The 71,899-nt window shown below is 42.6% G+C and overlaps 2 protein-coding genes and 1 long non-coding RNA gene across 4 annotated transcripts in view; 2 read left to right on the top strand and 1 right to left on the bottom strand.

The window, feature by feature from the left end:
- The first annotated feature begins 19,080 nt into the window (after positions 1–19,080).
- ZNF300 (zinc finger protein 300) lies at positions 19,081–32,707 on the top strand. Of its 2 annotated transcripts, none has more exons than XM_047779086.1 (7): positions 19,081–19,343; positions 19,750–19,861; positions 20,011–20,136; positions 21,386–21,429; positions 29,235–29,361; positions 29,600–29,722; positions 30,850–32,707. In XM_047779086.1, exons 4-7 carry the CDS (start codon positions 21,415–21,417, stop codon positions 32,406–32,408), a joined length of 1,824 nt encoding a protein of 607 aa, XP_047635042.1. In that variant the 5' UTR covers positions 19,081–19,343; positions 19,750–19,861; positions 20,011–20,136; positions 21,386–21,414; the 3' UTR covers positions 32,409–32,707. The 2 variants fall into 2 exon arrangements, with proteins under 2 accessions (XP_047635042.1, XP_047635043.1); XM_047779087.1 differs by having other exon boundaries at positions 19,081–19,427.
- A 692-nt stretch (positions 32,708–33,399) lies between these two features.
- On the top strand, positions 33,400–48,555 carry LOC125126548 (uncharacterized). Its single transcript, XR_007134666.1, has 5 exons — positions 33,400–33,718; positions 39,820–39,914; positions 41,429–41,605; positions 43,334–43,500; positions 46,134–48,555. It is a non-coding gene; the product is annotated as an uncharacterized LOC125126548 (long non-coding RNA).
- Positions 48,556–71,610: 23,055 nt separating this feature from the next.
- The window catches only part of LOC125124746 (POTE ankyrin domain family member A-like), a 687-nt gene continuing 398 nt past the window's right edge, over positions 71,611–71,899 (bottom strand). Inside the window, 2 exon segments of the mRNA XM_047774762.1 lie at positions 71,611–71,857; positions 71,889–71,899. The exon segment at positions 71,889–71,899 is cut by the window's right edge and continues 227 nt beyond it. Coding sequence (XP_047630718.1) covers positions 71,611–71,857; positions 71,889–71,899 — 258 coding nt within the window.

Genomic DNA, 71,899 nt, shown 5'->3' with positions numbered 1-71,899 from the left:
GGCTAGAGTGGCCCTAAACCCAATGTCAGAGTCCTGATAAGAGACAAAAGAGGGGACACAGACACAGAGGAGAAGGAGGTAAGGCAGAGATGGAGGGAGGCAGCCACAGCCTGGGGACCCCTGGACACCCCAGGAGCTGGAAAGGGCAGGAAGGACCCTCCCCTGGAGCCTCTGGAGGGACTTCAGCGCTGAGACACTTGACCTCGGATGTCTGGTCCCCCAGGACTGGGGGAGGATGGATTCCCGTTGCTTTAAACCACCCAGCTCGGGGTCATTTGCAAGAGAAGCCAACAGACCAGCCCCACAGACCCTGCTCTGTAGGATCCTGGAAGTGCAGGTCTCTCTAAAGGCAGATAGAGCCTGGATTAGAGAGACCTCGGAGTCAGCTCTGGGCCCCCAGAAAACCCAAAGCAGGGGCTGGACAGCACAAGGTTGAGGGGTCGAGTCTGAAGGCCGTCCCGAAGGGTGCTGGCTGCACACGGCCCCCGGGTTCCTACACCTGCACACAGGAGGGGGCATTTCAACCCAGACTGAGGGCCTTTCACGCGACTAATTAAGAACCCGCCAGTTACACAGAGAAAACCCTGTGAGGACACCCACTGCCCCGGGGAACCATCCGAGGCTGGTCAGAGGTGGGGAACGCTCTCCCGCGCAGCAGCGGCCCCCACGGGAGCGCCGTCACCGGAAAGCTGGCAGCCCGTGTCGGGGTCTCCGAGCAGATGACGCTCCCAAGCCTTATCCACCCTCCCGGGTGAACCACCTGAACATGCGCAGACTTTAAAACCTGGAAGAAAGGGCTGGGTGCCAGGAGCGCTCGCTTGCCGAGCTGGCGTCTGCAGGCCACGGGGGATGGTCCTGGCCTTGGGGCTTTTCTGGAAGCTTTCCCTTTGCCTACCTGAGTAACTCCTTCTGTCTGAGCCCTCTCTGCCTTTTTTCTTGCTTCCTCACCTATGCCTGGGGAGGACTTCCCAGGGCAGATTCGGGTGCTCTTCCTTAGCAGGTCGTGGCCTGGCGATTCCTGTGGAAGGGCCAGCAGAGGCCACTCAGGCTGGCCCACCCGCAGGCCATGGCCCCTCACTCCCGCCACACAGCCCCGGCCCACAGCGGCTAACAGGGCAGAAAGTGTGCCCTCGGGTACAGCTGCAGGTACTCTTGCTGCCCGGAGGGGCTATTTAGACAGACCTCAACTCAGCACCTGGGAACAGCTGGGCAGCCAATTCTCGCCCCTCAGGGACTCATGGTTGCAGGAAATGGGTCTTGCTGCAAATGGGTCAGTACAAGGACCAGGTGTGGGGTCCTGAGGGTCCGGATAGACAAGGGGCTGCAGCTCTAGCTCGTTTTCTAATCATTTTAACTGGCTCATGAGTGGGAGACAATTTCAAGAGACCCTCTTCTCATGAGAGAAATCCTGGAATTAGGAAGAGGAAGGAAGGTGGGTGGAGACAGCGGCCAGTACCCTGGGTGCATTGGAAGCCTCTGGAAAACCCAGTGGAGGGAGGCTGCACAGAGAGAAGCCCAGGGGCACAGACCTGTCCAGGAGCTGTTGTTTGTCCAGATCCTGCTCCGAGGTGCTCAGGAACAGCTCTGACCAACACGGGGAGCTCAGGGTGGTCTGCAGTGAGGACCCTGGGCACGGTTCCTGTGTGCTGAGCCTGTCAGGGGGCCTGCCCGGAAGGACGTGGTGCCTGGGAGGGGCCTGCCCACGTGAGCCCCAGGGGCTGCTGGGTGACTGCCCAGGTGAGCTGCATGTCCTGGGAGGGGCTTGGCTACATGAGCCCCAGGGGCTGCTGGGTGACTACCCAGGTGAGCTGCATGTCCTGGGAGGGGCCTGCCCACGTGAGCCCCAAGGGCTGCTGGGTGACTGCCCAGGTGAGCTGCATGTCCTGGGAGGGGCCTGCCTACATGAGCCCCAGGGGCTGCTGGGTGACCACCCAGGTGAGCTGCATGTCCTGGGAAGGGCCTGCCCACGCGAGCCCCGTGCAATGGGAGGGGCGTGTGAACAAGCATCCCTTCTCTGCAGCCAGCACAGGGTTGCTTAGAACAAAGTCTTCACGGGCAGCGATGGGATGAGGTGAGAGCCAGCAGATGCTTCAGGTCCTTGGACCCCCACCAAGGCTCACCTGGAGCGACAAGGTCAGTAGGTGGGTGCTGGCCACTGTGCTGCATGGAGGAGGCCCCACGGGTACCTCTTACTTCTTCCATCTGACCTGGAGGCTTCCCTAGGACAGAGTGGGCAGTACACCCGGGCTGGTGGGAGCTCCTGGTGACACTTCAGGGGACATGGCCGGGAGGAGCCAGAGTGGGTGCTCAGTTGGAGCCGTGGGATTGGGGTCTTTCTGGGTCTGGGCTGGGAATGGACGAGCAGGTGGTGAGTGGGACCCAGTGAAGCTGCCCTGGTGACGCAAGTCTGAACTCACTTCACGGGGAAAGGCCTCCTGGGTGACCCCAAAACAGGACTGTAAGAAAAATCCCAGCAAAGGAAGGACCTGTAAAACAAACCCCAGTGAAGGGAAGGATTGCACTGCCCCTAAGAGGAAGCTCTGTGAGCCGGTCCCCTCACAGGGGGCGCGTGGAACCTACCGGAAGTGAACCGGCACCTGGGTGGGTGGAGGGTGCAGACCCCACTCCATGGCCCCACATCTGTGCTTCGGTGGGCTACTTGGCTTCTTGGAGCCTCGGCTTCCCAGGCTGCTCGTGGGGTGACAGAAGCACAGGCTGACTAGAAATTTGCTCCTAACAGGGTGGAGAGGGGTCTTGGGAAATCTCCGGGAACGCCGTCCTGAGGGGACTCGCAGGTCCCGTTCCCGCAGATTTTACTGCAGGGTCAGGAGGGCAAAGCCAGCAGACTGGCAGCAGAGCCCGGGGATGGGCCAGCATGGGGGGGTTCCCCTGTTTCCTTGGAGGGGGAGGCTCTGGCGGGCAGGACTCCCTGGTGGGCACGGCTGGACCCGCCTCTCCACGGGTTCCTTGACCCAGAGCCTGCGGGGCTGCCGCTGGCAGGGCCCGGGGACAAGAGCGGTCACTACCCCCACGCTGCTCAGCTCCTCCTCCCCAGGGACCAGGGGGAGGTTCATCCCACACCTGGAAGTGTCCAGACCTCAAGGCCCAGCAGCCCCCATGGGCCCCCAGGAGGCGGCAGGACAGACCCCTCTTCCTGCCCAGAACATGGGGTCCCGGCCGTCGACAGGAGAAGCAGGATGGGGGGCGTCCCTCGTGGGAAGAGTCCCGGGCTGCTCGTGTACGCGGCTGTCCACACCAGGAGTGAGGGGTGGGGGGCCGTGGACGCCGGGAGGGCCAGACTGGGGGCCTGAGGACTGGTCAGGGGCCCGTGGAGGGTGGGTCGAGCTTTGCCGGTGCCGGGCTCGGACTCCACCAGCCGGCTGTCCCCTGGTCCCTGGGGAGGAGGAGCAGAGCAGCGTGGGGGGAGTGACCGCCCTCGTCCCCTGGCCCTGCCAGCGGCGGCCCTGCAGGCTCTGGGTCAGGGAGAACCTGGAGGCGGGTCCAGCCATGCCCACCAGGGAGGCCTGGAGGCGTCGGGCAAGAAGCACGGATGCAGTCGGCCCCTGGACACACACTTCCGAGCCAGCGTCCGTGCGCACCCTTGCCCTGCATGTGGGCGTCACGTCCACAGAGCAGTTCAGCTTCTAGACGCTCTGATACCTGGTATGTCCACTGCCCGTGAAACGGCGCATCTGATCTGGCGCCCGGGCTGCCTCTGGGCCCCTCCTGACCGGACATCTGCAGCCAGTGTCGCATGGCATGACTTTTGGGTAGTGTGGGGCGTGGGGGGGATGAGGACACACGGTGCAGGCCCACGGAGCTGGTGCTGGGGCTCTGAGTGCCCCCTCCGCTCACCCCAGGGGCAGAGACCACCGCCGCTTACAGACTCCTACTGAATCAAGTCCCATGGTCCCTGATCGGGCCCCAGTCTCTGCCCTGTGGGGAAGGTTCCTTCTCCTATTTGGGACCCCTGCTCCTGCCATGGACACCCCCATCCCCAGGAGGCCTGCAGGGAGGGGTGAGGACTGGGCCGTGAAGAACACAGGGCAGCCCTAACTGCAGCAGGTGCAGGGGGGTGCTCGGCTATTTGTCCCCCAAAGGCCCAGGATGTGGGCGTCAGGGCTGTGAGGGCGCTAATGTGAGGGCCACCTCCTCCTGGGCTCCCCCGGGGGTGCTGCAGGGAGAGCGTGTCCTTGGGTTACTTTGCAACCCTCCCCGCCCTCAGCCCCACCCTGGGCACCCGCTTGCCCTATTAACAGGCTTTACCTGGTGTTTCTCACCGACAGGCCTGCCCTGGTTTGAATGTTGTGTGGGAGTCCGGTGACCAGCAACCCGTGTGTCCTATGTCTGGGGAGGGAAGGAGCCGGGCTCTCACATTTCCGCCCCAGCACACAGGGCGGCAGGCAGCAGACCCAGGTTTTGTTCTGGCAGAAGCTCCCTTTCTTTGAACAAGGCCACTCTCCCATTATGCTCCCCAGGGGCCTTGGGACGCTTCCAGCAGCAGAGTCTGTCCTAGGGAATTTCACACCAAGGCCCTTTGCCGTCCCTACGGCCCTGCTCTGTCCACCTCTAGCAGGAAGCTTCCCCAACTGTGTCTCTGTCTCTAAATAAGTCCCCAAGCTTTGCCTAACTGAGGCCCTGCTCGGTCCCTAACTAGGGCCCTGCTCGGTTTGCTAGTAAGTCCCTGCAGAGCTCCTCGCTAAGCCCTCCATGGTCCCTGACGGGGGCCCTGCACTGTCCCTAATGAAGGCCTAACCTATCCCTAACTAAGGCCCTGAGCTGTCTCTAACCCGTCGGCTCTGTCCCTGATGAAGGCCCTGCTTGGCTTCCTAGTGCGCCCCTGAGATGTACCTGAGGAAGCCCCTGCAGTGCCCCTCACTGAGGCCCCGCTCTGTCTCCTCTAACTAAAGCCCTGAGCTCACCCTGACGGGGGCCTCGAACTGTCCGTGGCTGAGGCCCGAGCTGTCTCTGTGCAAAGCCCTGGGCTGCCACTCCTCAGACGGATCCTAACGAAGGACCCAGACTATGTCCAACTACAGACAACGTTCCTAATGCTGCCCCCAACTTAGACCCTGCACTGTTAGCAAGGTGCCAATTTGTCCTGCACGGCCCCTAGCCACTCTGGCCAAGTTATGTCCCCAACGGAGGCTTTGGCTGTCATAACCAAAGCCCAAGCACTATTCATTGGGCCCTGCTTTCCCTAACTGAAGCCTTATGTGTCCTTATATTAAGGTCATATGTTTCTTTACTAAGTCCCTGAATTATCTCCAACTACGGCCCTGAGTCTGTCCTTAAGTCCTGCTGCTGTCCTCCCCTTAGGCCTTGAACTGTTCCTAAGGCTCTGTTCCTAACCCTACCTGAGGCCTCCACAGCCCCTAAGGCCCTACACTGCCCCCAACTGTCACCCTGAGCTCTAACTTCCTGACTCTCTCCATAACTAAGACCCTGAGTTTTGCCTAACTAAGGCCTTGACTCTCTCCCAAACTAAGGCCCTGCACTGTCCTTAACTAAGGCCCTGCACTGTCCTTAACTAAGGCCCTGCACTGTCCTTAACTAAGGCCTTGACTCTCTCCCAAACTAAGGCCCTGCACTGTCCTTAACTAAGGCCCTGCACTGTCCTTAACTAAGGCCCAGTTATGTGCCTAACTAAGGTCCTTGCTGTCCATACCTAAGTACCTGACACTGTGTCTGACTCAGGATCTGCACTGTCATAAACTGAAGCCTGTGCCATCCCCAACTAAGACCCATATGTGTTTTTTAACGAATACATTTATGTGTCCTTAGCTAAGGCCGTGTTTGTCTCCATCTAAAACCCTGAGTTTTTCCCAACTAGGCCCTGACTCTGTCCCTAAGTCATAATGCTGTCCCGAACCGAGGCCCTTCATGTCCCACATTAAGCCCTTATGAGTCCTTAGCTGAGGCCCTGATTATCTCCAGGGAAGGCCCTGCCTCTGTCGCTAACACCAAATACCCTTCCTGGCTCGGGCCCTGCCCTGTTAAGGCGCTGCGTTTTCCCTACTCATGGCCCTGTCCCTAAATGAGACTGTCCCTAAATGAGACTCCGACAGTGTCCAGAGCTAGTTAAGAGCTCTCTCCAGTTAAGGCCCTGTGCTGTCCCTAGCTGTCACTCTGAGCTGTCTGCAGCCAACATCCCGACCTTTTCCCCAACTACGGCACTGGGCTGTCCCGAACCCAAACACTGCCCTTTCTCTATCTAAGGCCGTGACTTGCTCCAGAATTAAGCCCTGTACTGTCCCTAACTAAGGCCCTAGGCTATATCTAAAAGAGGCCTGGACACTGCACCTGCCTTTGTCCCTAAGCTGTACTCAACTCAGTTTCTGCCTAAATAAGGCCCTGTGCTGTTCCTAAGGCACTGGCACTGTCCCTGAGGCCCTATATTTCTGTTAAGTCAGACCCTGCACTGTCTTTAAATAAGGCCATGTGTTGTCCCTATCACGCCGAGCTGTCCCCAACATCCTAGCTCTTTTTCTAACTGTGGCTCTGCATGTCCCTAAGTAAGGCCATGTACCATCCCTAACCAAGGCCCTTATGTGTCCTTAGCTAAGGCCCTGAGTTAGCTCCAGCTAATCCTCTGACTCTGTCCCTAATTAAGGCCTGGTGCAATGTCTAGCTACGGTCCTGACCTTAAGAAAAGTCCTAATGCTGTCCTCAGAGTAGACCCTGCACTGTTTTTAAGGCCAAGCATTTATCCTAACAATGCCCAGGACTATCCCTAACCAGGGCTTTACACGGCCCTGTTCTGTCTCCAAATAAGGCCAGACAGTAGGCCTAACTGAGGGCCTGGGCTGCCAGCTAACCTGTCCAGACTCTTCTTCTACCTATGGCGCTAGGTTGTACCTGAGTCCCTGGGCTGACCCTAACTAAATCCCTGAGCTTTCTCTAACTAAGGCCTTGACTCTCACGAGGACTAAGACCCTGTGTTGTCTGTAACTAATTCCCTTGAACCAATTTTAACTAAGGCCGTACACTGCTTCTAACGAAGCCCTCATCAAGCTGTCCCTATCAGGCTGAGCTCTCAACTAATGTCCGGACTGTATGGCTCTGGGTTGAACCTAAGGCCCTGCACTGTCCTTAACTGAATCCCTGAGCTTTCTCTAATTAAAGCCTTGACTCTCTCGAGGACTAAGACTCTGTGCTGTCCATAACCAAGGCCCTGGGCTCTCTCTCAAAGAAGCCCTGACATTGACCCGACCTTAGTACCTATTTGATCTGCAACTAAAGCCCTGACAGTCTGCCTAACTTAGGTACTGTGCCGTTCCCAACCAAGGCCCTGAGATTTCTCTAAGGCGTTGACTCTCCCCAGACTAAGACTCTGTGCTGTCTCTGAGGCCCGGCTGTCCCTAACTATCACCCTGAGATCTCTCCAACTAACGCCCTGACGCCTGTTGTAACTGCGGCCCCGGGCTGTCCTTAACTAAAACCATGAGCATGGTCACAGGCCTTGACTATCTCACTACCTAAGGCCCTGCACTGTCCCCAAATAAGTCCTGGAATGGCCCAACCTGTGTCCCCAGACTAACCTAACTGGCTCTAAACTGTCTCCAGTTAAGGCCCTTACTTTTTTATGAACTAAAGCCTGGTCTTCTCCCCAAATGAAGCCCTAGGCTGTCTCCAGATAAGCCCTTCAGCTTTCTCTAGTAAAGGCCCTGATTCTGTCCCTAAGTAGGGCCTTGATGTTGTCCCTAACTGAGGCCCTCAGTCTTCCAAACGAATGCCGTGTAATGTTGCTGCCTAAAGCCCTGTTCCTTCCCTACTAACACCATACCCTGTCCCTGAGAGCATGCGCTGTCTCCAGCGAAGGCCCTGAGTTGTCTTGAAAGCCTCTCTGCTGTACGTACGAAGAATCTTATGTATCCTCGTAAGGCCCTTACTGGCCTTTAATTAAGGCTCAGAATTCTCTCCAACTATGATTCTGAATCTGTCCCTGTCTAAGGCCCTGTGCTATGTCCCTAAGCTATGGCCCTTACTCTGTCCCATACGCTCTCCCTCACTGAGGCCCTGGCCCTTTCCCCACCTAAGTCCCTATTCTTTTACTTTTTTTTTTTTTTACATTTTTTTTATTACTGTTGATTTATTCTGTTCTGCCAACTTCCGCTGGAGAGCAAAGTGACCCAGCTATACACATACATACACATTCTTTTTCTCACATTATCCTCCATCATGTTCCATGACAGGTGATGAGAGGCAGTTCCCTGTGATACTCAGCGGGTCTCATTGCCCGTCCTCTCCAAATGCAACGGTTCTCACCTGATAACCCCAGAATCCCAGTCCATCCCACTCCCTCCCTGCTCCCCCCAGCAAACCAAGCCTGTCCTCCGTGGCCATGATCTGTGTCTGTTTTGAAGATCAATCATTTGTGCCATATTTTAGACTCCACATATAAGTGATATCATATGATGTCCTTCTCTCCCTAACTTATTTCACTCAGTATGAGCATCTCTAGTTCCATCCATGTTGCTGCAAATGGCATCATTCTGTCCTTTTCATGGCTGAGTTGTGTTCCATGGTATATATGTACTACATCCTCTTAATCCATTCATCTGCCAAGGGACATTACTGTTTCCTTGGCACTGTATTAAGCAAGGTCCTGCCTTATCCTCAAGGCCCTTCACTGTCCCTAAGACCCTTAAGAATCCTTAGCTAAGCCTCTGACTCAGTCCTTAACTAAGTCCTTGTGCTATGTCCAACTCTAGCTCTGACCCTCTCCCTGAGTCCTAATGCTGTCCTCAACTTAGATCCTGCACTGTTTCTCAGGCCCTACGATGTCCGTATTTATTCAATGCCCCAGGCTAGCCCTAACCGAGGTTCTGATTCGGCTTCTATCTGTGTCCCTATTTGATCTCCGGCTAAGGCCATGGCAGTGCAGTGCCTAACTAAAGCCCTGGGCTGTCCCTAACTAAGCTCCTGTCACATCTTAGCTAAGGCCACACACTGCTCTAAACATAGTTCCGCATTGTGCCAGGCACTGTTCCTGAATAAAGCCCTACCCTGCCCTAAATAAGAACCCACAATATTCCTAACTAAGACTCCTCACCGCCCCATTTGTGACCATTATGTGTCCTTCACTAAGGCCTGGAGTTATCTGTAGTGAAGATACTGTGCGCTGTCAAACTAAGGCCTTGACTTTGTCCTTAAGAAGAATCCTAGGAGTTCCCGTCGTGGCTCAGTGGTTAACGAATCCGACTAGGAACCATGAGGTTGCGGGTTGAATCCCTAGCCTTGCTCAGTGGGTTAAGGATCCAGTGTTGCCGTGAGCTGTGGTGTAGGTCGCAGACTCGGCTCGGATCTCACGTTGCTGTGGCTCTGGTGTAGGCTGGTGGCTGCAGCTCCGATTAGACCCCTAGCCTGGGAACCTCCATATGCCGCGGGAGCAGCCCTAGAAAAGGCAAAAAGACAAGACGAAAAAAAGAAAAAAAAAGAAAAGAAAAATCCTAGTGCTGTCATGAACTTTGACCCTCTACTGTTCCCAAAGTCATGCACCGTTCTAAAGCGAGGCCCAGTTATGTCCCTAACTAAGGCTCTGGCTGTCCAAACCTAAGGCCCCACATTGTCCCTAAGTAAGGCCATCTACTATCCCTCAGTAAGACCCTTATGTATTTTTAACTAAGACCTGTATGTGTCCATAACAAACTTTGAGTTATCTTCAGTTAGGGCCCTGACTCTGTCCCTAGCAAAAGCCTTTTTTTTTTTTTTTTTGGTCTTTTTGTCTTTTTAGGGCCACACCTGCGGCATATGGAGGTTCCCAGGCTAGGAGTCTAATTGGAGCTGTAGCCACCAGCCTATGCCACAGCCACAGCAATGCCAGATCCAAGCTGCATCTGCAACCACGGCTCACTGCAACTCCAGATCCTTGACCCGCTGAGCAAGGTGAGGAATCGAACCCTCAACCTCATTGTTCCTAGTAGGATTCGTTTCTGCTATGCCACGACGGGAACTCCCCTAACAAAAGTCTTCATGTTGTCCTCCACTTAGACCCTGCCCTCTTCCTACTGTCCACTTATGTCCCCCTTGCTGTCCATGCCCTTGAGGCCCTTGCTGTCCATACCTAAGGCTCTGACACTGTGCGTAACTCAGTCCCTGCATTGTCCCTAACTAAGGCCCTTTATGTTAACTAAGGCTGAGATTTCCCCCACCTAAGGAACTGAGTTACCACCAACTACGGCCCTGACTCTGTCTCTAAGTAAAGTCCTAACGCTGTCCCTAACACAGGCCCTGCACGCTCCCTAAGGCCCTGGCCGAGCTCTAAATGAGGCCTTGGCAATGTTCCTGCTGAAGTCACTAAGGCATCTTCACCTAAGATCCCGACGGTGTGCCTAACGAGGGCCCTGCATGTCCCTGGCCAAGACCCTACCTTGTCCTTCACTGTAACCCTGAGCCCTCCCCAGATAAAATCTGGAATCTTTCCATAACTAGGACACTGGGCTCTCCCTACCAAAACCCTGCGCTTTTTCAACTAAATTCTTGAATTTCCGCAGAACTAAGACCCTGCGAAGTCCCTAAATAAGGCCTTGGGCTATCGCTTGCAACACACTCCAAAATGTGTTCACCATGCTGGAAAAGCCTGATTTGGTATGAAAAGGCACTCTCTTCACTGCCGTGGAGACGTAGGGCATAGCTAGCTAGGCTGCTACCTGCATATCAGCAGTCCTGCAAGTGTCACAAACAAGAGGCTTCTATCTTCCTACATGCAAAGTGTACGCCAGTGACAGAGCTCACCAGGCCCAAGGGTGGTTTCCTCTGGTAACCACCCCACCCCTTTGATAAGCATAATTTTGTTTATGTGTCTGTAAGTTTATTTCTGTTTTGTACGTACACTGTGTCCCACGTTAGATTCCACATAAGTGATGTGATATGATGCCTATCTTTCTCCGCCTCACTTCATTTAGTGCGATAATCTCTAGGTTGCTCTGTGTTGATGCAAATGGCATTATTTCATTCTTTTTTATGGCTCAGTAGTATTCCATTGTATGTATGTACCACATCTTTTTTATCCATTCATCTCTTAATGGACATTTAGGTTGCTTCTATGTCTTGGCTGTTGTAAATACAGCTGCTGTGAACATTGGTGCATGATTTTTATGAATTAGAGTTTTCATCTTTTCTAGATTTATGTCCAGGAGAAGGATGGGTAGATAATGTGGGAACTCTACTTTTAGTTTTTTAAAGGCATTACATATAAATTTTAAAATAATTTTGTCTCAGTCTACAAAAAAAAACTTGCTGTGATTTTTAATAGAAGTTATTTAAACCTATAGATCAATCTGGGGATAATTAACAGATTTGCTATTTAGCCTTCAAATCAATGACCGTGGTATGTCTCTACATTTATTTGATTTCTTTCAATGACATTTTGTAATTTTCTTCTTTTTTCAGCTTAAAGATTTTTTTAAGATTTTTTCCATTGTAGTTGATATACAATGTTCTGTCAATTTCTGCTGTGCAGCAAAGTAACCTAGCCATACATATATTTTTTTTCCCTCACATTTTCCTCCATCATGCTCAATCACAAGTGTTAAGATATAGTTCCCTGTGCTATACAGTGGGATCTCATTGCTTATCTAAATGCAATAGTCTGCATCTATTACCCCAAACTCCCAGTCCATCCCACTTCCTTCCCCCTCCCCCTTGGCAATCACAAGTCTGTTCTCCAAGTCCTCGAGTTTCTTTTCTGTAGAAAAGTTCATTTGTGCTGTGTATTAGATGCCAGATATGTGATATCATATGGCATTTGTCTTTCTCTTTCTGACTGACTTCACTCAGTATGAGGGTCTCTAGTTTCATCTATGTTGCTGCAAATAGCATGATTTTGTTCCTTTTTTATGATTGGGTAGTATTCCATTGTGTATATATGCCACATCTTCTTAAACCATTCATCTGTCAATGAACATTTAGGTTGTTTCCATGCCTTGGCTATTATGAATAGTGCCGCAATGAATATAGGTGTGCATTTATCTTTTTCAGTGGAAGTTTCATCTGGATATATGCCCAAGAGTGGAATTGCTGGATCATATGGTAGTTCTGTATTTAGCTTTCTGAGGAAACTCCATACTGTTTTCCATAGTGGTTTTACCAGTTTATATTCCCACCAACAGTGCAGGAGGATTCAGTTTCTACACACCCTCTCCAGCATTTGTTATTTGTTGACTTGTTAATGATGGCCATTCTGACTGGTGTTAGGTGTACTTTATTGTAGTTTTGATTTGCATTTCTCTAATAATTAGTGATGTTGAGCATTTTTTCATGTGCCTGTTGGCCATCTGTGTATTGTCTTTGGAGAAATGTCTATCAGGTCTTCTGCCCATTTTTCAATTGGGTTGTTGGGTTTTGTTGTTAAGTTTTTATAAGTTGTTTGTATATTTTAGCAATTAAGCACTTGTCAGTTGGATCATTTGAAACTATTTTTTCCCATTTTGTAGGTTGTCTTTTTTACGGTGTCCTTTGCTGTGCAAAAGCTTGTCCGTTTGATTAGATCCCATAGATTTATTTTTGCCTTTATTTCTGTCGCCTTGGGAGACTGACCTAAGAAAACATTTATAAGGTTGATGTCAGAGACTATTTTGCCTATGTTCTCTTCTGGGAGTTTGATGGTGTCTTGTCTTACATTTAAGTCTTTAAGCCATTTAGAGTTTATTTTTAAGCATGGTGTAAGGGTGTGTTCTAGTTTCATTGGTTTACATGCAGCTGTCCAGTTTTCCCAGCACCACTTGCTGAAAAGACTGTCTTTTTCCCATTTTATATTCTTGCCTCCTTTGTCAAAGATTAATTGACAGTATGTATCTGCATTTATTTCTGGTTTCTCTATTCTTCTCTATTGGTCTGTACATCTGTTTTGGTACCAGTACAACACTGTACTGATTACTAAAATTTGTAACATTGTCTGGGAAATCGATGCCTGCTGTTTGTTTGTTTTTCTTTCAGTTAGCTTTGGAAATTCTGGGTCTTTATGGTTCTGTATAAATTTTTTGATCATTTGTTCTAGTTCCGTGAAACAGAACTGCAAGTCTGCAGGTCTCTGGAGCTCTCTTTCTATATAGCTTTGTCCACTTTGGTCCTTGGCTCTGGGAATATAGCTTCCTTGATGTCTCTGTACTGTTAGTTCTTTCTCCTCCACTTTGGAGATCTGCTGGCCCCTGCCCAGGCTCTCTTTTGTTGTGTTGTATCTGGAAACATTCTCAAGGCAGTGGACTGGGCAATCAAAGGGGTCACCTCAGCTTGTTTCCCATGTCTCAAGGAAAACTGGCCTTCACTGTCTTAGGTCAAATGCCTTAAAACCATTGTTTCGTACACTTGTTTGGATTTTCCATTGATTCAGGTGAGAGTGTACACCCATTCCATAGTATTTCATTTTGGCCAGAAGCAGAAGTTTGGAATTGGTTTATAAAATTTAATTTTTTGTGGTTATAAAGTCAAATCAACCAAACATAATATATTCAAAGAAGATTAGGTACAATCTCTGTCCCTTCTGTCTTTTTTCCTTCCTCCCTGGGTAGCAAGTGTCTAAAAGAGCCACCAATAACTCCTACATCCTAATATTCGTGGCCTTTTTAAATACCCTCTGCATGAGTAAGCAGCTTCTCATCAATGGCGTATGACAATATTTAGGGGACGGCACACATATAATAAGGTCATAGAAAACTGTGGTTTCCATCCTGCTTACAGAATCTTTCCTTCAACTCCTAAATGAGCAAGTTGCAAGTTAGAGACCTGCCTGGCAAGGTCCTTTGGGTGGCTTCCCTCAGATAACCAGCAGAGACAGGAATGTTTGTAGTCCAGCAATCCGAGGCATTGAATGCTTCCAGCAGTCATGTAATTGAGCATGGACGTGAATCCTTCTCCATTTAAGTTTTCAGATGAGAGAGACCCAGCCTGGGTCAATGCCTTGGTTATAGATTTGTGGAAGACCCTGAATAATCCATTTCTAGATTCCTGACTGACAGAAACTGAAACAATAAATGTGTGTGTTTTAAGCCATTAAGTTTTGAGGTAAATTGCTACATTTCTTTTTTTTTTTTTTAGAGAATTAATTAATTTTTTTCTTTTTGATCGTTTTAGGGCCGCTCCTGAGCAAATGGAAGGTCCCAGGCTAGGGGTTGAATCAGAGCTGTAACCATCAGCCTAGGCCACAGCCATTGTAATGCCAGATTAAGCTGCATCTGTGACCTATGCTGTAGCTTGCTACAACTCCAGATCTTTAAACCACTGAGCAAGGCCAGAGATTGAACCAACCCACATCCGGATGGATACTAGTCAGGTTCCTTTTTTTTTTTTTTTTTTTGGTCTTTTTGCCATTTCTAGGGCCACTCCCATGGCATATGGAGGTTCCCAGGCTAGGGGTCTAATTAGAACTGTAGCTGCCGGCCTACACCAGAGCCACAGCAACACAGGATCCGAGCAGCATCTGCAACCTACACCACAGCTCACGGCAACACCGGATCCTTAAGCCACTGAGCAAGGCCAGGGATCGAACCTGAAACCTCATGGTTCCTAGTCGAATTTGTTAACCACTGAGCCATGACGGGAACTCCCCTAGTCAGGTTCTTAACCCACTGAGCCACAATGGTAACTACCAGTTTCTACATTTCAATAGGTAACCAATAATATCTTTTGTAAACTACATTTTATTTGATGTATTTTTCTTCCATCATTTGTTTATTTATTTGCCACATCAAAGGCCAGGGATCAGACCTGAGCCACAGCTGTGGCAACACTGGTTCCTTTAACCTGCTGCACTGGTCTGGGGATTGAACCTGTATATCCTGGCAGTGCAGAGATGTTGCTGACCCCATTGCTGCACAATGGGAGATCCTGCTGTTTATTTTTTAAGGTAAGCGTATATACAGTTGATCTCCATTATTCACAGATTCCACATCTGCAAATTCACCTACTTGCTAAAATGTATTTGTAGCTTTAAAATCAATATTCACCTTGCTTTTGCAGTCATTAGCAGACATGCACAGAGCAGCCAAAAATCTGAGTGGCCCTATGCATACATTCCCGGCTGAGGTTAACAACAGGATGCTCTGCATTCCTATTCCAGCTCTCATACAGAGATGAACAGAGTGTGGAGATGGTTGGGGTGATGCAGTGCAGTGCAAGAAACTCCAGGTCTGGGGCCAGTTGTGCAGGATTCGAATCTAACTCTGGTCCATGTTTTGGAGTGACCTCAGGCACTTAACACTTCTGAAACTTTTTTGGGTATGCATAAACAAGAGAAAATAGAATTCAACATGATCAGTTGTTTTAAGGTTATAATCTTAATTATATAAAGTTGTAACTTGAGATTGTAATACATTTTACATTGATTTATTTCCCTTTGGAAAAATGGCTCAATATTCACTAATTCTGTGTTCATAGCAACTTAGTAGAACATAGCTACCATGAATAAAATGGTAACAGCAAATTATTTTCATTTTTTTCTACTTTGTTTTCCTCATGTATCATCATATCCTGAAGTTACCTCGGTATTAGTACATAGAGAAGTTTCTCTTGTCTCTCTTACAGCTGAATGGTACTGTTTTGTGTGTAACTTCCTGTAATGTATATAACTAGACATCTTTTAGTGGATGTTTGGGTTGACTGTTGTCTTTTGGTTTGAAAAATGATACTGCACTTTTTTCCCAATGTATCTTTGAGATATATTCCTAGAAGTGGAGTTTCAGATTTAAAGGATGAAAGCTTCATGTAGTGTTGTGGTTTTAGAGCTGTGTCCTTGCATTCTTCGATGATCTTCTCTTTAAGAGGTGGAACTCAATTCTCACTCCTTTCATTGCAGGCATCCTTAGTGACTCACTTTAGACAAATAGAATACAGAAGAAGTAATGAAATGTCATTTCCAATTTAGGTTATAAGAAGACTATGGCTTCTGTCTTGTGCAGGCATTCTCATTCTCTTTTCCTTGACTCACTCAATTGGGTAGAAGCCATGTCCATAACATGAAGCAGGCTTGAGAGAAGTAAGGCCCCTACAATGTCATGAGGATAATCAAGTAGCCTAGGGAGATGCCCCCATGGTTAGGAATTGAGTTTGGAAATTGAAATTCTGAGGCTTGTTATCAGCCACTTGATTGAGTTTTAGAAGTGTAACCTCCTCCAGTTGAGCCATGAAATAATTCCAGCCCTAGCTGACAGCTTGATGCAGCCTCATGAGAGACTAGACCTAAACCACCCAACTAAGCTATTCCAGAATTCTCAACTCATAGAAACTAAGATGCTACAACAATATTTATAATTTCAAAGTGCTAAATTTCAGGTAATTTGTTACACAGCAATAGATAACACATATATGTAGTTTTGCTAACTATTGCCATGTCTTCAGTATAGGGGCTATACCAATTTTCTGTCCCAGTAGCAATATATGCGAATTCCAGCTTTCCAAGCCCTTACAACACTGTATATTTCCAGACTTAAAGTGCTTTTTTTAAAAAAAAGCTAATAGATGACAAATAGTATTGTATTATGGCTTTCATTTTTACTCCTTTCATTTTGAGGGACACCTCCTCTCCCTTCAACTTACTTTTTAATGAAATGTTAACGCGAGGACATCCCATCACTCTTAGGATAAAGAACTGACATTTTCACAATTTCTCCCTGGATCTTCATGATCTGGCCTCTTCCCATACCAACTTCCACTGGTATCACTGTTGAGGATTCTGAACTAACCATTAGTAGAGCCTTCCTTAGTGCCTAACACAGTGACTACACTGTTGTCAGAACAAGACATGATGGAATTGCAGAAGTTTACATTGGAATGCTCACCGTTGCCTATTTTGTACCCTCTTATCTTGACCACATGTTAAGCCTTTCCCTGACCCCATCCCCATATACCTCTAAATTTTGGCTTGTGCCCAAGTTTAAACATACGCTAAAGGACTAAGGATATGCACAACATTCTCCCTCAGTGGCTTATTTCAGAACCTGAAGCCCTGTAAACATTTCCTGTTAAAGTGCCCTGGTTTGGCCGCTTAAACACCTCCACCTCTTCTTCACCCCCCCACTTTAAAAGTTTTATTAAATAGTTGATTTACAACATTGTGATAATTTCTGCTGTATAGCAAAGTGTTTCAAGTCATACGTGTACAAACATCCATTCTCTTTCAGGTTCTTTTCTCACTTAGATGATCACATAATATTGGGTAGTGTTCCCTGTGCTATATATTGCCGGTCCCCTTTGTCCAATCATTCCATTTACCTCAGTGTGCATATGCCAATCCCAAACCCCCAGTCCATGTCTCCCCCTTCCACCTGCCACTCTTTGGTAAGCATAGGCTTGTTTTCAAAGTCTGTCCATCTGTTTCTGTTCTGCAAATAAGTTTATCCTTTTTTTAGATTCCACATATAAGTGATCTCATATGATATTTGTCTTTCTCTCTTACTGACTTCACTTAGTATGATAATTTCTAGGTCTATCCATGTTGCTGCAAATGGCACCATCTCATTCTTTTTTATGGCTCAGTAGTATTTCATTGTATATATGTACCACATCTTCTTTATCCATTACTCTGTTGATGGACATTTAGGTTGTTTGCTTGTCTTGGCTAATGTAAATAGTGCTGCAGTGAACACTGGGGTGCACATATCTTTTCAGTGGTTTTTCCTGGATAGATGCCCAGGACTGGGGTTGCTGGATCATATGGTAGCTTTATTTTTAGTTTTTTGAGGAAGCCCCATACGTTTTTCCATAATGGTTGTACAAATTTACATCCCCAGCAACAGTGTAAGAGGGTTCCCTTTTCTCCACACACTCTCCAGCATTTATTGTTTGTAGACTTTATGATGATAGCCATTTTGGCTGCACACCTCCACCTCTTGAAAGTTCCTGCTAATTTTTCTTTCTTTCTTTCTTTCTTTTTTTTTTTGTCTTTTTGCCATTTCTTGGGCCGCTCCTGCGGTACATGGAGGTTCCCAGGCTAGGGGTCAAATCGGAGCTGTAGCCACCAGCCTACGCCAGAGCCACAGCAACATGGGATCAGAGCCGGGTCTGCGACCTACACCACAGCTCACAGCAACGCTGGATCGTTAACCCACTGAGCAAGGCCAGGGATCAAACTCTCAACCTCATGGTTCCTAGTCAGATTTGTTTACCACTGCACCACGACGCGAACTCCTGCTAATTTTTCTTACTTCTCCCTAGTAAAGCCTTTTTCCTTTGATTTTGTGAGATGCTTGTAGATTTCTGAGATTGGTGCTTTCTCCCTATTGCAGCAATCATTCTTCATGTCTAAATCCAGATCTTTTTATTTGACATGGGAAGCAAAACTGCTAATGTAAAATTCCTCCTTATTTAATTATACACAAAAAAATGGATCTTGTGAAATCTATGATTCAAAATCGTATCTATTTATGCACATGAAACACCAGTTAGCACGAATTTTTTTAAAAGTATAAAAGATTGATGTGTGGTAAAGGTTATAATAAATGTTTCATTTTTTTTAACCAAGGGATTTTTTTTCCCCCCTGAAATCTAACCTCCTCACTCTCTTCCTCTCCTTTCCTTCTGCTGTTTTAGGTTCCTCCTCGGTCTCCCTGAGTCTCCGGTGCTATAACCTGTAGCATCCCAAGTCCGTTCCTGCATACCCTTCAGTCTCCCATCTCTGCCTACATATTATTCTTAGTCTTCGATTCTCTCCATCTCCTTTTCCCAGCATCTCAATTTTTCTATTTTTCCTTCCGTGGGCCTCTGCAACTTGTTGCTGCAGTAGTAACTTCTCCTAAAGAATTCCTTATAATTGTTTTTAGCGTAAACTTCTATATTCGTGTACCCCCTCTCAGTTCCTCAGTGAGCTCTTCCTGGAATCTTCCGGGAGAGGGCCGTACCATTTGCAAACACTTTTAAGTAAAGTCGCCAATGAGAATATTTTACTATTCCAAATTCTTCCTCTTTCACCAAATGTGGTCTTCTAGGACGTTAACGCTCAAAAACATCTCTGCAAAATTGTACACGTTCCTAGTTTGTATAATCCTCCTTTATGTCCTCCTTCCCCGTCCCTCCCTGTCGTGGTGGTACAGCCCGGCCGCAGGTGCCCAAATACCCGGAAGCGCTTGGCTTGTACGGAGCCGCAGGCCTCTCAAGATGGCGGCTCCCACCGAGACGGAGCGCACGGGGGCGGCCATGATACCTTCTGAACAAAGCCACCGAGGTTGCCGAGCAGACGAAACTGCCCCCCTAGGACCGAGCAGGCCCAGAGGCCACGCGCTTTTCTTCCCCAGGCGGAAAGCGGGAGAGTTCGTCGCTTTGGACGTGACCGCCCTGGCTTACGCTATGACCCTCTTTTCTGGATCTGAGAAGGGCACTGCCTGTCAGAAGGCGGATTTGTGTGGTGATGAGTGAGTCTTTTGGATTGGTAATGGGACGCGGTGTCAGACTGGAGATTTATGAAGTCTCGGGCGGGGAAGGTTTGTGGGACGAAGGTAGGTTATTGGGGAATCAGGGGTAGGGTGAGCTCTGAGGTTAGTAATCGGATAATGGGGTTGTCTGTGGGGTCAGAAATCGTGTGTAGCGGACTGGGGGCGATGACGGGGTCAGGGATTTCGGGGACTCTGAGGACTCGGGGAGGACAGTTTTGGGCTAAGTGAAGGGAGCATCCATGTGGTAGTGGTGTGGCAGGAGGGACTTCCTGGGGGTGTGTAATTGCCAGGCCCGGGGATTCAGATTGGGAGGGAGCCCTAATGGGGTGAGGACATGGGCGTCGGTCAGCTCTAATTTTTTCTACATACCTTAAAATTGCTACAGGTCATAGGTAGCCTTAAAGGTCAAGTCCCTTCTCAACCTACTGTTGTGCCCTCAGCCTGGTGCCCTGTCCAAAAAATGATCATTTTGGAATAAGACCAAAGAAATCAAAATGGTAAGATTATTACAGAAAGTGTGATTCTAGTCCTACCTCTTTCTGAGATGATTGAAATAATTTTATATTGTACTCCAAAAACATTTATTGAGTACCCGCTGGGTGTCCAGCATGGAGTATGACTATTTCTCCTGATGATCTCCTTCCAGATTTATTTTGACAAAGCCTGGAATACGCCATGTGAGGTAGTCTCCCTGTGGCAGGAGCTGTCACCTCCTCTGAGCCAGTTCGTCATGTCTACATGACTCCCTCTGGGACTGAGAAAGGCTGACCAGGTGTGTACCTTCCTTCATTATGGTATATTTCCTTACCAGTATACAACGGTAGTATAAACTGTTTACATGCAGACAACTGTACTGTTGAAAATCAGCAATAATTTTTTTTAAAAATGAGCAATAAAAATTTAAAAAGAAAAGATAAAATTAACATTTCAGGCAGTTCCTGTGGTGGCTCTTCAGAAACAAATCTGACAAGCATCCATGAGGATGCAGGTTTGATCCCTGGCCTTGTTCAGCGAGTTAAGGATCTGGCGTTGCTGTGAGCTGTGTTGTAGGTTGCAGATGCAGCTGGGATCTGAGGTTGCTGTGGTGTAGGCAAGTGGCTACAGCTCTGAATCAGTCCTCTAGCCCGGGAACCTCCATACACCCCAGGGGCAGCACGCACACGCGCGCAAACACACACACACACACACACACACACACACACACTTTAGCCCATGGGTATTGATTGGAAGGAAAGTCTGCTGAGTTGAAGGAAAATCTGGGAGCTCTTGAGAGATTATTCGAATTCAGCTGCTGATTCTTTCCGAGGAAAAAGGGACTATATCCTTCAGTTTCCATTTGGCCATTAGCCATTCTTATTACGAGGAGCTTCATCTTTACATATATGTACAGCTGAAGGTATGCATCTGTTCACGTTTATTGCCTTATGAAAGTACTGGAATGGAATTGCTGGTTCACAACGGGGGCGGGGGGGAGATAAGTTGTTAATTAATCAACATGGAATATATCTTGACAGCTATACAATTAAAAAACCTTGGAGTTCCCGTCGTGGCGCAGTGGTTAACAAATCCGACTAGGAACCATGAGGTTGCAGGTTCGGTCCCTGCCCTTGCTCAGTGGGTAAAGGTTCCGGCGTTGCCGTGAGCTGTGGTGTAGGTTGCAGACGCGGCTCAGATCCCGCGTTGCTGTGGCTCTGGCGTAGGCCGGTGGCTACAGCTCCGATTCGACCCCTAGCCTGGGAACCTCCATATGCCGCGGGAGCAGCCCAAGAAATAGCAACAATAACAACAACAACAAAAGACAAAAAAAAAAAAAAACCTTGTCCAAGTTCGTAGTCACAAGAGGACTTTTTTCATATACCTGCTGTCCCTTCTATAAAGACCCAACAGCCTTCTCCCTCACACTGGCCTCTGACAACTGCCTGACTTGTGGGGTAGTTGTTTGTGGACGTGTGAATGTAGATGCTACAGTCTGGGTCTGGTCTGTGAAAACATCTCTCTGATCACCAATTTTGCTTTTTCAGGCCTCTGCCCTTTTAGAAGAGAGCAGAAAATGATGAAGTCCCAGGTAAGTTGCTTTGATTTTTAATTTTTAAAACTTCTTTTTTCGGTTTTCCATACAATCAGATGGAAGAGTGAAGGTAGCTAAAATCTGGATCAAGGAAAGGTAGCCAAAATAAATATCCAGATGTAGATAACCTGGCCTGAAAACATTTAAAAAAGCCAGATGTACCAATTTTTCTTATATTTCTTGCAGACATCATTAGTTGCATAATGTGCAGTCCTCTAAAGAGAAAGCAGATAAATTTTCCATGGGAAGAAATTATTTATTTCCCTATAAGACTAAAAAATTTTTTTGTGGGGGTCTTTCTCTAGGTGATGGAGTACACGATATTCTTACCAACTCTGCCACCACAGCACAAAGAAAAACCCACAGACAACGCGTAAACCAATGGCCTGGCTGTGGCTGTCAGTAAAACTTTACTTACTAAAACAGGTGGAGAATTGAATGTGGCCCATAGGCAATAGTTTGATGACTTCAGTTCTAAAGAATACAGTTTAAGGAGTTTGGCTATGCCATTATGATAACTTTCCTCTGAAAGAAATCACTCTTCGGAGTTCCCACTGTGACGCCAAGGGATAGGCGGTTACTTTGGAGTGCTGGGACATGCTGGGACATAGGTTCAATCCCTGGTCCAGCACAGTGGGTAAAGGATCCAGCACTGCAGCAGCTGTGGCTTAGGCTACAACAGTGGCTTGGATCTGACCCCTGGCCCAGGAACTCCATATGCTGAGGGGCAGCCAAAAAAGAAAAAAGCAATCACTCTACGTTATCGCTACAAGAAGTTTATTATTGCATTTACCACAGGAGTGTTGGTAAGAATATTGTATACTCGGAGTTCCCGTCGTGGCGCAGTGGTTAACGAATCCGACTAGGAACCATGAGGTTGCGGGTTCGGTCCCTGCGCTTGCTCAGTGGGTTAAGGATCCAGTGTTGCCGTGAGCTGTGGTGTAGGTTGCAGACACGGCTCGGATCCCGCGTTGCTGTGGCTCTGGCGTAGGCCGGTGGCTGCAGCTCCGATTCGACCCCTAGCCTGGGAACCTCCATATGCTGCGGGAGCGGCCCAAGAAATAGCAACAAAACAACAACAACAACAATAGCAACAACAACAAAAAAAGACCAAAAAAAAAAAAAAGAATATTGTATACTCCATCACCTAGAGAAAGACCCCCCCAAAAAAATTCCTATTATCCAGCTTTACCTACTGATAAAGTCTAGATAACACAGATGGGTACACTTTGGCCTTCCAAAATATGTATTTCTCTCAAAAGGCAGTTCTGAAAATATAATTATCTGGCAAAACTTTGGAGAATAAGGGTCCCTGCTGTTCTGTACCCATTGTTACAGTTTCAGAATGTGTAGGGTTACTATCTGACTTGAGGCTGGTTGCTCCTCTGCATTTCCGTTTTAAGAGTCTATCATTTTTTCTCCCTGCCAATGTTCACTATATACATGGTATAAAACCTTGAACTATATAAAAAAAATCAAAATTTAAAAACTCCCCTCCTCCTGAGATTGTCAGTGTTAGCCATTTGTTTCTAACCTCCCATACCTTTTTCAGTGTGAGTCTACCTGTGATTAAGTGTGTATATGTGATGGTACACAGTGCAAGGATGTCTTTTAGTTTCTTGTCCTTTTCTTTTGGGAAAATAATGTTACAGTACACGTTTCTGTTCTCCAACTTTTAACTGTACTTTCCAGTACAACATTTTTTGTATACATTTTTCTTTCTCTTTTTCTTTCTTTTTTTTTTTGTCTTTTGTCTTTTTAGGGCCACACCCACAGCACATGGAGGTTCCCAGGCTAGGGGTTGGATTGGAGCTGAGGATGCTGGCCTACACCACAGCCACAGCAACATGGGATCCAAGCCACATTTGTGACCTACACCACAACTCATGGCAATGCCAGATCTTTAACCAACTGAGTGAGGCCAGGGGTTGAACCCACGTCCTCATGGATGCTGGTTGGGTTCACTAACCGCTGAGCCACGACAGAACTCCCAGATTTTTGTATACATTTTGATTATCTTCCTCTGAGAGTACAAAGAATTCTCATTATTTTAGCAGATGCATACATAATATATGCTGGTGGACCGGGATTATTTCTTCATCTATGATACGGGGGTTATAATCCTCAGGGCTGTTGTGGAGATTGAGTAAAAACCATGCTTAGAGATGTCAGTAGGATGGATTATATTTAAGTATTAACTATTATTATGATTACATCCTCATTATCGTCCAGTCTTGGAATCAGCTTTTGCATTAGGAGTTCTCATGGATGTTTGTACAGTAGAGCTTAGCAAATGATTTCTGTTGTGAGAAGAGTTTCTTTGTTTGTTTTTGCTTTTTTTTTGCTTCTTTATAGCTGTGGTGTTCAGTACAGAGCCATCAGCCACAGTGGTTATTGAGCTTTTGAAATTGGATAGTCTGGAGTTCCCACTGTGGCTCAGTGGAAACAAACCCAACTAGTATCCATGAGGACGTAGTTTCCATTCCTGGCCTTGCCAGTGAGTTAAGGCTCCTGCATTGCTGTGAGCTGTGGTGTAGGTCGCAGGCATGGCTCTGATCCCACATTGCTGTGGCTGTGCTGTAGGCTGGCAGCTGGAGCTCCAATTCAACCCCGAGCCTGGGAACTTCCATATGCTGTGGGTGCGGCCATAAAAAGCAAAAAAGTAAAAAGAAAGAAATTGGCTGGTCTAAATTAAAGTGTGCTTTGAGAGTTCCTCTTGTGGCACAGCAGGTTAAATATCTGGCGTTTTTTCACTGCAGTGGCTCAGGTTACTGCTATGATGTGGGTTTGGTCCTGGCCTAGAAATTTCCATATGCTTCAGGCACAGACAAAAAATAAAGTGTCCCTTGAATGTAAACTACATACTGGGTTTTGAAGATATAATTTCAAAAACTCATTAACAGCTTTAAAATATTGATTATATGTTGAAATGATATTTTGGTTATATTGGGATAAATATATATTATTTAAAATAATTTTTTGAATGTTGCTACTAGAAAATATAAAATTACTTATCTCTATTAGAGCTGCTTTAAAGAATGAAAATGGGTTGTTTTTTTTTTGGCTGAGTGCACAGCATGTGGAAGTTCCTGGCCCAGGGATCAAACCCAAACCCACAATTGGAGCATGACCCAACCACTGCAGTGACGATGCCAGATCCTTAACCCACTGCACCACAAGGGAACTCCAAAAATGGATTTTGTATTGTCATGGCTAATTAACTGATCATATGTTTGTTCCTTCAGGAAGAAGGATTTGTTACTGTCCCAGGGCTCTTGGCTTTCTTAATCAATGGAAATTGATAAGAGGCCAGACAGGACTATTCAGGCAAGGCTTTCTTGGGGCCCCTGCTGTAGCAGGGAGGAGCAAAAACAACAGCTTCTCTTTCTTGCTCGCTGTCTCTTGGGGGGGGCAAGCTAGTTCCTTTTATGGAGCAAGGGTCCAGGGCTTGGGCCAGAGGGGCGGCTTTGGTGGTCTGTCCACCCCTTCTCTGGTGGTGCGTGCAGGGGGCATGTGTGGTACCCTGCTTTTGCTCCAGACAGCCTGCTTTTTCTCGCAGCTCTTCAGAAGTGGCAGTTGGATTTTTAGGGTTTTTTTGTGTCATTTTGTCCATATTTTGCCTTAATTATGTATGTACATGGTTATATTTTTAGTCCCTTATACTTGCTTTGTATTTCATTGGTCAAGATGTTTGTACAGGTACAAGCGTTGCAGCCACTGCAGCAGAGGGTCCCAGGTCCCAGCCTATCTCAGATTTAGATTTTTCAGTACAGTCCAGAAGTGAAGTCATCATTTTCCCGCATATTTATCCGTCCTTTCTTCATCCACCTGCCCCCTTCCATTTCCTCCATCTTTTCCATTCTTCCAGTCACTCAAGCCGTAAAAGTTGTTTATAGCTGAGACAAAAGTACAATTTTCCACTGGTTATATACCATATTCTACTCAAAATTAACCAAATTTATGCATATTTAGTGTATTAAAGCATTCTAGTCTCATTGATAAAATGAAATTACAATGTTAGCATTATACCTATTCATTTTCTTATCAGATTGGATTTCCTCTACATTCTCCATTTATTATCTTTCTCATGTTACTCTTCTGAGATCACAAGAATATTATTATTATTACTTACCTTTTTAGGGCCACACCCATGGCATATGGAGATTCCCACGCTAGGGGTCAAATTGGAGCTGTAGCCACTGGCCTACATCACAGCTACAGCAACGCAGCATCCAAGCCATATCTTCGACCTACACCACAGCTCATGGGCCATGCCGGATCCTTAACCCACTGAGTGGAGCCTGGGATTGAACCCACATCCTCATGGATACCAGTCAGGTACATTACCACTGAGCCACAATAGGAACTCCACAAAACTTTTTACCTAAACATGGACTGTATTTTATTCTCTATGATTTTCATCCATTCCTTTTTAGCAAACATTTGTCAAGTATTCAGTATATGTTGCAGGTGCTGGCTAGCTATAGGATATCTCAAGATTTAGGCATGGTTTTTTCCTGGGAAGAATGCAGGGGGGAAATGGGTAAACAGATTTGGAAACTAACATTAACACATAAAAGCTCTGTGATAGACATGGGAGCAAAGAACTTTTATAGCAGAGAAGGGGGAACAACTAGTTTATAAGGAAGTTGAAAAGAAGAGGCTTAAAAGATTATTGAACTTTGGAGTTCCCATTGTGGCTCAGTGGTTAACCAACCAGATTGGACCCCTAGCCTGGGAACCTCCATATGCCACGGGTATGGCCTAAAAAGACCAAAAAAAAAAAAAAAAAAGATTTTTGAACTTTGGATCATGAGGGAAGTAGGATTAGGATGGGAAAAAGCATTTGCAAAAGTAGAAAAGGCTGAGAATTTGAGGAAAAGTGGAGGGTGTTTCATGAAAAGTTTGACAAAAGTGTTATTAAGGTAATAAAATATTGGGGAGTTCCCGTGTTTAACGAATCTGACTAGGAACCATGAGGTTGTGGGTTCGATCCCTGGCTTCGATCAGTGGGTTAAGGATCCGGTGTTACCATGAGCTGTGGTGTAGGTTGCAGACTCGGCTCAGATCCCAAGTTGCTGTGGCTCTGGTGTAGGCCGTCAGCTGCAGCTCCAATTAGACCCCTAGCCTGGAAACCTCCATATGCCGCAGGTATGGCCCTTGAAAAGACAAAAAGCAAAAAAAAAAGGGGGTGGGGGTAATAAAATATAAAAGATCCTGTTTGCGGTGTCAAAGAAAGCATTGTGGAATACAGCAGTCAAGAACCCAACCTATTGAGTCAGAACACCTGCTTTTAAATCTGACAGTTAGTCATATATTCAGTGCGAAACCTTTGGCAAGAAGTGACTTACGCACTGTAATCATCAATGTTCTCATATGCGAAGTGGGAAAATTAAAGGAATTGTCATGAGAACAAACTAAAGGCTTGGCAGCTTGATCATCTGAATATGAGACTTGGTATGAGAGGAGGAAACCTTAAGATGGGGTGACTGAGATGAAAAGCTAATTATGTATATGCCAGGATAGAGCCAAGAGAGTCTTTTGAGTAGAATGTTGACATGTGAAACATTTATTTTCATTCTGAAAGCAATATTTGATAATAGGGGAATAATTAGGAAAAGACCTCAAAAACAGTTTAAGATAAGATCATTCAGATTCCACTGTTAGGTATCAACTCTTGTGAACATACATAATGGTGACGTAATTAAAATAGTCAGTTTACCCTCCAGAATCTATGGCTCTGCAGTTACCCAAGTCCTTTATGTCGTATGATGTCAATAATTTGTGGGGTTTTTTTGTGTGTGTGAATGTTGCCTGAATATTTCTCTCTCTCTCTCTTTTTTTTTTTCCTGTCTTTTTGCCTTTTCTAGGGTCACTCCCGCAGCATATGGAGATTCCCAGGCTAGGGGTCTAATCGGAGCTGTAGCCGCTGGCCTATGCCACAGCCACAGCAACAAGGGATCCGAGCCGCGTCTGCAACATCCACCACAGCTCATGGCAACGCCAGATCCTTAACCCACTGATCAAGGCCAGGGATCGAACCTGCAACCTCATGGTTCCTAGCTGGATCAGTTAACCACTGCACCATGACAGGAACTCCCTGAATATGTCTTGTTAAATGTTTTTTTCAGTATTGCTGTTTAAATTGATGTATTTCATTATATTCTTAGCTATTGCACATATGTGTGTGTGTGTGTGTGTAAGCACTCTTAGATTTAGGAGAAGCTAAGATTTCTTTCCTATGAAATGAGGGGATTGGATTATAATCTTCAAGAACTCTGACTTTATGATTCGGTAAATTTGGCTTTTCTGTTTTTTAAATGTTATAGCCTTCTCTATAATTATTAATAAAATATCCTTCCAGGTTTTGTTCTTTATAAGTTTGGGCATTTTTAGAGTTTAAATTTTTGCTTTGTCCAGAATATATTTCTTCTATTTTCTAAGACATAAGATATCATTGTATTAGTTTTCTAGGGCTGCCATAACAGAGTACCATGAACTGCGTGGATTAAACAAACAGCAAAAATTAGGTAGTTCCCATGATGGGTCAGTGGGTTACAATTCCTACTAGTATCCATGTGGATAACCCATGTGGGTTGCAGATGTTGCTGTGTTTGTGGTATAGGCTCAGACCCAGCATTGCTGTAGCTGTGGTGTAGGCCAGCAGCTACGGCTCCAAATCAAACCCTATCTTGGGAACGCCCATATGCCACAGGTGCAGCCCTGAAGAAACAAAACAAAACAAAACAAATTTTTTGTCTTATACTTCTAGAAACTACCAGTCAAAACTCAACAGCAGGGTTGATTTCCTTCTGAGGACTGTGGGGAAAGGATCTGTTTTAAGTCTCTCTTTGGCTTGAAGATGACTGTAATCTCCTCCATGTCTCTTTACACTGTCTTCCCTCTATGTATGTTTGTCTCTCCATTCAGTTTTTTCCTTTTGATATGTACTTCAGTTATATTGGATTAGGGTCCACCTTGAAGACCTCATATAACTAATTACATCTGCAATGATCTTATTTCCAAATAAGGTCACATTCTGAAGTACTAAGGATTAGGATTAGGACTTCAGCCTATGAATATTCAGGATATACAGTTCAACCTCTAACATGTGGATTCAACATTGTTTTTTCCCTGTTAACTATCCAGTTATTTCAGTACTATTCATTGAATAATCCATCTTCCTTTCAGTTATTTTATGCTGCCTTAATCATTTATTAACTTATCATTTGTGTTAGGTTGGCATTTTATGATTTACTTCTTTTTTTTTTTTTTTTTTGCTTTTTAAGGTCACACCTGTAGCATATGGAAGTTCCTAAGGTAGGGGTCGAAACAAGAGCTGCAGCTGCCAGCCACAGCAACACCAGATCCAAGCTACATCTGTGACCTACACCACAGCTCACAGCAATGCCAGGTCCTCAATCCACAGAGTGGGGTAGGGATTGAACCCACTTTCTCATGGATACTCATCGGGTTCCTTTCCACTGAGCCACAATAGAAACGTCTACCTCTTCTTTTTAGAAAATATTTTTTTGGCCATGCCCATGGCATGTGAAATTTCCTGGGCTAGGGATTAAACCTGTTGCACAGTAGTAACAACACTGGATCATTAACCACTAGGCCATAAAGGAATTCCTGATTTACTTCTTCTGTTTTCCTTTTCTGTCTGGCTCTTCTTGCTACAGGCAGGATTTTATATCGTTTCTTATAAATACTCTGATACAAAACTATAGGTGTAGTTTTCCATACTATAGTATAAATAAGAATGATCACTTTAAATTTAAAGGAATATACTGTTACAGGGGTTAGTGTCATTCAAGGATGTGGCTGTGGATTTCACCCAGGAGGAGTGGCAGCAACTGGACTCTGCTCAGAGGACCCTGTACAGGGACGTGATGTTGGAGAACTACAGCCATCTGGTCTCAATGGGTAAGAATGACTTCCCTGTATAACTCAGCCTTGTCTGGTTGAGTGCCTTTCTTTATCAGTTTCTGCGATTAGGTGGTTCCTTATGTATATAATGGCTTTTATGATCTTTGTACCTTCACAGATGGAGGTTATTGCTTTGCTGAGGGCCAAAGGGACTGCTTCATTGTAGACCTCCTTAAACTGTTCCTTTTGCCTTTTGTGCGTCTATCCCAGTTCCTTCGTGATTTCCATTTAATAGGGCATCCAGTTTCCAAACCAGACGTCATCTCCAAGTTGGAACAAGGAGAAGATCCCTGGATCATAAAGAGAAGCATATCAAATTGGATCTATTCAGATGAAAATCGAGCAGATGGGCAACAAGGGAAGTGAAATATCTGTTTGTTTTTTTGTTTTAATTTATTGATGCCCGAGGCTTTTTTCTTTCCTTAATAAATTCTCTTATTTTTTGTTCCTATGCTGAGAACTTGGTAGTAAGTCAACAAGTAATTATATAAATAATTGTGAGCCTTTATAGGGGCTAGCTATTTCTTATTGATTTTGTGTATGATATATATTATATATTAAATATTTACTTAATATATTTATTAAATTTATTTTATATTTAATACCTTTTACGAAAAGGCTTAATAGGCAGTAGAAGGCAAATTCCTTCCAAGAGCATAGGTTGCTTTTCAAAATTAAATGTCAAATACTGTTACTATTTTCAAAAGTTCAGAGAAGACTAGAGTCTAAGGAGATGCAACAGAATTTGAGAAGGTACATTTTTCAGAGCATGCAGCTATAGCTGCTTTGAAAGATAATATTAAGAATTGGTGATGCTGAAGGAGAAGCTGAAGACAAACTGTTGGTGAGGGTGGGTGTGAACAGTTTCTGAACAAAATGTTGAAGTTAGGGAAATATAGCTTTTCTGGGAGAACATTGCTATTTTTATTTGATAACATATAGAATGAATTTATGGGGAACTATCTTGGTGTGAATCTGATGCTGAACCCACAAAAGGATCTTGGATTTTTCTGTTGTATTAATTGTTAATTGAGAAAGTAGATTGAGGGGAGTTGAAGTATTTTGAGTACTAAAGAGACCTTGTTTCTTTCGATAGTGGTGGCACGATAATAGTCCAGTGTGTGTGTGTGTGTTGGTGTGTGTGTGTGTGTGTATACATGGCAAATGGTTTTTTAAATAAATGAATTCAAAAGGTGAAAAGTATTTCCATTCAGAGTGCAGGAGAAATGGTAAGAGCTTAGAAGAGTAATGCAAGATAAGTGATAAGTCAGACACTGTCTCTCCTTCAGGTCTAGTTTTTTTCACAAATACTCGAATATCCTCTTGATCCCCCTGATCATACTAGATGCTGTATTGTCTTATAAAATGGCCTGTCTCCATCCCTATTTTGAGTTCATCACCTTCATTGGTTCAGTCATTTATTATAGTCCTCTGCTTTCTGCTAATTGTTTTTTATGACTTTTATTTTATCTTTCTTTCCTTTAGATAGGAAGATTAATCTTGACAACCCCCAATCATGTATTTTGGGGTCTGTTTCCTTCCGTAATAAGATACTGAAAGGAATCGCAAAGGATGGTTCATTGCACTCCATTTTAAGAGTCTGTCAAAGTGACAGCCAGCTGCAGAGATGTTCGAAAAGCCAAGACAGACTTTTCAGGCAAGTAACAGTCATCGACAGCAAAGCAGTGACTGTGGAATCAGACCACAAATATAATGCACTGGGGAAAGCATTTCAAGAATACACAGAGTCAGATACTTCAAGACAAAGACCCCATAGCTATGATGCATTTAAAAAGAACTCGAAATCTAATATTGATCTACCTAGTTGTAATAAGGGCAATTCAAGAAAAAAACCTGATGAGAGTTTTGGATGTGGAAAATCATCTGTCTGTGGTATGTCTTATTCTAATCTTAAGAAGATTCACAGTGGAGTGATTCCCTGTAATGATAGCGAGTGTGGAAGCATTTTCATCAATAAGCAATCTCTTATTCAATATCAGAATGTTGAAACTAAGGAGAAAACCTGTGTATGTATTACATGTGGAAAAGCCTTTGCTAAGAAGTCTCAACTCATTGTACATCAACGAATTCATAGTGGGAAGAAACCATATGATTGTGGTGCATGTGGGAAGGCCTTCAGTGAGAAGTTTCATCTCATTGTACATCAGAGGACTCACACTGGGGAAAAACCTTATGACTGTTCTGAATGTGGAAAAGCCTTCTCTCAAAAATCGTCCCTCATTATACATCAGAGAGTTCATACTGGGGAAAAACCATATGAATGTAGTGAATGTGGAAAAGCCTTCTCCCAGAAGTCACCCCTCATTATACATCAGAGAATTCACACTGGAGAAAAACCTTATGAATGTAGAGAGTGTGGTAAGGCCTTCTCCCAGAAGTCACAGCTGATTATACATCACAGAGCTCATACTGGAGAAAAGCCTTATGAGTGTACTGTATGTGGGAAAGCCTTCTGTGAGAAGTCCCACCTCATTATACATAAAAGAATTCACACGGGTGAGAAACCCTACAAATGTGCTCAATGTGAGGAAGCCTTCAGCAGGAAGACAGAACTCATTACACACCACTTAATTCATACTGGGGAGAAACCTTATGAGTGTACCGAATGTGGGAAGACGTTCTCCCGGAAGTCACAGCTCATTATACATCAGAGAACACATACTGGAGAGAAACCCTATAAATGCAATGAATGTGGAAAAGCCTTTTGTCAGAAATCACATCTTATTGGACATCAGAGAATTCATACAGGAGAAAAACCTTACGTTTGTACTGAATGTGGTAAAGCCTTCTCTCAAAAGTCTCACCTTCCAGGTCATCAGCGGATTCATACAGGAGAGAAACCTTACATATGTGCTGAATGTGGAAAGGCCTTTTCCCAGAAATCAGATCTTGTTTTACATCAGAGAATTCATACTGGGGAAAGACCCTATCATTGTGCTGTATGTGGGAAAGCCTTCATTCAGAAGTCACAACTCACTGTACATCAGAGAATTCATAACAGTGGTAAAATCATAATGAACTAAACACAGACAAGCCTTCAGTATTATCTCGAGCCTTAATAGATAACAGAAACCTAATTAATTTGATACATTTGCAGAAGAAATCATTATAGAGAAAATTTTAACAAGAATTCAAGTCTGTAGTATGATGTTACCTAACAGAGCACAGATGATGGAAAATAGCTACATAAATGATATTTTCACCATGGCATGTAAAGTTGTGAACTGAATGGTCAGTAGAACAAATTATGTATATAGACTGTTTTTAAGTTACATATTCCTTATTATACTGCATAACAATAAACAGATTGTGGAATTATTAATATTAGCTTGGCATAATTTTTGTCATATACAGTAATTCCCTCTAAAGGACATGAAGAAATCAAGTTAAAAAAATTCATCTCCTAGAAACTGCATTATATGGAGGTGTTTAGCACGACCCCTAAAGGTACGTGTAAAATTCTTATACACAAATGGAAAGATAGGTTGATCAGATTCAATAAAGGTAACAATTATGCATCTCAAGCATAGAAGTTGAGCTCAATCTCTGGAAAGAACCTGGACCTTGAAATTGATGCTTCTTAACCAGTCCTCCCCTGTAATTCTCCTTTACTAGGAATTTGGTGTGGTGGAAAGACTTTGGTACTGAACCAGATGGTCTGAGTTTTAATCCTGGCTCAGCTACTTAAAAAAGTGTGTGGCTTCAGGCAAGTCTACTTTATCCATATGAATATTTTTTATTCTTAAAAATACAATGTAGGTCACATTTTCAGTTAATATTTTTTATCTTTCCTTTCTATTCTCCTGTAACAGGATCTAAGATTAGTGTGATGTGGCATTCCTGCTGTGGCACAGCGGAAATGAATCCAACTAGTATCCATGAGGATGTGGGTTCAATCCCTGCCTTCCCCCAGTGGGTCAGAGATCCAGCATTGCTGGGAGCTCTGCTGTAGGTCGCAAATGCGGCTTGGATCCTGCGTTGCTGTGGCTGTGGTATAGGCTGGCAGGTGTAGCTCCAATTCAACCCCTAGCCTGGTAACTTCCATATGCTGTGGGTGTGGCTCTAAAAAGAAAAAAAAAATTATGTGATGCATCTGAAGTTGCTTTGCAGTTCAGACACTGCTTTTCTATCCCATTCCTATGACTATCTCTGACCTTGGTGGCCTTCTTTGTATTTTAAAGTGACATTATACTTTTATCATTTTTACTCAGACTTATATAGATTGCACATTAAAGTCTCTGTCTAATGTTTCTTCAGTTCCTTTCTGACCCCTGCCTTGCAGCTCCAGTGTTTTCCCCAGAACGGAGGACACTTTCAAAGGAAATCTCTTGAGGTAGGAATTCATGCCTGCCATAGATTTCAGAGCAAAATATCTTTAAAACATCTGCCCTCCCTCTGGTGGTCCTGTCTGTCCCTCCATGCGGAACTTTAAATGAGGACCCCTTCTGGAGGTGTTCTGCAGGAGAGCATACATGGAAAAGATGAGGGTGTCTATATGGTTAAAATGGTTTAAACATGTTCTCTTAATTCTCACCTGAATCCTTCACATTTCTGTCCACCTTATTCCCTTCCTGAATGGCTGAACTATCTATTCTGAAACTGGGTGAGAATCTCTGCAGAGGAGAGGGCATACCTGACAGGGATGTGGGAATCTGGAGGGAAAAACTATAAAATATGGAGGAACAACAAAGCAAAATCGTTGACTGGAAGGGTGAATGCTGATGATAAATTGAAACTATAATGGGCTAATAGCTCAGGCGTAAAGACATGGTGTCAGGCAGCCAATGATTGTATGATCTCAGACACATCTCTGCACCACTGAAATATTTAACTTTGTTTGAACTGTACCAGACCCAAGGGCACCACCAGCCATATTCAGTACACCTGCCAACTTCAACCTTATGGTCTCAAGGTCTCCCGTCGTAATCATGCAACCATTTTTTATCCTAACCAGTCTTAACAAGCATCCTTCTTGCCAGCTCCAATTATAATTCTTGATTTAAAAAGAAAAGCATGTAAATAACTCATTTTTTGTGTTTTTGCCTTTATAAGCCTCTCCCGTTTTGTAGGTCAGCACAACACAATTCAGGTGTTTCTTTAACCTCTGTCTTCTGGGCTGAAGTCCTTTAAAAAAACAAAACCCAAATCTTTTAAGTTCAATCAAATCTTCATTTCTGAAATTTTGGTTAACAGTGCCATTGGATATCTCATGGCAATATAGAGAAGACACAAATATCCATTAAAAGCAGTGAAATGGGGCAGCATCGCTACAGAATCTACAAATATTTAAAGCTATTAAGAAGTTTTGAATATGACTAAATAAGGAAAAAAAACGGCCAATTCTATTATACCTGTTTTAGAAAAGAGGAATTATCCCTGACCTGGCTTACTTTATTTTTTTTTAAATTTTTTTAATAGTTACTTCCCAAATACAATTTTTTTTCTACTGTACAGCATGGTGACCCTGTTACACATACATGTACACGTACTATTTCACATATTATCATGCTCCATCATAACTGCCTAGATGTAGTTCCTATTGCTACACAGCAGGATCTCATTGCTAAGCCCTTCCAAAGGCAATAGTTTGTATCTATTAACCCTAAGCTCCCCAACCACCCCACGCCCTCCCCTCCCCCTCCCCCTCCCCCTCAGCAACCACAAGTCTATTCTCCAAGTCCATGTTTTCTTTTCTGTGGAAAGGTTCATTTGTGCCATATGTTAGATTCCAGACATAAGCGATATCATATGGTATTTGCCTCTCTCTTTCCGACTGGCTTCACTCAGGATGAGAGTCTCTAGTTCCATCCATGTTGCTGCAAATGGCATTATTTCGTTCTTTTTATAGCTGAGTAGTATTCCATTGTGTGTATATACCACATCTTCCCAATCCAGTCATCTGTCGGTGGACATTTGGGTTGTTTCCATGTCTTGGCTATCGTGAATAGAGCTGCAATGAACATGCGGGTGCATGTGTCTTTTTTAAGGAAAGTTTTGTCCGGGTAGATGCCCAAGAGTGGGATTGCTGGGTCATATGGAAGTTCTATGTATAGGTTTCTAAGGCATCTCCATACTGTTCTCCATTGTGGTTGTACCAGCTTACATTCCCACCAACAGTGGAGTGGGAGGGTTCCCTTTTCTCCACACCCCCTCCAGCACTTGTTATTTGTGGACTTATGAATGATGGCCATTCTGACTGGTGTGAGGTGGTATCTCATGGTAGTTTTGATTTGCACTTCTCTAATCAGGGATGTTGAGCATTTTTTCATGTGCTTGTTGGCCATCTGTACATCTTCTTTGGAGAAATGTCTATTCAGGTCTTTTGCCCATTTTTCCATTGGGTTGTGGCTTTGTTGCTGCTGAGTTGCATAAGTTGCTTGTATATTCTAGAGATTAAGCCCCTGTCAGTTGCATCATTTGAAACTATTTTCTCCCATCCTGTAAGTTGTCTTTTTTGTTTTCTTCGCTATGCAAATGCTTGTCAGTTTGATTAGGTCCCACTGATTTATTTTTGCTCTTTTTTCTGTTGCTTTGGGAGACTGACCTGAGAAAATATTCGTAACGTTGATGTCAGAGAATGTTTTGCCTGGGTTCTCTTCCAGGAGTTTGATGGTATTTTGTCTTATATTTAGGTCTTTCAGCCATTTTGAGTTTATTTTTGGGGCATGGTGTGAGGGTGTGTTCTAGTTTCATTGATTTACATGCAGCTGTCCAGGTTTCCCAGCAACGCTTGCTGAGAAGACTGTCTTTTTCCCATTTTGTGGTCTTGCGTCCTTTGTCGGAGATTAATTGACCATAGGTGTCTGGGTTTATTTCTGGGTTCTCTGTTCTGTTCCATTGGTCTGTATGTCTGTTTTGGTACCAGGACCACGCTGTCTTGATGACTGCGGCTTTGTAATATTGCTTGAGGTCTGGGAGAGAGTTATGCCCCCTGCCTGGTTTTTGTTTCTCAGGATGGCTTTGGCAATCCTGGGTCTTTTGTAGTTCCATATAAATTTTTGGATTGTTCTGGTTCTGTGAAAAATGTCATGGGTAATTTGATGGGGATTGCATTGAATCTGTAGATTGCTTTGGGTAGTATGGCCATTTTTACAATATAAATTTTTCCAACGGAGGAACATGGAATACCTTTCCATTTCTTTACATCTTCTTTAATTTCCTTGATTGATGTTTTATAGTTCTCGGCATATAGGTCCTTTGCCTCCTTGGTCAGGTGTATTCCCAGGTATTTGATTTTTGGGGGTGCAATTTTAAAAGGTATTGTGTTTTTGTATTCCTTTTCTAAAGCTTCATCGTTAGTATACAGAAATGTGACTGATTTCTGAATGTTAATCTTATATCCTGCTACTTTGCTGATTTTTTTGATCAGTTCAAGTAGTTTTGGGGTTGAGTCCTTAGGGTTTTCTACACATAGTATCATGTCATCTGCATACAGTGGCAGTTATCTCCTCTCTTCCTATTTGGATGCCTTTTATTTCTTTGGTTTGTCTGACTGCAGTGGCTAGGACTGCCAATACTATGTTGAATAGCGGTGGTGACAGCGGGCATCCCTGTCTTGTTCCAGATTTTAGTGGAAAGGCTTTCAGCTTTTCTCCATTGAGTATTATGTTTGTTGTGGGTTTGTCATAAATGGCTTTGGTTATGTTAAGGAATGTTCCCTCTTATACCCACTTTGGTAAGAGTTTTTATCATGAATGGATGTTGGACTTTGTCTAATGCTTTTTCTGCATCTATTGAGATGCTCGTGTGGTTTTTGACTTTTCTTTTGTTAATGTGGTGGATGACGTTGATTGATTGGTGAATGTTGAACCATCCTTGTGCACCCGGGATGAATCCCACCAGGTCGTGGTGTATGATCTTTTTCATATGTTGTTGGATTCGGTGGGCTAAAATTTTGTTGAGAATTTTTGCATCTATATTCGTCAAAGATATTGGCCTATAGTTTTCTTTTTTGGTGGCATCTTTGTCTGGTTTTGGAATTAGGGTGATGGTGGCATCACAGAATGTCTCTGGGAGTGTTCCTTCTTCTTCAACCTTTTGGAAAAGTTTAAGGAGGATGGGTATAAGTTCCTCTTTGTATGTTTGGTAGAATTCGCCTGTAAAGCCATCTGCTCCTGGACTTTTATTTGTGGGGAATGTTTTTATGACACATTAATTTTCACTTCTAGTGATCATTCTGTTCAGTTATCTATTTCTTCTTGATTCAGTTTTGGCAGGCGGTAAGTCTCTAGAAAGTTTTCCGTTTATTCCAGGTTGTCAAATTTGTTGGCATACAATTGTTCATAGTATTCTCTCAGAGTTTTTTGTATATCAGTATTATCTGTTGTGACTTCTTTTTCATTTCTGATTTTGTTTATTTGGGTTTTTTCTCTTCTTGATGAGTCTAGCCAGAGATTGGCAATTTTGTTTATCTTTTCAAAGAAACAGCTCTTGGTTTTATTGATTTCTTCAAATTTTTTTTTTTTGGTCTTTTTGCCATTTCTTGGGCCACTCCCTCGGCATATGGAGGTTCCCAGGCTAGGGGTCCAATCGGAGCTGTAGCTGCCAGCCTACACCACAGCCACAACAACTCGGGATCTGAGCCACGTCTGCGACCTACACCACAGCTCACGGCAACACTGGATCGTTAACTCACTAAGCAAGGTCAGGGTTGAACCCACAACCTCATGGTTCCTAGTCGGATTCGTTAACCACTGCGCCACAATGGGAACTCCCAATTGTTTTTTTAATCTCTATTTTATTGATTTCCTCTTTGACCTTTATGATTTCCTTCCTTCTGCTAACTTTAGGTTTTGTTTGTTCTTCTTTTTCTTTTTTTCTTTTTTTCTTTTTTTTGTCTTTTTGCCATTTCTTGGGCAGCTCCTGTAGCATATGGAGGTTCCCAGGCTAGGGGTCTAATTGGAGATGTAGCCACCAGCCTATGCCAGAGCCACAGCAATGTGGGATCTGAGCCGCGTCTGCAACCTACACCACAGCTCACGGCAACGCCAGATCCTTTAACCCACTGAGCAAGGGCAGGGACCGAACCTGCAACCTCATGGTTCTTAGTCAGATTTGTTAACCACTGCACCACAATGGGAACTCCTGTTCTTCTTTTTCTAATTCATTTAGGTGTTGGGTTATGCTGTCGATTTGAGATTTTTCTTCTTTTTTGAGGAAGGCCTGTATTGCTATGAATTTCCCTCTGAGCACTGCTTTTGCAGCATCCCATAGATTTTGAATGCATGTGTCTGCATTGTCATTTGTCTCGAGGTGTTTTTTAATTTCCTTCTTGATTTCCTCATTGACCCATTGGTTCTTCAGTAACATGTTATTTAGTCTGCATGTAGTAAGTTCTTTCTCATTTCTTTTCCTGTGGTTGATGGCATACTTTATGAGGTTAACATTATCCTGATGCTAAAGCCAGATAGAGACATTACAAGAAAAAACAATGTTACCAATATTTCTCCTGAACATAGCTACAACCATCCTTATATATTTTTGCAAATTAAATCTAAAAATGTTTTGAAAAGAAAGTACATCATGGCCAAGAAGAGTTTAATTCAAGAATGCAAGTTTTGTCCAATATACAAAAAAGAAGTTGGTATAAGTCGTCATATCAGTATCCTAAAAATAATAACCATAAGATCATTTCTATAGATGCAGAAAAATTATTTGGCAAAATTCCACATCTGTTTAGAAGAAATACTCAGCAACTAGGAATAAAGGGTAGCTTCCTCAAATTGTTAAAGGACATCTATAGAACATCTACAGTGAGCATATTTAATGGTGAAAGACTATACAGTCTTGCTCTAAAATTGAAAAAATGTTAAATATGTCTGCTCTGCTCTTCCTAGTGATCTTAGCCAGTGCAGTAGGGAAAACAAAAAAAGTGGAGGGATGGAACAAAGTCAGGAAAGGAAAATAAAATTGTCTTTATTTGCAGACAACATGGTAGATACATGTTTGCAAAACTATTTTAAAAAATCTACTAGACTTAATTGAGTTTCACAAAATACCTAAATAAATGAGATACACTGTATATACAGATGGAAATATTCAGTATTGATTGTTAAGATAACACTTTTCCTCAAATTGATCTATATATTCAATCCAGTCATCAACAGACATTTATGTGGAATTTGACAAGCTGATTCAAATCTTATATGGAAATGCAGAAGACCTAGAGAACAAAACACTCAAGAAGACTCACATTACTTGATTTCTCAGCTTATTATAAAGCTAGAGTAATCAAGGATGTAGTATTGGCATAAGAATAGGTCAATGGATCAGTATAGTCTAGACACAAATGGACAATAAATTTTTTTTAGCAGTTTAAGAAATCTTTATTTAACTGTTGAGTCTCCTTTTTCATTTGTTCACTTTTTAATTCATGCTCAGGAAGTTACTTCGGTATCCTTAACAAATCACATCTCTTCCCTCTCTCCTACCCAGAAATCCTCCTTCTTCCCTTAGAATTTCTGATGCTGGAGAGATCTGAGAGTTCTCGGGAAATGTTTAAAGTCACCAGCCAAGACTGGAGCATGCAGGTAAGTGGACAACAGATTTTTAACAAAGCTGCCAAAAACTCAACAAACGAAAGGTAGTTTTTTTCAAGAGACAATGCTGGAATGCTTGGAAATCCGTATGTCCCACAAACAATCCCTTTAATTCTTTGATTCAAATGATACATTAAAAATTAATGAGAAAGGTCATAGGCATAAACATAAATGTAGAAACTATAAATTCCTAGAAGAAAATCCAAAATAACTGTGACTTTCATTACACAAAGATTTTTCAAGACAAACCACAAGACATGAAATTGAACACTAAAATAGTTCAATACGATGATAGTTTCTATTCTTCAAGACAGATGGTTAAGAAAATGCCCTAGTAACAATACCTGAGATTCAGCTAATGTATTTCCTCCACCAGATCTGGAGCCCACTACTTCTCCAAAGAGCACTGACTTCTCATATTGGAGATTAGTGTTGAAAAACCCCAATCTGGCTCTTTTAGGTGCTCATAACCAATTGGGTGTTATTAAGTTTAGACTACCTTCAATGGACTTGGCAAAGGATCAGCACATATTGTTTTAAATTATGAATTTGTACTGATCTATTTATACTTTTCATGAAATCCTTGATATTTTACAAGTATTTCATCTTTCACTGAAAATACTTGTTCCCAACCACACATTAACAGAATTACTAAATTATTTTACAGTATGCCTAAACAAATTTCAAATTTTCAACATCAATATTGCTATAACAATAGATGAATAAAAACAAATAACAAATGCACAAAACCTGTTCTTATGTTGATTCCTTAGCTTTAATGCTTTTCCATTTCAACGGCTGTAAAAATTCAAGTGAAAAAGTTACATTTTAATAAGCTGAAAAATGCAAACAGAATTAAATATTCAAGAAGGTATAGTCATATATTAGATGATCTATGAGAGCGCGACTTCCTTTTCTTTCTAGGTGCATCCTTGGCATACTTCCCCACACCGAATCTTAATCTCATATTCTAGGTGTCATTTTTGTTTTCTCATTCTTTATATCCCTTTTCTTTATGATCTATCCCAGGAAATTGGATATACTTCAGCTCTATATCATAATGCTTACTTACTAGGCATAGACAGGTTAGTATCATTTCTGTCCGTGTAATTATAGCTAGGAATTTCACCTTCCTCTTGTGTTCGGTTAGCAGTCCTGGTGTTTTAAGTCTTTATCTGCAGTAGCCCCAGAGAAACCCATTCAGTTATCTGTATAAGGACTTCCTGTTGTGCGTCATGTTATGGTGCAGATTGAGGATTCTACCCTCTGATGGTTTGTACCCTAACTGGATACAGAGGTTTTGCTACATCCCTGCCACAGGGAAGTACTCCATTTCTGACTTGGTGAAGAGACTGAAAATTCACAGAATTCTCTAGGAAATCATTTAGTGACTGTCAGCTAGTTTTACAAATATGGAGCTGGGAGGGAGCTCAGGTAGTCCTTGAGATGGTTATTTGGGGCCATGTCCACTCTTCTTAAGGACTGTACCTCTTTCTCACCACCAGGATCTTGATAACCCTCTTGGCAGTAGGCACCACAGCCGTCATGGCTTACCTCGATGCCATGCCCTGTATGCCACTGTCACCAGCCTTCCTCTGGGGATCTTTTCACCAGACTGAAGAAGACAGCACCTACACAAAGACTGGTGTCAGTGCTGGAAAGCTGGAAAAGCTGCTTTGAAGGTCAGCACACATTTTCCATCATCAAAAGGAAAAAAACACATGGAACTACCTGCTGGCTCAGTGGGTTAAGGATCGGGCGTCTTCACTGGTGTGGCTTGGGCCCTTGGATCACTGCTATGGTGTGTGTTCTACCCCTGGCCCGGGAACTGTTTTTAGCGCCTTTCCTTTTCTTCCTTCCCTCTCTCTCTCCTTCCTTTCCTTCCTTCCCTCCACTTTACACCCACAGCATATGGAAGTTCCTAGGCCAGGGATTGAATCTGAGCCACAGGTGAGACCTATGCTCTAGTGGCAATTCAGGATCCTTTTTTTCGGGGGGGGGGGGGGTCCACACCTGAGGCATTTGGAAGTTCCCGGGCTAGGGGTCCAATCAGCTGCAGCTGCAAGCCTATGCCACAGCCATAGCAACACTGGATCTGAGCTGCATCTCCAGCCTTCACCATGGCTGTGGCAACACCACATCCTTAACCCACTGAGAAGGACCAGGTATCAAAAACATATCCACACAGACACTGTGTTGGATACTTAATCTGCTGAGCCACAACGGGAACTCTGAGGATCCTTTAACTCATTGCTCTGGGCCAGGGATCAAACCCACACCTCCTCAGTGACCCAAGCCACTGCAGTCAGGTTCCTAACCTAGTGTGCCACAGTAGGAACTACATTTAACTCCTTTCCTTTACACTGGAAAAAAAAAAATCAAGATACCAAAATCAGAACAAAGCAAAATAAAAAAGAGCGTCTTCGTTTGCATTAATCAGAAACCACAATTCAAACCCAGATATTCTTAATCCAGAGCCCACACTCTTTTTTAAAGATTTAACTATAATCAATTTACAAAATTGTGCCGATTTCTGTTGAATAGCAGTGACTTAGTCATACACATACATACATTCCTTATACCCCTTTTCACTATGGTCTATCCCGGGAAGCTGGATATACTTCCCTTGCTATACAGAGGACAGGACTTCATTGTCTATGCATTCTAAATACAGTTTCATCCGCTACCCCCAAACTCCCAGTCCATCCCTTTCCCTCCCTCCTCCCCCTTAGGAACCACAAGTCTGTTCTCCTTGTCTGTGGCTCTACTTCTGTTTTGTAGATGGGTTCCTTTGTGCCACATGTTAGAGTCCACATGTCATTGATAACATGACATTTGTCTTTCTGACTTCTGTTAGCATGATAATCTCTGGTTGCATCCATGTTGCTGCAAATGGCATTATTCTGGGGGTTTTTTTATGGCCAAGGAGTACTTGGTTGTATATATGAACCACATCTTAATCCATTCATCTGTCGACGGTAGAGTCCACATTCTTAACCACCGTGTTGTGCTACCCTTCCTGCCTCTCTGGTTGTAGACTGTTTTTTTGAACTACTTCATGATTTGTGATGCCTGCCAAGATTTATTGTTGGAAAAAAAACTCCATTAAAAACTTTAAAAATCACTGTTTTAAATAAGTTTAAAGATTCAATCTTAATCCTTAAATTTTGGTATTTAAAAAAACCAAAACCTCTCTTAGGTCCTGGAAGTGAGATATCTTGTTGATAAACAAGTTGGATTTTTTTAAATGAGCTTAGAGAATCCATATCTGAAGAACAGTGGGGGAGACCACTGATGTTATGCATTCACTGAACCCTGTAACACCCTGCCCCCTGCCCCGATATTGAAGCATCTAGAAGTAAAGTCCCTTGAGAAATGTGTCCTGATTGATGACACTCTCTTTGTTGCAGGTGGTACTAATAGGCGCTGGCTCCAGATTTTGTTGAGATGATCAAGAGGAAGCCTAATCCAATGCCTCATATTGCTTTGGGATTCCTTATCCAAGGAGATCCTTGGAGAGCTCCCAGATGTGGCCGTCTGAAGAGTGTCACATTGTCTACAGTTGTACCTGCCAGAGGTAGGCCAGGCCATCTTTGGAGGGGCCATGTGGTCATGTGATGGCAGCACATGACCATGAACATACTGTAAGGCTCTTAGGCTATTCGCGAAGTGGTGTGTTACTTGCAGATCGATTGGGATAAGCTAAAGGTGAATAGTACAAATACTAGACAAACCACTAAAATAGAAAGTTATTTTATAGCTAATAATCCAAAAAGAGGATAAAAAGGAATTACAACAAACAATCCAAAAGAAGGCAGAAAAAAAAAAGAGAAGAACAGATAGGACAAATAGAAAATAAAATGGAGATAATATATTTAATCTAACAATGTAAACTATCACATTACATATAAGTACAGACACAACAGTTAAAGGAAGAGATTGTCATGTTGGCTAAAAAAGCTCAACCCCAACTTTATGCTCCTACAGAAAACACACTTTAAAAACAAAGACGCAAATAGTTTGAAAGTAAAAGGATGGAAAAAGATACACCAAGCTAAGCCAAGTCAGAAGAAAGCTGAAGGAGCTACGTTAATATCAGACAGAATAGGAAGTTTGCATTGTGCCTCAGCAGTAATGAGCGTGGCTAGTACCCATGAGGATGTTGGTTTGATCCCTGGCCTTGCTCTGTGGGTTAAGGATCTGGCATTGCCATGAGCTGTGGTTTAGTTCACAGGTGTGGCTCAGATATGACATTCCTGTGGCTGTTTCATAGGACTTTGTGGCTACACCTCCAATTCGATCCCTAGCCAGGGAACTTCCATATGCCACAGGTGTATCCCTAAAAAGCAAAACACACACACACAAACCCAAAATATATTTCAGAACAAAGAATAATTATCAGGAATAAAGACCATTCCATAATGATAGAGGACAGTCTATCAGGAGGATGTAACTGTGTAAGTTTATTCACCTAGTAGCTGAGCATTAAAATTTATAAAGAAAAAACTCATGTAACAACAAGGAAAACAAGTAAATTCACAGTTATAGGTGGAACTTTCAGTTCCCTCTCTTAATTAATAGAACAGTTAGCAAGGATATAGTAGATAGACTTGAACCTCACTGTCCACCAACTTGACTGACATTTGTAGAATATTTCACCCGACAATGACAGAATACACATCTGCACACAGAACATTTATCAAGGCAAGTCGTATTTCTGAGGTCGTAAACAAGGCTTAATAAATGTAAAAGGTCAGACGTGTTCTCTGACCACAGCAGAACTAAGTTAGAAGCAGTCATAGGAAAGTATCTGGACAACGCCCAAATATTGGGACTAAATAGCATCCTTCTAAATAATCAGGCTGGTTAAAGAAAAAGAAAAAAGGAAATGAATTACTGTGAACTGAATGAAAATGAAAACACATCTAAATTTGTGAAATGCATCTAAAGCCATACTTAGAGGGAAATATAAAGCACTAAATGCCTACACTGGAAAAGGCGAAAGGCTATAAATCAGTGACTCAGTTTCCACCTTAAGAAATTAGAAAAAGGAAAAAGCAAAACCCACTGTAAAACAGAAGAAGTAATCAAGTTCAGAGAAGATTAAATGGCAAAAATAGGAAAAATAAATAAAGGAAGCCAAAGGGGTAGGGAGGAAAAAGGAAGAGGTGATATGGAAGAAGATCCATGGGTATCGTTGGATTCGGGGGTAATGGAGGCCTGATGGAAGTGGGCACCCCGTGTTGATGGAGACCTCAGGGAAATGGAGAAGGTGGTTGGGCCCCGTGTGACGCCGGGGGGCAGAGAGAGTGATGCCTCGGTGAGTCTCGGAGGTAATAGTCAAAACAGCGTTTCCTCCAGCTCTTCTCATAATAGGATGTCTGCTCTGTGGCTGTTCTGTTACACTCCTCAGAGCAAAATCGCACTCTCACTGCTCTAGAAAGCTACCATCCAAAGAGAGCTTTTGCAGGCCCCTGTGAGAGACAAGAGGTAAACATTGTATCCAGGAGCAGGATGGTGACAGGCCTCACAACGGTCCCATTTCTCCACATTCCTGTTTCATGACACCCTTGTTATCTCTCAACCCAGGCCTTCCTTTCACTTCCATTCTCTATGGGTCCCCTTTCCGTGCCATCCCTAACCTGCTGTGGGGTCCTGGAATTCCTAGAGACAAGCCAGGGAGAGGGACATATGGAAAAACAAGAGATGAATCATTTCCATAGAGCAAGTTGGAGCCTTTCCAGGAAGCTCTCAAGTTAGGCAAATAGCTTGTTGGTTGAAGGAAGAAAGAAGGGATCTTAGAGAAGTCTCTGTAAAATGTTCAGTTGAGAGGAAGCTGTTAGAAAATTTGCGCTGAGAGCCCCAGGAATCAAGTCTCAATGTCAAAAGGTCAATGAGAAAATGCTTAGGCCAGCATAGGCTCAGTGCTGTGTTGTTTTCAGAGGGGCTCCATGGGCACTGTTGCTAATTGATCCCTGTGCGCTTGGCAAGCCAGATGCCTTCTCAAAGGGTGAGTCAGAATACTAGGGAAGTTAACAACTTGTACAACGTCAGGCCCCAAAATATTTCCCCCAAAACTACCTATACTGCTTCTGCTACCTCACACCACCTTGCCGTGGGTACGACGCACTGCCCAGCTCCACCAGTTTTCATTCCCGTAGAGGGGAGGGAAGGGATTTAGAAGTGTCCCTGATTCTGATTTATTTGCAGTGAGCCTTCCTCAGAGGGAGGACTAGCACTGGGAAGCGACGCCCCAAGAACTGTGGACCTGAGCCCTTGAGAAAGGAGCAAAGGGTATCCCTGCGAAAGGCCTGGAGTGAATTACAAAACCTTAGCTTGTAAAACTCCCACATTCTCCTCCTTTTGCTGAGTTGATGCTGAAATACAAGAAAAAATTGAACAGTGTGACCTATTTCTTATACTCTTATTTCTAAACAGCCAACATTTATTAATGAGTAAAGTGACATTCTGTGTTAAAATTGAATTCTGTATTGTTCCATGTTACTCATTTTAAAAGCAAACATTTTCTACTGATTCTTCTTTGTCAGACTCAAAGAATGGCTTGCTGCCTTTGATCCTCAATTGATATTTCAGATAGTAGACCTCTGCTGTAAAGGGGCCTAGAAATTCACATTTTCTAGATCATGTGTGCCCCACTCTACAAAATTCTGCTTCATGAGTAGAATCTGTATCAGAGGCTTTCAGAGACTCAGTATTACTCTGTGGGTCAGCCAAACACAAGGGGAGAGTCTTGGCCAGGTAACCCTTATAATGGGAAGGCAGCTGCTAAACAAGCATTGAAGGCCTGTTCTCTTCAGGTGCCCTGCACTCTCTTATGTGAACCAATCCATGGCCCATGAATCACAGTGTTTGGATTTCACCCTGGAACTCTTGACCACATCTAGTTAGATGGTCTTGAACTTTGGATAGAAACCCTTGTCCACCCAACCACTTCTCCTCGTCAAACGATGTGCTAATCTCTCTTGAGAACTCCCATCCCTGTTCTGTCTCCATTCCAATAATTGATTGGGAATAGTGGGAGTAGGGAAAGGAAAAATAATAGTCTAGTCATTCTCTTTTGTGGGCTGAGCCTAGAGCTCCCTTACCAGACTAATGTCTCTCTTTTTGTCAAACATTGGTAATTATGTGCACTGCTGGATGCATTAACAAGGCAGAAAGGTGACCCAACTTTGTACAAAAGTGAAAGATGGAACCAATGCCTCAGGACTCACTAAAATGCTGACACAACTAGCCAGAGTTCTCCGTGATCTAAAATGCACTAGTACCTCAGGAAGCTGAGCAGAGAATACCCATTCTAGTCTGGAGTTCTAGACCTGTGTCACAGAGCTATGGAACAGTCACAACGCTTTCTGGAGTGTGGGGAGGGGAAAAATTAGGGAGGTGAGTCCAATCCCTTTACCCACCATCTAGCAGATCCCAACATGGCTCCTAGACCCCACCTGGTTTTTCCATATTCTACTAACAAATTTTCTGCGTATCATATATATACAGTACATTTTATATGTGTATATATATGGCATAAGTAATGAGGTATGTATTTGCACACTTTTATGCCTTTTGTGTATATTTACTCATTTAGTCCTCATTATAATCCTGTGATCTAAGTACAATTATTGTCCCCGTATTAAATATGAGGAAACTAAGGAGCGTAGAAGGTTACACTGATAGTAAATAGCAAAGCCAGTATCCAAGCTGGGAGCTCTGGCTCCAGTGACATCCTTTGCCATAAAACTGTGCTGTGTAGAGTGTCATGGCAATCTGGATCGAGAATCTAAATCAATGCAATTGGACATTTGAGAAAATACTGCTTACCTCCTTTTAGCACATTGTATGTGATTTCAAACATACTCTTAATATCCTTTCACTTGGAGTTCAGAACATTGTGGGAAGGCATGAGATTCTCAGAGGAGGGACTTACCTGAGGGTCACAAATTTCAAAGAGCAGAGACAGATTTGAGCCCACAACAGATTAGGGTGCGTTAATTTCTTCTGCATTTCCCAGAAGACAGGAGCTATCTGAGGCCACGAGAGGTTAAATGAGTAGCAGTGCCCTGTCTGCAGGCGCTCCAGGTCAACATTCTACATGTGGTTGTTGCTAAACTTGGATAAAGTCCTAGTTAGTCCTTATCTCTGTATTGAATGTTTAGGTGACACCTGACTGTCCAGATTTCCTCAGAGAGTCTGGGTTCTTGACAACTCATGCAGGTCCAGGCAGATGCTACTAGAAGATGAGAATTAGGGAGATGAATGAACCGGATGGTGAACAGGGCAGAGGCTCTCTGTGAATTTGGGAATCTGGTGACTTCCTTACAGCCCTCAGTAAACTTTGGAAAAGATTGAACAGCATCCACCTTGTGCTACGGGGCTTAAGGGTTTCCATGAGCACAACTGGGTTCAAATCCTAACTCTGCAGGTCACTTAATGTACACCCTGGATGGATCATTCTATCTCTCAGGACCTTGCTTTCTTCATTGGTAAAATAGTATTGACAGTTTTATTGAATATGATCATCCATTATTTACCTTATATATGGGACAAAAGTTGCCATCTGTACATTTAATTTTCTTTCCTCTATGTCCTTTCTTTGTCAAACTCTTCCCTTGATACTGATCTAGGGCAAGTATCAATGAGATGTTATTTTTTGCAAAAGATAAATGAAATAAAAAGTTTTTTTTTTTTTTTTGCCTGAGACCACTTTATTGAGGTATGACTGACTTCAAAAAAGCTGTGCATATTTAATATATACAACTGGATGAGTTTGGATATAATAGTGCTCTCTCTGAATGTCTGCTTAGTGTTGGGTGGTTTCATCAATCTTGCATCACTGACAACAAGGCCTAACTTAGATATATTCAACAAAGAGAAAAGAGCTTTGATATACAGGCAAAACAGCTGTGAAAGAGAAAAAAAAAAAAGATAGATTATGTACTGATGAGCAAGGATAAGAATGACAAATTCATCAACAGAAATAATGGAATCCAGAAGACAGACTTCTTTACTGAAAAAAAAACTGTTTATCAAGAATTCCTTGTCCATCAGAAATATATTTTAAAAGCAAAGATGAAATTAAGATCTCTTCAGATCTACAAAAGTTGAAAGAATTTCAACTACAAACATGCACTACAAGACAAGTTAAAACCCTGCTGTCATAAGGAAAATATAGCTATGGCAATGGGGATCTATAGACGAAAAGAAAAGCATATAGATAAATCTAAGACTTTCCCCCTTCATTTACAAATTGCTTCAGAAGATAATTGACCATTTAATGCACAAATAATAACAATGTGGTGAGGGTTTTCTAGCACAGGTGTTAGTGATATGCATAACAATGCATGTGCATGAGAATGGTATGAAGGCAAGGAGGAGATCAAAGGAAGTATGCCATTGTGTGGTTCCTAAACTCCTCCTAAAGTGAAACAGTATTACTTGAACATAGTTTGAAGTAAGTTAAAGATATGTACTATAAATGTTTGGCTAAGAATTCATCAAGAGCAAAACAGAATCATAAAGAATAATTCATCAAAAAAAGGCTAAGAGAAAAAAGTAGATAGACCGAAAAAGAATAGCAAGTTGCTATTTTTAAAGACAAACATGCCATTACTAGTGTTAAATATAAGCGGCCCAAGTGATCCAAATGACTCAGTGGAGAGCCAGAGATTTTCCGAATTGGATTAAAAAAGCAATATCCAACTTATAAACAAATTGATTAAAAATAACAGAATATTTTTTAATTGTTATTTCCCCCAACACTCTTTTTTTTCCCACTGTGCAGAATGGGGACCCAATTACACATACATGTATACATAATTTTTTACTCCCATTGTTGTGCTCTGTTGTAAGTATCTAGACATAGTTCTCAGTGCTACACAGCAGGATCTCATTGCTAAGCCCTTCCAAAGGCAATAGTTTGTATCTATTAACCCTAAGCTCCCCAACCACCCCACGCCCTCCCCCTCCCCCTCCCCCTCAGCAACCACAAGTCTATTCTCCAAGTCCATGTTTTCTTTTCTGTGGAAAGGTTCATTTGTGCCATATGTTAGATTCCAGACATAAGCGATATCATATGGTATTTGCCTCTCTCTTTCCGACTGGCTTCACTCAGGATGAGAGTCTCTAGTTCCATCCATGTTGCTGCAAATGGCATTATTTCGTTCTTTTTATAGCTGAGTAGTATTCCATTGTGTGTATATACCACATCTTCCCAATCCAGTCATCTGTCGGTGGACATTTGGGTTGTTTCCATGTCTTGGCTATCGTGAATAGAGCTGCAATGAACATGCGGGTGCATGTGTCTTTTTTAAGGAAAGTTTTGTCCGGGTAGATGCCCAAGAGTGGGATTGCTGGGTCATATGGAAGTTCTATGTATAGGTTTCTAAGGCATCTCCATACTGTTCTCCATTGTGGTTGTACCAGCTTACATTCCCACCAACAGTGGAGTGGGAGGGTTCCCTTTTCTCCACACCCCCTCCAGCACTTGTTATTTGTGGACTTATGAATGATGGCCATTCTGACTGGTGTGAGGTGGTATCTCATGGTAGTTTTGATTTGCACTTCTCTAATCAGGGATGTTGAGCATTTTTTCATGTGCTTGTTGGCCATCTGTACATCTTCTTTGGAGAAATGTCTATTCAGGTCTTTTGCCCATTTTTCCATTGGGTTGTGGCTTTGTTGCTGCTGAGTTGCATAAGTTGCTTGTATATTCTAGAGATTAAGCCCCTGTCAGTTGCATCATTTGAAACTATTTTCTCCCATCCTGTAAGTTGTCTTTTTTGTTTTCTTCGCTATGCAAATGCTTGTCAGTTTGATTAGGTCCCACTGATTTATTTTTGCTCTTTTTTCTGTTGCTTTGGGAGACTGACCTGAGAAAATATTCGTAACGTTGATGTCAGAGAATGTTTTGCCTGGGTTCTCTTCCAGGAGTTTGATGGTATTTTGTCTTATATTTAGGTCTTTCAGCCATTTTGAGTTTATTTTTGGGGCATGGTGTGAGGGTGTGTTCTAGTTTCATTGATTTACATGCAGCTGTCCAGGTTTCCCAGCAACGCTTGCTGAGAAGACTGTCTTTTTCCCATTTTGTGGTCTTGCGTCCTTTGTCGGAGATTAATTGACCATAGGTGTCTGGGTTTATTTCTGGGTTCTCTGTTCTGTTCCATTGGTCTGTATGTCTGTTTTGGTACCAGGACCACGCTGTCTTGATGACTGCGGCTTTGTAATATTGCTTGAGGTCTGGGAGAGAGTTATGCCCCCTGCCTGGTTTTTGTTTCTCAGGATGGCTTTGGCAATCCTGGGTCTTTTGTAGTTCCATATAAATTTTTGGATTGTTCTGGTTCTGTGAAAAATGTCATGGGTAATTTGATGGGGATTGCATTGAATCTGTAGATTGCTTTGGGTAGTATGGCCATTTTTACAATATAAATTTTTCCAACGGAGGAACATGGAATACCTTTCCATTTCTTTACATCTTCTTTAATTTCCTTGATTGATGTTTTATAGTTCTCGGCATATAGGTCCTTTGCCTCCTTGGTCAGGTGTATTCCCAGGTATTTGATTTTTGGGGGTGCAATTTTAAAAGGTATTGTGTTTTTGTATTCCTTTTCTAAAGCTTCATCGTTAGTATACAGAAATGTGACTGATTTCTGAATGTTAATCTTATATCCTGCTACTTTGCTGATTTTTTTGATCAGTTCAAGTAGTTTTGGGGTTGAGTCCTTAGGGTTTTCTACACATAGTATCATGTCATCTGCATACAGTGGCAGTTATCTCCTCTCTTCCTATTTGGATGCCTTTTATTTCTTTGGTTTGTCTGACTGCAGTGGCTAGGACTGCCAATACTATGTTGAATAGCGGTGGTGACAGCGGGCATCCCTGTCTTGTTCCAGATTTTAGTGGAAAGGCTTTCAGCTTTTCTCCATTGAGTATTATGTTTGTTGTGGGTTTGTCATAAATGGCTTTGGTTATGTTAAGGAATGTTCCCTCTTATACCCACTTTGGTAAGAGTTTTTATCATGAATGGATGTTGGACTTTGTCTAATGCTTTTTCTGCATCTATTGAGATGCTCGTGTGGTTTTTGACTTTTCTTTTGTTAATGTGGTGGATGACGTTGATTGATTGGTGAATGTTGAACCATCCTTGTGCACCCGGGATGAATCCCACCAGGTCGTGGTGTATGATCTTTTTCATATGTTGTTGGATTCGGTGGGCTAAAATTTTGTTGAGAATTTTTGCATCTATATTCGTCAAAGATATTGGCCTATAGTTTTCTTTTTTGGTGGCATCTTTGTCTGGTTTTGGAATTAGGGTGATGGTGGCATCACAGAATGTCTCTGGGAGTGTTCCTTCTTCTTCAGCCTTTTGGAAAAGTTTAAGGAGGATGGGTATAAGTTCCTACCCATGTAAACACTAATCCAAAGGAGGAGTAAGTATATCAGGCCAATTAGGTTTCAGAGCATAGAATATAGCCAAGGATTAAAAAGGTTCATTTCGTAATGATGAAGGGGTCAATTTATCGAGAAAATGAAACAGTCCTAAATTTGTATGCACCGAATACCAAATACATGACACAAAACTGATAACCTGCAAGGAGAAATAGACAAATTCGCTGTTAAAACCGGAGATTTTAATAGCAGTCTCTCAGTAATTGGTAGAGTAAGTAAAGAGGAATTCCGTGAGAAAGTTCTAGAATTAAAAGCTCTCAACTATTTTCACCTAATTGACAGTTACAGGACATTCCAGAAAACTACAGCAAGATAGCCCTTTTTCTTATGTGTGCTTGGAATATTTACAAAGATGAATCACATTCTGAGTCATAAAATCAAGAGACGTAAACCAGAGCAAGGTGTGGACCTTATTTATATTCTGATTAGTATGAACCTACTGGAAAAGAAAAAGGCAAAGGAGGAAATTTAAATATGTAGTAAAATGATTACATTAAATTATAATTGTTAGCTTTTGATAATGGTATTGTGGTTGAATTTTTTTAAAACCTTCTATAATCTCAGAGATATATAGTGAAATGTTTACGGTTGGAAAGGTACATATATCTTCATTTGTTAGGATTTTGCCCTGACAAGAACCCTAACTATAGGGTTGAATAGAAGTGGTGAGGACAGACATTTTTGTCTTGTTCCAAATCTTAGGGGCAAAACTTTCATTTTTTCACCGTTAAGTATTGTGCTAGCTCTGGGGTTTTCCTAGATGCCCTTTAGCAGGTTCAGGAAGTTCTCTTTTATTTCTCCTCTGTTGTGTGTTTTTATCATGAAAAGGAGTTGAAGTTTTAAAATACTTTTTCTGCATTTTTGACTTTGATCATTTATTCTTTTAATGTAATGTATTGCATTGATTTCATATGTTGAGATAACCTTGCATTCCTGGGTTAAATCCCACTTATCATGTTACTGGATTCAATGTGCTAGTACTTTGTGGAGGTTTTTGCAATGTTAATAAGAGATATTTGGTCTGTTTTCTTTCATTGTTGGGTCTTTATCTGGTTTTGGTATCAGGGTATTACTGGCCTTATACAGTGGGTTAGGAAATATTCCCTCCTATTTTATTTTTAGAAAAATTTGAGGATTGAGGATTTGGTATAATTCACTAATGCAGCATCTGAGCCTAGATTATTCCATGTAGATTTTAAAAAATTACTAGTTCAGTGTCTTGTTTCAATTCTATTTGAATTTTCTATTTACTTTTCAGTTTCAGTAGTTTGAGTGTTTCTGAGAATTTCTTCCATTTCATCTAGGTTATCTAATTTGTTGGCATAAGATTATTCATAATATTCTCTTAAAATGGTGTTTATTTCTGTACAGCTGGTAGTAACAGCCCCACTTTCATTCCTAATTTTAGTAATTGGAGGCTTTTTTCCTTATAAACCTAATTAAAATTTTCTCAATTTTGGAATTCCCATCGTGGCTCAGTGGTTAATGGACCTGACTAGTATCCATGAGGACACGGGTTTGACCCCTGGCCATTGCCATGAGCTGTGGTGTCGGCTGCAGATGCAGCTCAGATCCTGCGCTGCTGTGGCTGTGGCGTAGGACAGCAGCTGCAGCTCCTATTTGAACCCCTAGCCAAGGAACCTCCATAATGGGTGTGGCCCTAGAAAGACAGAAAAAAAAAATGAGCTTTTGGTTTCATTGACCTTCTTTAACGTTTCTCTGTTCTGTATTCTTTTTTAAAAAATTTTTTTATGTTTTATTTACAATGTTCTGTTAATTTCTGCTGTACAGTAAAATGACCCACTTGTACATATATATACATTCTTATTCTATTTGTGTGCCACAGCAAGTGACTAGATAGAGTTCCCTGTGCTATGCAGCAGGGCCTCATTTGTTATCTGTCCTAAATGCAATAGTTTGCATCTGCTAACCCCAAACTCCCAGTCTATCCCACTCCCTCTCCCTCCCCCTTGACAACCATAAGTATGTTTTCCATGTCCATGAGTTTGTTTCTTATCTGCAGATAGGCTCATCTGTGCCATGTATTAGATTCCACTTACAAGTGATCCCGGATGCTATTTGTCTTTTTCTCTCTGAATATGGGCCTTTACCCATTCTGACTCATTTCACTTAGTTTGAGAATCTCTAATTCCATCCAGGTTGCTGCAAATGGCATTAGTTTGTTCTTTCTATAACTGAGTAGTATTGCATTGCATATATATACCATGTCTTCTTAATCCATTCATCTGTCAATGGACATTTAGGTTGTTTCCATGTTTGGGCTATTGTGAATAGTGCTATGATGAACAGAGGCATGCATTTTTCTTTTTCAGTGAAAGTTTTGTCCAGATATATGCCTAGGAGTGGGATTTCTGATTCATAGGTAGTTCTATATTTAGTTTTCTGATGAACCTCTATAATCTTTTCCATAGTGGTTGTACCAATATACTTTCACACCAGCAGTGCGGGTAGGTTCCCTTTTCTCCACACCCTCTCCAGCATTTGATATTCATAGACTTACTAATGATGGCCTTTCTGACTGGTGTGAGGTGGTACCTCATTGTAGTTTTTATTTTTATTTCTCTAATAATTAGTGATGTTGAGCATTTTTTTCATTGGCCTGTTTGCCATCCATATGTCTTCTTTGAAGAAATATCTGTTTAGGTCTTTGCCCATTTTTCTTTTCTCTCTCTCTTTCTTTCTTTCTTTCTTTTTTTTTTTGTCATTTTGTCTTTTGAGGGCAGCACCCACAGCATATGGAGGTTCCCAGGCTAGGGGTCTAATCGGAGCTGTTGCCACCAGCCTATGCCAGAGCCTCAGCAATGCCAGTTCTGAGCCACCTCTGCAACCTACACCACAGCTCACAGCAACGCCGGATCCTTAACCCACTGATGGAGCCCAGGGTTCAAACTCGTAACCTCATGGTTCCTAGCCGGATTCGTTTCTGCTGTGCCACGATGGGAACTCCAGGTCTTTGCCCATTTTTGAACTGGGTTGTTTGCTTTGGGTTTTTAGTTTTTTTGTTTTGTTTTTTTTTCTCTTCTATGAGTTTGTATATTTTGGAGATTAAACCCTTGTTGGTTGTGTTGTTTGCAACTGTTTTCTCCCATAATATAAATTGTCTTTTGTGAGTGTGTATGCTTTCCTTTGCTATGTAAAAGCTTGTAAGTTTGATTAGATCCCATTGGTTTATTTTTGTTTTTATTTCTATTGCCTTAGGAGACTTAGCAAAGAAAACATTGGTACAGTTGATGTCAAATAGTGTTTGCCTGTGTTCTTTTCTAGGAGTTTGGTGGTGTCTTATGTTTTAAGTCTTCAAGCCATTTAGAGTTTATTTTTGTGCATGGTGTGAGAGTGTGTTCTAGTTTCATTGATTGACATGAAGCTGTCCACGTTTCCTGGTGCCACTTGCTGAAGGGACTGTCCTTTTCCCATTTTATGTCTCTCTTCTTTTCTAATCTTTATTGTACCATGATTTGTCACCTCAGATGATCACAGCATCATTGTATGCCATTCAGGGGCACAATCTGCTCCTCAAACATCACAATATCACGATTTGACAAGACACACGCACTTAGGAATCCATCCCAACCCCTTCTTTTGTTTGCATGGCAACAGAAGTTAGACTGACCTTGTTACCTTTGTGGGAGACAGAGAGATTTAGATCAGATTCTATCGAGATCTAAAGGATTCAGGTTCTGACCATCCCACAGCATTTATCTAGAACTAGATATTGCAGAGAAAGGAAAACAACTTTTCTCTAACTTTCAACTTGGAGCATAGAAGCAAAGAAAACCTGTGTATGTAAGTCTCTTGCTGATATCATGGTTTCCGCCTGGTTTAGGGCAGAAATTCTGAGATGAGAAAACATTATCTTCTTATTTTACCTGAACCCTAGGTTTCCCAGGAGAAATCCTGTCTGAGGACTTCACATCTAAGACGGACACTGGTTATTACTCCGCTTTCCACATACCAGAAAGAGTGAAGTCCCTGCCACCTGCTCGCTTTCCTCAGCTCTCTCCACAGTGCTTGTCTTTCAGCATCACACACAACATTCTTCCTGCAGCGGTTTACGCAGCCCAGCTCTGTACCCTCCCTTCTGCTCTGTCACCCCCGCAAATCTCCGAGTTTGTCGCCACAGGGGTGGTAGCTTTGTCAGCTGCCCGTAGGCCCACGTCATCTAACGCCAATGTTGGAAGGAGGTAGTTTAGCAGGTCCAAGCTTCTTAAATCAGTTGTATCAGACCCCAGCTCTTCTGGTTTCTGTCTTCACGACTTCGGATAAGTGTTGTCATTATCTCCGCACTTCAGTGTTTTCATTTGTGAAGTGGGGATAATATTAATGTTGCGGATGTTATGAGGACTTAGATAGGGAATATTAATCCTTTGCAAAGTGCCTGGCATCACAGCCAGCGCTCGGTATTGTTTGATGTGATCAATAATACCAGCATTACTAATATCAGTGTTGTTGAAAGGGTATCTGAAGCTTTATCTGTCTCCTCAGTTTCAATGATCTTTGTCTCAGTTCAGCTACCCACGTGCATGGCGTCCTTCCACATATTATTTTTCGCCCTACCCATCTTAAATTCTGGCATCACATCTCTTGAGCACATCATCCTAACTCTCCATCCGTCACAATAATCTGTTCTCATTGTACTTTGTCTTCAGTTTAAGTTCAAAGACGTCGTTTCTGCCTTATCCAGCAGTTGACCTAATTTGTTTGACAAGAGAATAGAGGTGTTCGGGAATGAGATTCATCAACTTTGTGTCTTCTAACGTGCAAAATCACCTGCAGACCAATCATTGTATGTTGCTCTCCAGCCCCCAAATTATCCGAAGGTAATCGTTGCATATCTTCCTATATTGTCCTGAACCTGATTGTGTACAAAGCCACCTCTCTCCTGCATTGTCAGTCCCCAGTGACACACTTTCATAGAACTTATTTTAAAAATTCCAACACTCTCATCTGTTAAAACAAGCCCCCTTTTGCGTCTGTCTCTCCTTTTACTTTACCATCTCCCGCCTAGAGCCGAGCTTCTCGGAAAGGTGGTCTGGAACTCCTTCCTACACCTTCACTTTCTATCGACCAGTCATTTCAGTGCATCATGTTCCCATGCCCTGTCCTGTGGCGGTTTCACCTATTTCTCTCTGTTACCTGTGAGATTCTGCTTTCCAGATCTGAGAGTGACCTTAAGCTTGCATAACCCAGAGAAGAATCTTGCAGCTGGCCGCTGGTTCTCTCCATTATCACTCTATTCCATCTCACCACTGTTCGCTCTCCTTTTTCCTGACCGTTTCCCCTCAGCTCCCGTAAGTCATTCTTCCTTACTTCATCTAAACCAGAAAGGTTAGCTTTTTCTAGGCTCTGGCCTTTCAGCCCTTTTCTCTCTGCCAAGGGGGAGCCTCAGTCCAGGATCAGGGAGTGGAGAGTGAGGCAACATGCTTCCTCCTTTGCCCCCACCCCCACTGTTCGTATCCCGCCTGGCAGCTGTCCACTGATGCGAGCCTCAGCAGGCTTCACCCCAGGATCTGCCTCTGGGATCAGCTCTGTCCCTCAGCTTCAGCGAAGTGATGCTGCATTTAAAAACCTCCCCACAATCTTAGTGACTTTCAACGGAGAGTTTGGTATTTCTTACTCCTTTTATATACCTTGAGTGCATCAGCTCCAGGATTCAGGCTGATGCATCGTCTTGGATATTGCTAGTCTTGGAGGGAAGGGGAAAAAAGAAGGTGGCAGGACAGATGATGATTCTTAAAGCTCTTCTTAAAAGGAGCACATATCACATTCACTCATGTCCATTGGCTGAAATGTTGTAGGTTCAGGTCTGAAATGTATCGTGCAGAAAATCTTAATTGTCCCTCGGTGAGCGGTGGCCTAGTGTGGCAGACACACTCAAAGAGTAGTCCCCACTTAGAGCCATGTCTTGATAGTCACCTCTTGAGTAATTGTCTTGAGGGTGAGCAGGACTGGTGACTTGTCTGTAACATATAAACTATGGCAGAGGAGATGGGGTGTCCCTGTAATTATGTCACAAAGATGAAAATCTTTTACTAGCACGTGCTCTTCCTTGACTCTGACAGAGGGCTCTGCTCACGGTGAAAGCCCTGTGGTGGAAATGTAAGCAAGCAGCAGTTACTGAGAGACCTTTAGAGGCCCTGCTCAGCCACTGGTCAGCACAGTGGTGGGCCCTCCCCCAAGCAAGTGACAGGGAGTGACCGTTGATCCTGCTCAGCCACTGGTCAGCACGGTAGTGGGCCCCTCCCCCAAGCAAGTGACAGGGAGTGACCGTTGATCCTGCTCAGCCACTGGTCAGCACGGTAGTGGGCCCCTCCCCCAAGCAAGCGACAGTTAGGGAGCGACCGTTGCCCCCTCCCCTTGCTCTGTATAAAAGGAACCTGGGCTCAGACTGAGGCCAGATGGTTTTCTGAGTCTGCTGTCGTCTTGGCCTGCTAGCTTTCCAGTTAAAGTCGCTCTTCCTGCCCCAACAACTCCCCTCTGAATTGGTTGGCCTGTCAAGCAGTGAGCAGAGCAGACTTGGGTTTGGTATCAGAGGGAGGGCTGTGTGACAGGGAATGGAGGGTGCCTCCAGCTGGCAGCCAACAAGGAAAGAAAATCCTTGAGCAAATGAATTCTGCCAATAACATGAGTGAGCTGCAAACACATCCTTGTCCAGCTGAGCAGTCGATGAGACTGCGGCCCTGGCCGGCAGCTTTGTCACAGTCTGTGAGAGGCACAGACTGGACTCTTCGTACGCAAAATCTATAACCTACATTTTTTCAAAGCCACAAGTTTGTGATAATTTTTTATGTAGCCACGATATAGCCATGTCCAAAGGTTCTGATAGGAAAGGATAGAAAATATTTTTGAAAAATAATTCAATCTGCCTAGTCCACTTTTATGGCCACAAATATTCACTTCCTGTAATTTAGCGTGCAGAATATACTCACCTCCTCCCAAAAGAGGCAGCCAAAACTTCTCTCATTTTGGCCTCGGGTTGAAAGTCCAGGATTTCATCATAATTCCTATCTTAAGTTTCAGATGTGCCATCTCTTAAGTCAGGGACTGGTAAATGGAAAGCAGCAAGAATCTGCCCCTCGCATCCGACAGTCAGGAAGTAGACAGACAGGAAGACTGCAGCGAACATTCCTGTCTGGAGAGAGAAGGGTGGTTGGCTGCACTGGTCTTTTACACTGATGGCCACTGACGAAGAACCTGTCCTAGTGTGTCCCTCATGTAGTCCCCTCATCTTGAACTGAAGCTGGCCCTGTGACTTGTTTAAACAGTAGAATGCTGCAGAAGTAGGTTTGTGATCATTCCTGTCCCGAGCCTTAAAAAGGCCTGACATCTTCCAATTTGGTACTGGTAGCCTCCAGCCACTGTAGAGAAGAGGTGTGATTATCCGGAAACAGCAGTACTTGTAAGGAAGCTGGAGAGAGCACATGGAGGAGAAGCAAAGTGGTCCAAAAGAGCCTCACGCAAGACCCCAGGCTCCAGCGAAGAGCAGCTGCTCCCATCACAGGCCTGCCAAACCTACTGAGCCTGCACTGAGCCCTCTGGGACATTTCCGAGCAGTCGAGCCTGCAGATGGCTACAGCCAGGGTTCACGTGATATAGACAAAACCCTGCCAGCGAGCCTCACTAACCCACAGACTCATGAGCAGCAACAAATGGTTGGTGCTCACTGAAGTGAGCAAGGCAGGTAGCAGAGGCCCTGAGCAGCTGGTGCAGTGATTGTGTCGGTACCTCCACAGAGGCACTGAGGTGGGCGGCCCCAAGGCAGCAGCAGAAGCAGCAGTGGGCGCAGCTCTCACATGGGCCAGCACAGTGACCTGGGTGGTAGACTGCCTCGCTTCAAAACCTTGTCCCTGCCACGTCTGCAATGATTAACTCCTTGTGCTGAGCACTGGGACACTTACTGCAGGTGCCTAGGCAGTGAACTTTCTTAGTAAATTATTTCCAAATAACATGAGACACATGGACATTATTTCAATAAAGCATTGTCAGAAGTTATTAGAATTCTTCAAAGTGTTTTGAAAATTACTAGGTCGTTGCAAACACCCAGAGGCTTAAAAATGGACATTAAACATAAAAGTCACCCAATTTAACAAAAACAAACCCCGCTTTTTATATGAAGCTTTGCATAAACCAGTTAAGACAATTTGAAAAGTTTTCCTTGTAACTGAGGATATAGTGACACAATGTATCAGCAGGCATTACATCATGAAGGCATTTTTGGTTTCTTGCATGACCTTCACAAGTTAGAGAAAATGTTATGGGAAATATTAAATTGCCATCGAATACTATTTAAAGTTAAATTCAATCAGGAGCTTATATGAAGAGTTAAATCTTTCTAGAAAAAGTGTTATGTCAGATTCATCAAAATTTACATGCACTATAATTTATACTTCAGGTAATTCATCAGAAATATTGTTCCAGGGTTGACAACACAGGCTATCAGATATTCCTCACTGGAGTTCATTGTGGCTCAGCAGATTAAGAACCTGACACAGGAGTTCAAACTCCCATTGTGGCTCAACAGTAACAACCCAACTAGTATCCACGGGGACATGGGTTTGATACCTGGCCTCGCTCAGTGGGTTAAGGATCCTGTGTTGTCACTGTTGTGGCTCAGGTTGGATCTCTGGCCCAGGAACTTCCACATGCCCTGGACACAGACAAAAATAGGTAAATATATTAAAGGTAAAATCTTCATTTTAGTTGTAGTATTTTAGTAGTCCTTTCTTGTGCCACAGCTATAACCAGAACCACAGCAGTGACAACACTGGATCCTTAACCTGCTGAGCCACCAGGGAACTCTTATAATCCTTTTTGATTTTTGTAAAAGGGTCCCCGTATTTCCATTTTGCCCTGAAACCTAAAATTATATAATATACTCCTATTTACTCAGTTGTGTTTATTTTGTAATTTTCACTTAAAGGGTATGTGTATTTTGCTTTAGTATTCTTTCAGTTAGTTGATACATTGATGCATTTTATAAAATTGCATAACTTTAAGAAAATTCTGAAATCTAACATTACAGCAGGAGTGACTTGTGGTTGTATCTCTCCTGTGCTTGAAGAAACCCCAACAGTGATTTGTATTTGAAGGAAAAATAGGAATACCACTCCCCTGGTTTTGATCCCACTGCTCTAGCCACTCAGTCCATCCTTACTGCTGTCCTAGAAATGTCCCCAAAACTCAGAACAATGTCTTTGGCACAGACATCTGCCGAATGAATTGAATAAAACTTTTTCTTTATTCTGTGCATAAAAAAAATGGTTTAGGTAGCTGCAGCTCTTCAGTGTAGTATTAACATATATATACACTGTAAGGGTGGAGAACCTGACCTAGGGTTGCCTATCGCTGAAAAGGTTTGCCTGGGCGCCTGGAGACAACATTGCAAGACTTGGTGAGCATCAGTTGAGATGGGGAGAAAGCAGGTGGATTCGATGAGAAGACAGAAGCGCCTGTGTAAAAAGACTAAATCACCCCGTACTTAACGGCAGGTTGATTTACATGTAGGATGACTTCTTTGTGTTCATGGTACCATCCCCTGTATTGACCTGAAAGCTCTGTAAATCAGATCTGCTGCTGCTGCTGGCCTGACTCTGGTGGCTACTGTCATACTGGCAGCCATATCCCAGGGAGTGGCGGCACGAGAGGATTTGTTAGGCATCTGATTCAGGAGACAGAGTGTATAAAGTCCAGAGAATTTCTTAAGTTGTTGTTGCCATAATTAAGATACTGGGCTGAATGCTCTGAAAAATAAATATCAAAAGCTCTCAAAAAATTATACTCTGTGGCTTGAGGCTTAAGATTGGCAAGAAAAAATCAAGTAGTAATATGAGCTCATCTACTCGACAGCACTCTTCTGCATTTGGGTTAATTCTTTGCATGTGTGTTGCTTCATATTTTCAGAGGACTTATATGGGATAAAAATGTTAAAAATGCATTTCTCTAAAAAGTTCTATCTCTAATTATATACATGATTTATCCTAATTGAATTATTCACTTTGTCCCAAATGTTTTTTTTTCAAGCTGAATCCCCTTAGATTTTAACTTCAAAATCTGAATGGTATCACATGACATTTGACATATAAGTTAGATCCCCATGGAAAACTAAGCCCAAGAATCATGGGCTTCATGATAAAATATCTAGTTCATGAACAAGAACCACATTAATCATAATATGGCATAATTTTTGTTGTCTAGCTATTGTGAATTTGGGATTATCATTTAGACGTGTAATTCTCAGTCTCAGTGTTCATTATAATTACTAGCTTCGCTCTAGTTCAGCTGAATTTTTGGAGTTATGTAAACATGGATTCAAATCTGTAAATGTTTTCTAAGCTCTAGCTGATGAAAAAGAAATACGGTGATATGGAGATGTTCTCTGGAAATATGAAGTGATTATTCCTTCTGGTTATACAGGATCCCACAAGTACCAAGAGTTTTGACTTTGTTGTTCCCAAGCTCAGAAGACCACCCAGACACTGAGAATAATATGCACGTATATGCTTCAGATTTTGAGTAAACAGGTTTTCCTGAAATGTGCCTGAGAGACAGAAGGCTCATAATTGCTTCGTGATTTTTGACCTAATCTAACTGGAGTGATGGAATTGCCATTCCTTGAGTCTGGGGTAATTTTTGGAGAAACAGATTTTGGAGGGAAAATGATAGTTCCATATATAATGTTCTTGATTTATCACTTTGTAAAAGCTCCTTAATGGTAGGACAATACGGCTTTCGCTTCATATGGGTTGTAACTTTCTCTTGTCCTATGAGTTATTTTTAACATTGTTAACTACAGTTATTGTTGAATTTAAAATTTTTGATTTTATCTTTTTGTGGATTCTTTGTTGTTGTTGTCGTTGTTGTTGCTATTTCTTGGGCCGCTCCCACGGCATATGGAGGTTCCCAGGCTAGGGGTTGAATCGGAGCTGTAGCCACCGGCCTATGCCAGAGCCACAGCCACGCGGGATCCGAGCCGCGCCTGCAACCTACACTACAGCTCACGGCAACGCCGGATCGTTAACCCACTGAGCAAGGGCAGGGACCGAACGCGCAACCTCATGGTTCCTAGTCGGATTCGTTAACCACTGTGCCACGACGGGAACTCCGGGATTCTTTTTTTTAATGGAAGTTCCTGGGCCAGAGATTGAACCCGTGCTATAGCAGTGACCCAAGCTGCCGTACTGACAGTGTTGGATCCTGAACCCGCTGTGCCACAAGCGAATTCCTGTGGATTCATTTTTCATCACACTTTTAATTCCTTTTTAAAAGTCCACAGATTTTCTTTAAGAATTTTTCTGTAGTATATTTTAATTTAATTTAAATATTATTATTAAATATTTTAATCTTACTTAAATCTTTGATCTATTTGAAACGATTCAGGAGTAAAATGTTCAATATGAGTCAATTTTTTTCTCTTAGGGCTTCCCATGCCGTCTTTTCAGGACTGATACCAAGGACCAACTTTATAATGTATTAAAATTTTGTGTAATTAAGCTTTTTGCTTTGTTCTTTTGAGAAGATAATATATAAAATCTAAGTTTGAAAATTTGGCTATCAAGAGCTATCGGAATGTGTCTATCTCTGAATCCTTGTTCTAATTTATCCCCATTTTTCATAATTTTCTGCCTCAGTGAAGCCCAGTGCTCTGCATGTATTGAAACATGCCTGAATTTCATCAGATGTGAACTGATTGATGGTATCATCTCTCTCTAACTTAGCTCTAAATTAGATTGCTCACCTCTCACGCTTGCTGCCTTCAGCCTTGCCCTCGGATTGCACTGCGTGCCTTCTGGTCCTCAGTGTGAGTCAGAGGTAGGGACCTGGACCATGTATAAAAGTAAGTTTTAAAAAGACTGTGAAGAATTAAGAGCCCAGACAATAGTTGAGAGGTGAGGATGCAGGAACATTCGCATTGGAGCCCAACGTCCATTTCGTGCCTGCCCAGATACGTGTCAGGGTCTTTGACTAGGTGACCTTAGAGAAACCCAGTTCCACAATGCACAGTGTGGTGTCTGGGGAGTGCCTGATGATCTGACATAGGCTGATTCAGTCCCTGCCACTCAGTGCTGTGATTCATGCAGGTCCCAGCAAAAGGAAGAGAATTAACAGCTCTAACTATAAAGCCACTGTGTAAATATTCTGATGGAATTTACCAGCAGGAAGACAAGAAGTTCTCATCTGAAGGGTTTTTTACCAGAATTTTTGCATTGCTTACTATAAACAAATCTGGAATTTTTTGATGATGGAGCATAACTCAGAAGTTGGGCATGTGGAGTCCCTCTCTGCATGACTGATGGAATGTCAAATCTAAGATTGAAGACGTAAATAGTTTCCTAGGGCTGACTTGTTCAGCACATGTCCAACACACCCAGTGAACACGTATCTCTCCCTCTGAAACCAGAAGACTTCCCAGTACAGAATCTAATTTTTGGAGATGCATATGATAGTTGGGAATCTTCCAAAGATGGTATGCTTGCTTTTGCTTGTGTCCTTATTTAATCGTTATGAGTAAGATGTGTTAAGTAATATGCATAATTTCTCTGAATTTGCTTTGATAGTTTGACTTCTGTGGTAGTACAGTGACCTTTGATTAGAACTGTGTCGTTCAAGCTACTTTAGTGTGCTTCTAAGATACCTATAAATTCTTAGACTCTGCTTCTCATTGTTATCTTTTTCATTATTTTATCTCCAGTCTTAAAAATTACTTGCTCTTGCTTTTTTCTGCTACACTTGATTCCTTGGGATAATCATTTATTCTGATATTTTTTTCTTTTTAGGGCCACACCTGCAGCATGTGGAAGTTCCCTGGCTAGGGATCGAATTGGAGATGTAGCTGCCAGCCTACACCATAGCCACAGCACCACGGGACCGAGCTGTGTCTGTGACCTACACCACAGCGCACAGCAACACCCAACCGTAACCCAGTCAGAGAGGACAGGGATCAAACCCACATCCTCATGCATACTAGTCGGGTTCGTTACCTCTGAGCCACAATGGGAACTGCATATTTTGATAAAAAATTTTGTTTTCTAACCTAAGTTCTATAGGAAATAGCCTGTCCTTCCATTTGATTCATCATTTGCAAAATACTGAAACTGGAATCAAAACACTTTTTGATTTCTTAACTGAGATGCTTCTTCCCTTGTAATTTCATAGGAGTAGGAAGTTCCTTACATGTTCTCATCAAGAACAGTGAATCTAAAATATGGAACAGATGATCCTATATTAAAAAAAAAAAAAAACACAGATCATGGCCAAGGAGAGCAGACTTGGGGTTCCCAAAGGGGAAAGGGGAGAGAGTGGGATGGGTGGGCATTTTGGGGGGTTTTGGATGCAAACTGTTATATTTTGAATGGATGGGCAATTGGACCGTACTGTACAGCACTGGGAAATGTGTGTGATTGGGTTACTTTGTTGTACAACAGAACTTGTAGAAACACTGTAGATCAACTATAGTAATTAAAAAATTCAAATATAATAAAATGTTAAAAAAGAACAGTGATATCAGAGTGGTCCATCTGGTATATAAAGATGCAAGATGGTACTCAGAGCCTAAGGCAGGCTGGAGAGACCTCCAGAGACGTAATTTAAAGCCATACTGAAAATAATGGAGCAAATGGGAAAGGCATGTTTTCCATTGTGTTTTCAGTCTTGGTAACAACCCCAAAAGATGTGCCCTGTTCCAACCTCAGCTTCCACACTCAACCAGGAAAAGGAAGTAACTCTTTGTTTGGGGTTAGTTTATCTACAGTTATATCTCATTGCCTAGAGAAGTGTTTTAAGATGGAGTGCACACTGTTGAGTTTCTAGTTGAAAGAGAAATAATACTGAGGTCCTATACTATACTTTTTAGGCAATTTTCCCTAATCTCTATTACATCCTTTCTGCTAGCTTTGGGTTTTTGTTATTCTTCTTTTCCTAGTTCTTTAAGATATAAAGTTAGGCTGTTGAATTGAAGTTTTTCTTCCTTTTACATGAATTGTCCTTTTAGCACTGCTTCTACTGTTTCTCATAAGTTTCAGCACTTTGTGTTCTGTTTTCATTTTTCTCAAGATATTTCCAAATTTCGCTTGAAATTTCTTTTTTGACCTATTGGTTTTTCAAAAGAATGTTGTTTAATTGCCATGTATTTGTGGATTTTTCCATTTTTCTTATAATAATTTTCAGTTTAATTCCATTGTGATTTGAAAGATGCTTTGTGTAATTTAAATCTTTTAAAATTTATTGACAATGATTTGGGGGTCTAACATATGGTCTCTCCTGAAGAATGTTCCGTGTGCACTTGAGAAAATGTATATTCCTTTGTTGAAAGCAGTGTGTCTGTTAAGTCCATTTAGTATATTGTGTTCCTCATGCCCTTTACTTCTGTAATGATGCTCTGTCTGGTTATCTTACACGTTCCTGAAGTCTCCTACAATTTTATATCTGTCTGTTTCTCCCTCCAAATCTATTCTTGTTTGTTTCATATAGTTTGGAGTTGTGATACTTGGTGCATACGTGCTTATAGCTGTATGTCTTCATGGTGAATTGATCCTTTTATCAGTATGTCGTGTCTTTCTGGTCTCAAGTAACAGTTTTCAGTTTAAAGCCTATTTTGTCTCATGTTATTATAGCCGCCCCTACTGTCTTTGGTTACTTTTTGCATGAAATGTCTTTTTCCCAGCCTTCCAATTAGAAACCAATTGATACCAATTAGAAACCAGTTGATACCAATTAGAAACCATGGTGCCCTTGGCTTAAAGTGAGTCTCATGTAGAAAGCATAGAGTTGGATTGTTTTTTTAATCCATTGTGCCAGTTTCTACATCGCGGTTGGGTAGTTTAATCCATTTCTCCTTAAAGTAATTACTGATAAGATGGGACTTCTACCACTTTGTATTTACTTTCTCCATACCTTAGTGATTTGTCCTTCATTTCCTCCATTACTACTTTTGTTGGTATTAAGTTAAAAAAAATTTTCATATTGACATTTTGATTCCCTTCTCATTTCCTTTTGTATATTTTTTAGATACCTTTTTGGGATTACCATGGCGAGTACATATAACAACCTAAAGTTATAACAATCTATCTTGAATTGATACCAGTTTAACTTCAATCATATACAAAAACTCTTTCTTTATAATTCTACCTCTGTACTTTGTTATTGATGCCAAAAATTAAACTTTACATATTTAATTCCTATTAACATAAATTTATAATTATTTTTAGACATATGTCTTTTAAACCCTGTAGAAAATAAAAAGTTGGTGATATGAACCAAAATTCAATAATACTAGTCTTCATATTGTCCATGTATTTACCTTTACCAGACAGCTTTGTATTTTAATATGGCTTAGTTTCTGTTTAGCATCATTTTATAAACTAAAAGACTCACTTCAGCATTTCTTATTGGGCAGGTCTAGTGGTAATGAATTCACTCATCTTGTATAACTGGGGATGAGCATACAGAAAGCTTTGAGAATATGCTTGTGGAGTAGGCCAGCACCCTGTTCTCAAGATGTCCACAGGTGGTACACCTGTGGCATGGGTCCAAATTGCATGACAAAGTAGTGAAACCTGAACTAACATTGGAGCCAAATGCAAATCGTGGCTGCCTGTAATCAGGTCAAATGCATGCTAAAACAAATCAGTGTTTCCCATAACATTTATGTAAGACCTAGAGTCCCCTACTATTCAAAATTTCCAACGAACAGTTCAAAATTACAAAACCTGTGAAGAACCAGGGAAATCGTGACATCTCAGAAGGGAAAAGACAGTCAGACTTTATCAATATTAAAAACTGCTCTGCAAAAGACATTGCTGATAAAATGAAAATACAAGCTACAGAAATAGTGCATGTAAATCACATGATAGACAAAGGACTTTTATCTATAATATATTTTTAAAAACTCTAAAATTCAACAGTAAGGAAACAATGCAATTCAAAAGTGGGCAAAAGACTTAGACACTTCATGCAGAAGTTATGCAGACTCCAAATAAGCACATGAAAAGATACTATGATTGTCCATTAAGGAAAACCAAATTAAAATCACAGGTGATATCATTACACACTTATTAGAATGGGAAAAAAAAAAAGACAGTTCCAGCTGCTGGTAGGGATACTGAACAAGTGGTATTCTTACACATCACTGATGGAAATGCAAAAATACGGTGCCTCTCTAGAAAACAGTTTGGTTGTCTCATAAACATACCTTGTCACCCAGCATTCTTATGAAAACATCTGTGCATAATAGCCTGTATGCATATACTCAGAGCAGTGTTATCTGCAACAGTGAAGCATTGGAAACAACCCCAGTGTCCTTCACCTAGTTAAAAACACAATATGTGAGCCTACACTAATAAAAGGGAATGAACTGTTGCTCCACAGCAGAGCACATATCAAGAGCACTGTGTTGTCAGAGAACCAGAGCTTATGTCCTGTGTGCCTTCGCCTACCTGACCTTTTAAAGGTAAAACTAGAGCAGCAGAGCACATAAGAGGGATTACGAAGGGTTAAGACTTGGTGGGCGGCAGATTTTGACTAAAAAGGGGCTTTACAAGAGATTTTTTTTCCTTTTTTTTTTCTTTTGTCCTACCTGGTTACATGGAGATCTTTCTTGGCTTGAAGAAGTCTGAGGTCTTATGCCAGCATTCAGTAGGTGTTCTGTGAGAATCATTCCACAAGTAGATGTGTTTTTGATGTAGCTCTGGAAGGAGGTGAGGTCTATGGCTGCTACTCCACCATCTTAATCTCTCGAAAATAAACTTTTTGAATGATTGAATGGTTCTATATTCTGATTGTGGTAGTGGCCCTATTGATCTATACGTGTGTCAAAACTTTAAAATTGCACACCCTAAAGGTCAGTTTTTATGCATGTCAATTCAAAGAAATTAATAATAGTATGGTTAAAAAATCTTAAAGATCCAGAGAAAAATTTAAGAGCCATTCAGCAACAATGTCAGTAAGCCATGCTAGCTTTCATTTTGCTTATTTCCCTAATTGCCCAAGGACTCTAAGAAACCAAGGCTTTGCGTGTGTCCTGGTCCCAGCGAAGCTGTTTCTGTTGGGAAGGAAAGCAAGAAGAGGTGTTTGGCAGTCAGGCTCTGTCCAGCAGTCCCTGCTGTAATTTCCTGTATTTTCCACTTACATGGTCCTAATTAGAGGTATTCGTGGCTTTTCTCGCCCCTGTGCCAGTTGGAGAAATGATTACAGACAATGCATTTTTATTATAAAATATACCATACTTGCAAAACTCCACAATACACAGTTTATGTAGTTAAAAATTTAGTATCCCACTGAATATAAGATGGCACCAAGTAAATGAATTGGATTTTAGGTTCCATTAAGAAAGAAAAATGTTATCCCAGATAAGCTGATACAAAGATTTCTTATCATTGTAAATTTTTTATACTTTTAAAATCTTTCAGACCTTGATTTTGACACATCATCCTTATGGTGTATAAAAAATGAAATGTAGTAAAAGAAACTGGCTAAGAAATATTTGTAGAAATGATATCTTAAGACTATCCAGATTCTAGAAAGGTGAAAGTACTAGAAAATTGATATCTGTGTTCGCACCACCTTATTTATGGAGTAGGATAATTGCCAATGCCACAGAAACTCTTTGGTGGACTTTCCTGATAGTACCTCCCTCCTTTACACCCTATAGATACTCGCTTTTTTTCTAATTTTACTGAACATACACCCTAAATAATTCATTGCTCAGCATTATTATTAGCTGTTTCATGCATTGAACTAAAGCACGTGTGTTCTGCGCCTTACTGTTTTTACCGTACTGTAGGTGAGATTCGTCCTGCCATATGGCTAGCTGCCACTGCTGCGCAGTATCCACCAGTGCACATGTTCCATAATTTATCAGTTCCCCAGCTGATGGACATTTGGGACTATTTCCAGTGTTTATATTTTGTTACATTTTACAGTCATCTCCTGGTAAACATGCGTTAGTTTCTCTTTGGTATATACCCCAAAGTGGAATTTCTAGGGCAAGATGATATCCTGGAAAATACTGCTCTTCCTCTCAGATGCTAAGAAAAATTTGTTTCAGAAAGACGAAGTGGCCATTGTTTCATTTATGTCATGCTAAAGTCTTATCAAGGAGGAGTTCCCCATTGTGGCACAGTGGAAACAAATCCGACTAGGAACCATGAGGTTGCAGGTTTGATCCCTGGCCTCGCTCAGTGGGTTGGGGATAAGGCATCGCCATGAGCTGTCATGTAGGTCAAAGACACGGCGTGGATCCTCCATTGCTGTGGCTGTGGTAGGCCAGTGGCTACAGCTCCGATTTGACCCCTAGACTGGGAACCTCCATATGCCGTGAATTCGGCACTAAAAAGCCCCCCAAAAAAGTCTTATCAGAGAAATCTTTGGCCTTCATCTGTCTCTGGAATAAACCATTTTTTTTTCAAACTCAACAGTGCTGGTTTTCATTCACAAAACTTGCTTCAAAGTGAGATGTAGAGAAACATGGGATGAAATACCACATACATTCTCACCATACACACAGGATACAAAAATAGTTTCCTCTCACAAAGATTTTCACATCTTGTTTAATGGGAAACAACTAAAATGTTAGTCAGTCTAGTAGATAAATTTTTACTGTTTTGTCTTTCAGATCACATAATTTCTTTTCAGAATCTGTACATTTTCTTACGACGCTTTCGCAAGTTGACCATCGGTGGCCTTGGGGGAGAAGCTGATATTTAGCAGTATCTTTTGCTAATCCTCTAGTTAAATTTTCTTGCCACTCCTGGTGAGTCTGCTTAAAGGGTCTTCTTTAGAACTCTTATCCACACTTCTGTTCCTGCTGTGTGCTCCACCAACAGAGGTTGAATTGTCATGATGTGCCGGCTCTTGGGGGGCACTTTCCATAACTTTGGTACTAGTTTCTTTTCCCCCAGATTCTGGCGTTTCTCCTTCCCTTGTAAGACCAAGGCCTGTTAAAGACTTCACAGTTTTTAGAAGACGTTCCCGTGATGGGAAGGCAGGATGAGAAAATTCCTGGAGGTTGATGGATAGTTTGGGAAAGGTTTCAACCACATTTTCATTTTCACTCTCAGAATTGTCCCTAAAGAAGGTTCTATTTTCTGATCTCACAATGCCACATTTTGCTTTCATGTTTTCAGTGGATAGCAGATAACCCCTCTTTAGCTCTGTTAAGCTTGGTTTCTGGACAGACTTGGTATCAGAATCAATGACTCCCTCTGATGTGGGCCATGAATCAACCCCAAGTTTGTTGGAAAGCCTCCTTAAAGCTTTCTTTTTCTTGATATCTGTCTTGGATATCCTCTGTTATTAGATCTAGGTTGCTATTTAGAGAAGGAGTTTTAGGTCCCTTTTCTCCTTTATATTCCAAAATCAGTAGGTGATTGGTGTGAAAACCCTTGATAAGGGCATATTCTTCTGCAGTCCGCCCATAGATGTCTTGAGAAAAGACATCAAAGCCTTGCTCAAGAAGCCTGACTATACTTGATTTGATTCATAATTTGCAGCAAGCACAAGGAAGGGGC

Source organism: Phacochoerus africanus, chromosome 4 (assembly GCF_016906955.1).
Source record: "Phacochoerus africanus isolate WHEZ1 chromosome 4, ROS_Pafr_v1, whole genome shotgun sequence".
Lineage (NCBI taxonomy): Eukaryota > Metazoa > Chordata > Mammalia > Artiodactyla > Suidae > Phacochoerus > Phacochoerus africanus.
Note: the sequence above shows the minus strand (reverse complement) of the source record. Positions and strands in the feature narration are given on the sequence as shown.

What these genes read in the sequence shown, in the direction of transcription:
- ZNF300 (XM_047779086.1), top strand. An exon ending in CAGCCATCTGGTCTCAATGG is followed by an intron (nt 29,362 to 29,599) that starts GTAAGAATGACT and finishes TCCATTTAATAG; the next exon opens with GGCATCCAGTTTCCAAACCA. An exon ending in TCGAGCAGATGGGCAACAAG is followed by an intron (nt 29,723 to 30,849) that starts GGAAGTGAAATA and finishes TCTTTCCTTTAG; the next exon opens with ATAGGAAGATTAATCTTGAC.